At 32.9% G+C, this 72,089-nt stretch overlaps 4 protein-coding genes across 4 annotated transcripts; all 4 read left to right on the top strand.

Annotated features, from left to right (window-relative positions):
- The first annotated feature begins 270 nt into the window (after nt 1–270).
- LOC141701315 (uncharacterized) lies at nt 271–6,849 on the top strand. The gene is made up of 9 exons (XM_074504999.1): nt 271–783; nt 1,011–1,100; nt 2,172–2,432; nt 2,471–2,523; nt 2,602–2,728; nt 2,825–3,166; nt 3,268–3,369; nt 5,338–5,802; nt 6,674–6,849. Exons 1-9 carry the CDS (start codon nt 277–279, stop codon nt 6,755–6,757), a joined length of 2,031 nt encoding a protein of 676 aa, XP_074361100.1. The 5' UTR covers nt 271–276; the 3' UTR covers nt 6,758–6,849.
- A 28,716-nt stretch (nt 6,850–35,565) lies between these two features.
- On the top strand, nt 35,566–39,173 carry LOC141701314 (uncharacterized). Its single transcript, XM_074504998.1, has 4 exons — nt 35,566–38,111; nt 38,187–38,286; nt 38,377–38,536; nt 38,638–39,173. The coding sequence occupies exons 1-4, from the start codon at nt 35,566–35,568 to the stop codon at nt 39,171–39,173; spliced, it is 3,342 nt and encodes a 1,113-aa protein (XP_074361099.1).
- Nucleotides 39,174–39,514: 341 nt separating this feature from the next.
- LOC141701313 (uncharacterized) lies at nt 39,515–46,056 on the top strand. Its single transcript, XM_074504997.1, has 10 exons — nt 39,515–40,068; nt 40,297–40,386; nt 41,459–41,811; nt 41,890–42,016; nt 42,113–42,454; nt 42,557–42,658; nt 44,643–45,107; nt 45,439–45,549; nt 45,688–45,738; nt 45,973–46,056. Exons 1-10 carry the CDS (start codon nt 39,562–39,564, stop codon nt 46,054–46,056), a joined length of 2,232 nt encoding a protein of 743 aa, XP_074361098.1. The 5' UTR covers nt 39,515–39,561.
- Nucleotides 46,057–52,047: 5,991 nt separating this feature from the next.
- LOC141701312 (uncharacterized) lies at nt 52,048–55,442 on the top strand. The gene is made up of 5 exons (XM_074504996.1): nt 52,048–53,042; nt 53,262–54,380; nt 54,456–54,555; nt 54,646–54,805; nt 54,907–55,442. Exons 1-5 carry the CDS (start codon nt 52,048–52,050, stop codon nt 55,440–55,442), a joined length of 2,910 nt encoding a protein of 969 aa, XP_074361097.1.
- Nucleotides 55,443–72,089: the final 16,647 nt, after the last annotated feature.

Genomic DNA, 72,089 nt, shown 5'->3' with positions numbered 1-72,089 from the left:
ATTTAAGATAAATATTAGCCTTCAGCTTATTATTGTTGCAAAAGCAGGGCTCGAGTTCTAGTAGCTACTGGAGGAGGTAAGAAGTGGCTTATTAAAACAACCGGTTTTAATTGAATTTAACTCCTAAAATCAACCATTTTTGATTGCATTTACCCGTGTCATTTACTTGGGTCATATCTTCACAGTTGAAACAAATTATTTTCTTTCTCACAAACCATTTCTCATCTAACTCTCTCGGAAGCCGCCTCCAAAAAACTCACTAATCTCAAATCAAGAATGACACACCGTCAAACCTACCACCCACAACACACCAACCACTCCGCGATAGTAAAATATCTCCTCCCCAAAAACACCCCCTCCACCTCCCAAGTCCTCGCCGTCGTCACTCTCCTCCTTGTCAGCGGAACCCACATTTTGCTCGCCGGAATAACCCTAATCGGAACCCTAAAAGGCCTTGCTTTAGCCACACCACTTTTCATCATCTTTATCCCAGTTCTTGTCCCAGCTGCTCTCACTATTGGGCTTGTTGTCACTGGATTTCTCGGATCCGGGGCTTTTGGGCTGATAGGGCTTTCATCGCTCTCATGGGTTTTAAGTTACTTTAAACAAGCTAGCCAAGTGATGCCAGATCAGATAGAGTTGTCTAAGAAAAGGGCTCAAGAGATGGATGTGTATGCAGGACACACTACTCAGACCAAGGTTGGTCAGGCTCAGGACACAACTACTACAACTGGAAGGGACACTTCTTTGGAGTACAGAAAATCGGGATGGCTTTCTCCACAGGTATACATTTAAGGTTTATTGTAAAATCGATTTAGGGTTTATGGTTTCAGATTTAGGTTTATTGCAACTAGGATGTTATTTGAGTTCAAATTTTATGGTTTCATTTACTTTTCAGATTTTAGGGTTAATGATATCAATTTAGTGATTTCAATTTAAGCTTTTTCTCACAAGGGTTTCATTTAATTTAGAGGTTTGAACTTATTTTTCATTTAATTGTTTGTCACCAGCTTGGGAAGGGAAATCAACTTTTGGCTGGGATAATATTGGTTTCTTATTTCGTCACATTTGTTGAGGCACATGTAATTGCTACAAACAAAGTAAGTTCATCTCCTTTTAAGATGATTGAATTCTTTCCCCTTTAGTGACCAAATTCTTTCCCCTGTGGTGACCAAATTCTTTCCTCTGTAGTCCCTGTAGGAAAAAATATCAAATGCACCTCACTAGATTATATAAAGTAATTTCTTACAATAATAATAAGTTAAGTATATGTAACAGGAATGACAAATAAGACTTTCACTTGACAAGAATCAAGCAGATTGTGGCATGCCACAAACTCCATACTTTGATTTTAAAACACAAAAATAATAAAATTTTATTTAAAGTATCAGTTAGCTCTGCAACAAAAATATTAGACCAAACCATAGCAGTGAACCAAAGTATCAGACTATATTTGAAAGGAGCCAAGTTTTTACGTAGTCATAGTTAAAACAAAATCAAAATCACATCAAGAAAACCTAAACTTTGGTTGGCGTGACTTGTCGTAACCTTCTTCTTCATTTCTATCTATTCTATTTTCCTTTTACCTCCCCTTCCTCTATAAAATTGGTTCACTCTCTTAAGCGATATTTTCTTAAGACTTTCCTTTTATTATTAGTGCAAATAATAATAAAATGCACTTTCACTTGCTAGTAAGACTTTCTTCTTGGTAGAATCTTCACTTGCTAGTGAAGAAACTTACACAAGCCAACAAACTCGAAATACTATTTGAACTAATTGACCTGCCTACGCTTGGATGTAATGTACTACTTAAAATGATTCGACTAGCTTAGGAGGCAGGGACTATTTATAGTGTAAAACTTTTTTTTACCAGGACTTTTGTAGTGGTAGTGTACCTGTTTCTTTCACCTCTGAAGGACTTCCTTAGATTTCCTTTATATCAATTGTTTTACCTGGATTCGAGCTGCTTAAGTGAGACAATTGCTCCACTTTGCACTCTGTGATCTTCAGCCTTTCTAATCTTTTATATCATTATCTCTTCTTTTTTCAAAAGAAATAGTCTTCCATATATTAGTAACTCCAATTATTTAATTGTAGGTGTTTATTTATTTGGCTTTATAAAATCATACTTGCTTAGGTTTTACTTTTATATAATTGTACAAATTTTGCAGGAGACATTTAAGAGTTGTTGGTTGCTTGTTCTATTTATTATTGTCATGGCAGTGGGGGGCAGTGGTAGTGGGAGCGCACTGAGTAGGGTCACCGGAAACAGGGGGAGAGGTGGAAGAGGTAGAGATGACACTAGGGGCCTGGGCCAGGGTAGAGGTAATGGAGAAGCTGATCCTCAGGAAGAAAATGATGCAGAAGGCAGTGATGAAGAACAGGAAGATGATGATGCTGGACAGAGTGACGGTGTTCTCACATTTGGGAGAGCTCAACGCAGCATTTGTGATGGTGATTACAAAAGAAGCCACAACTTGGACAACCGAAACTTGGAGTTGTAACCTTTATAAATGGAAAAAAGTAAACAATTTTTTTACAGTTTTGTTATTTTCCAAAAAATTATAATTTGTTACTTACACAGTTTTTTTCATTTAACAGTATTAAAGAGGCTCGTTACAAGAAAACAATTAGAGCGATAGTCAGAAATAACTGGGAGTTTGATACAGTAAAAGAAAAAGGACGCGCACGAGAGGCTTTTTTAAATAAGTGTATCGAGGAGTTCAAGGTATGCTAGCTTATAAATTTTCAGAACTTTTCAATTACTATGACCTTTTTATATTAATACTCGCTTGTAAAGAATTCTATAACTTTTTTCCCGAAGGAATACTACGAATATCAGCCAGAATATAAAGTTGATAAAATCAAAGAACTCGCAGGGGACGCTGTCGTGAGAAATCATTTGAAGGCGAATTTGAAATGTTATATAAATGCTTGGAAGACTGATGCATATAATAGGGTTAAAGAGGCCCATGCCAGGGGAGACACAAGCGCAACCCGACGTACTTGCCCCCCCTACTACTTATCAGAACCTGCATGGGAGGGTTTATGTGACTACTGGGAGACTGAGACATTTTCCAAATTGTCGGAAAATGTAGGGGAAAATGACAAGAAGTCAGATATTAAGCACTCCAGTGGAGCGAAGCCTTTTGACCAACGTTATGAGGCAAAATTTTCTCTTTATATGATGGTGTTGAACTTGCTATTTGATTTTGCAAAAATATCTTTTATCTATACATGTTCATTTTTTTTATATCTCTTTTGTAGGAACTGGAGAAAAAATTGGAAAAGCCTCTCACCCTTTTGGAAAAGTTTGATGTTTCATACAAAAAGAAAGGAAAAGTGGAAGAAATAGGGCGAAAGCTTAAAGTAAGTTGTTCTCCTTGTTTTAGTAACAATTACGAAAGGCCTGATAAGTAGTAGTAGTCATTACCTTTGGGCGGTGTCGTTGTAGTAAATATTTTGTGAGACAGTAGTCAAGTAGCAGTATTCACTACAGCTCCTACGGTTTCATTATTATAAATAGTTTTTGGTGATGAGATAACAAATTTCAGCTTCGAATCAACCTAATATTTCCCCTAGTCAATCACTAATATGTCTCTTAAAGTTGAGAGCTCAACTCTGATATGTTGTTACTCTCTGAGCAGCGAATGACTATTAAGTATAATTTATTAATAGCCCCAATTTTTGATATTAAGTACAATATATTAATAGCCCCATAATATATTAAAAAGAACTACTAAAATAAACTAAATTATTGATATTAAGTATAATATATTAATAGCCCTGTTTTGTATCAGGGAATTGTGGGCATAATTACAAAACGCAAAAGTGAGTTACTTCTTATTAATGGATGTCTTCTTATGCTTGACAGCTAAATTCAATACACGCTCGTGTATTATTTTTTATGTTCAAGATGGGTTTTACTTCACAGTAAGGAGACTAATGTGGATATTTTCTACTTTAAATATGATATTTGGGATAAGAAAGAACTAGAATTTAGAAGGCTTTCTCATTATGTGGGGTGGAAGATGATTAATTTTCTACGGCCTATGTAACAAGTGATACTAAATACTAGGCCTTCTGATCTGCTACACCATTTTTGTTTGATTGCTATTGTATACATGGCTGGAGAAACAGGTCTGTGATCTATTTAAACTCCCAATAATAAAGGGATATTGAGATTGCAATATCCAATTACATAAAGTTCTATTTGCATATCTAATTGAGGATGTCATTTTGTTTTATAAAAAGGAATCAACTTATCGATAATTACAAAATTCAAAAGAGAGCAATAATTTTTTTATTAGTGTATAATTTTTTTCATTATTCTCTATTTTGTATGATTAATTTTTTGAAGTTATATTTGACTAAATTTTAGTTTAATTGATCACATTTTAACTTCAATTTTTTATATTTTGTGATTTTTAAATAAAAAATCAGTGTAAATATGAAATTATTTAACGTATTATTATTTACAAGTTTTAGAGTATCCAAATATTATAAGGGGTAGCGCATTGGTAACTGGTAATGCTGATAGGCCTAAATTGACTAGGGTCTCAACTAGCATATATTTGTAATGACTTAATTGCTACTGAATATAGTAAACACACAACAAGAACTACTATGCTTACCCCAGGCTTGTGCACATAAAAAATCAATGTTCATACATGCATCCGCCTCTATATCATGCTATGCTATAGTGAGCTATATTGTGTGTATGGTTAATACGTCTTTATGTGTTGCGTTTTCGTGAATTTGCAGTGTTGTTCCATACTAGATTTTACTTATGTTCATTTAAATTTAATTGGATAAAATTTGCTACTCTTTTGGATTACTTTTGTGCAAGTCCTGTTTTTTACCAAGATATCATATACAATAGACTTATTTCTTTTTACTACTGCACTCTGAATTTTAGAGTTGAGTTTTAAATACTACCTCTGTGCCGCTGCTATAAGCCCTGTTTTTGTTGACATTGTACTATCAGGGAATTGTGGGCATACATACTACCTCTATCTTTTTAAATACATCAGCTATATTTTTGCCTCTCTAATTTGTAACTTGTGGCATGTGAAATTATTAAATCCATTCACTTGTACATTCACTTCCATTGTTAAAATTATCAGGTTCAAGAACTGAGACTGTAGATTAATATATTTGAAATTTTACTTTTTTGTGTTTTTTTGCTTTCTTGATTTTTATCGATATATCATCATCCCGGTCTATTTACATGTTTAAGCATAATATAGCCTAAAATTTCAATTTTTCTGATTTGCATTAAGGGAAATATTGTGTTAAATAATTGAGTCGTATATCCTTGGTTCTTATGTAATTTAGGAGGTCGTGGAGCGTGCAACGGAAGAGGGGAATTCTCAGGATGCAACACTATCTCTAGCCAACCAAAGGAAACGTGACGTTGAACTATTGCTGGAGGTTTGTCCACCAAAGAAGGGAAAATTTAAAATGTTCCCGCGCCATACCCTCACGGAGCTTGTTGGAATTGATGAAGTTTCCAAATATACCACTTCTCAGTCTTCTCTGGTCTGCATCCCAGAGCGCATTCCAAAGTCTGCATATTCTATTATCGGGAAGGTCCTGACAGATGTGACTAATATGGTTAAAGCAATAGAGGAGATCGAGGTTACACGTGCTAAACTTGATGAAAAGGTGCAGATTTTGGCTGCTCGTGCTTATCCAAACAGAGATAATCTCGCTTCTAAAATTTTATGGGAAGAGTACATTCAAATAGCATCACACATGACTTCTCCTCTTTGTGAGCGTTATAAAAAGACTATTATAGAGGTAATAATATATTATTATTATTATTATTATTATTATTATTATTATTATATTATTATGCTATCTAGACCTGACTATATTTCCAATTAATCTCATTTATCTGATACTATCTAGACCTGACTGTTTTTCCATTAGTGTTGTGCCAAATTTTTTATTTCAGTCAGGGTAGTTTGTTTAGGTGGAGTATCAGCTGCTTTGGTTTGCTGGGCTCTGGTTGGATTTCTATAGTTTTTTATCTAGTTTTGTTAGGTCTGGATGGTTGGTTAGAAGGTGTTGTAGGCCTGTTTCTTTTGTTTGGTTTTTCAGATGTGCTGAAGTGTTGCAGCATGTTTTTTTGCAGAGTGGTATTGCAGGGGTCTGGGTTTTTGATAGTAAGGATTTAGAAGCTGATTTTGTCTGGGATTTTGCTGTAGTTTCTTCCTTAATTTGGAGTGGTGATTGCTTGTGTGGGGTCTGGTGTTTATTTTTTTATGGAGTGTTCAAACAACTGGATTTTCTGTTTTTTTGCTCATGCTGGTTTGCTTAGATCTGGGCTGGAATTTCAAGTGCATTTGATGTGCATTTTTGTTCTTATTTGGGGTGCTTGCAGATTTTCTCTGGTTTTTTGCTTCTCTGGTTGCTTGGCAGGCTGGAGATTTTGGTTGTGGGGCTCTTTGTGTTTGGTTTGGGCCAGTAGGGTCTTTTCCTTGGTTTTATTTAAAACCTTAGTATAAGTGACTGGTTTTAGCATACTCTTCAATTTGTTTGATCATTCTCTGAATTTATTTAAAAACTTAGTACAAGTAACTCTCAAGTAATTTTGTTAATTGATCAAAAGTTGTCTGTATATTGTTTTGGCAGTGTAGTCTAATCAGATTTTTATTCTTAACCACAGGATACACGCTCAGATCATATGGAGGTGGACGAAGATGACAATGATATTCATATAGACGACTTGGAATATCGCTTCCCACTTTAGCTGAAGATCCTAGCTTATGATTATTTTGTCTAAGAACTTGCATGTGTTACTTTGGTCTCAAACTTTAAAATTTGGCATATGTTTTACGATCTCAAGTTACATATTTTGTGTTAGGCATGAAGACATTGAACTAATGCTTGTTTATGTATATTTCAGTTTGGAGTCTCTCATTTGCTGTTTTATTTTTTATTAATAGTTATATATCTAAAGAATTGTACGGGAGGCAGCCTATGAGGAAGCTTATTGGAAAATTATTTTACAATATTGTATTTTAAAACTTCAACTGTTAGTGGTTGAAACTAAATACCAATTGCCCATTAAGTTCAACAAGAGATGATTGTATTTAACAGACATAATCAGAATTAATCAACTACTTCCGGTTATTAATGAAATCTATATTCAACAAAATTGGGTTGAAATTAATATACAAAAAATGGACTAGTTAACGAATCAACCAAAACCGGTTGGGTTTTAAAAAAATAAATTCAACTTTTTTCGGTTGTTTTTAGTAATTTTGGCGGGATTTTTTTTTTTTGTGAAATTCAAATTCAAAATTTTAATCTTTTTTGAAATATGTAAAGTTAATTTCAACGGAAAGTGGTTGAAAATAGTGTCAACAAACTCAACCGAAACTGGTTGAATATAATCATAAATTCAACCGGAATGCTAATTTCAACGGCCTTATTTACAACCGACTGGTTGCGGTTGAATTTAGTATAAATTCAACTAGATCCGGTTGGTCTTATGCTAAATTAAACCGAATATTGTCAGTTGAATTTAACCGCTTTTGTTGTAGTGTTACTTGTGTTTAATCTCATATTGATGTTTCAATTTTTTTAAAAATATTTATGAATGATCCAACCTTAAGGATGCCAGGATCTATATATTTTAATGATATGATAAAATTTTTAGAAAAAAATAAATGTGTTTGGTTTGCTATTTCACCAGTCAACTAATAGTTTGACTAGTACTTCTTATCAGTATTTAGTCCCATATTGATGTTTTAATTTTTTTAAAAATGTTTATGAATGATCCAACCTTAAAGATGTCAATAATATATATGTTAGTGATTATAAAATTTTAGAAAAAATAAATGTTTGGTTTGCTATTTTAATAGTCAACTAGTAGTTTGACAAGTAGTTCTTACTAGTGTGTTTAGTCCATAATGATGTTCCGATTTTTTAAAAAATGTAAGTGAATGATCCAACCTTATAGATGTCAAGATGTGTATATTTTAGTGATATGATAAAAAATTTATAGAAAAATAAATGTATTTGGTTTGCTATTTCACCAGTCAAATAATAGTTTGACTAGTACTTCTTATTAGTGTTTAGTCATATACTGATGTTTTGATTTTTTAAAAAATGTTTATGAATGATCCAACCTTACACATGTCAAGATATATATGTTAGTGATAAGATAATTTTTTTAGAAAATAATAAATGTATTTGATTTGCTATTTTAATAGTCAACTGGTAGTTTGACCAGTACTTCTTAATAGTTTTTAGTCTATACTGATGTTTCGATTTTTAAAAAAATGTATGTGAATGATCCAACCTTACAGATGTCAAGATCTATATTTTATTGATATGATAAATGTTTTATAAAAAAATAAATGTATCTAGTTTTCTATTTTAACAATCATCCAGTAGTTTGACTAGTACTTCTTACTAGTGTTTAGTCTCATACTGATGTTTTGATTATTTAAAAAATGTTTACCTTACAGATGTCAAGATTTATATATTTAATGATATGGTAATTTTTTTAGAAAAAATTAATGTATTTGGTTTGCTATTTTAATAGTAAACTAGTAGTTTGACCATAGTCATTACTACTGTTTAGTGTCATACTGATATTTTGATTTTTTAAATGATCCAACCTTACAGATTTCAAGATCTGTATATTTTAGAATACTTTTTAAAATTTAGAATATTATAATCTTTGTTAGTAAAATATTAAATAATATTTATGTCCTATAAAAGTTAATAAAATAATAATAATAATAATAATAATAATAATAATAATAAATAAATAAATAAATTGATACTCCTAAATTCGACCGGATACGGTTGTATTTAGAGACACGTCAACTATCCGCGTGAACTATATCTAGTGGACCAAATTCAGTTACTATCCCAACAATCTAACGGTTGGAGTTACACCAAAATAAAACAAAATTATATAAAAAAGAAAACATAACCCTTAACCCCACCCCATCCCGCCTACCCCTCACGCGCCACTACCTCCTTCCCCTCCCCTATTTCTTCCGGCAATCCTCCATCCCTCCCTCCAGTATTCTTCTTCTTCTTCCTCTCGTTCTTTCTCCGATCACATCCCTGCTGCATCTCCACAACTTCGCCGCAGCTCCGGCAACGAAGGTGAAAGAAGAGAAGGATATGTGGTGCTTATATGTATAATATTTGTAATGAAAAATTTCAGTTTCTATATAGGGAGTTTAAGAAGGATATCTCTCGTAAGCCGTAGTTGTAATATACAATTTTCTGATTTCTGTCTTTGGCCGGGTGGTGCTTATAGAACAGATGGAGGCTGCTTTACAGGAAATGAAGGGTGGTGGCCTTATATGTTACTTTTGTGTAAATAATGGTCCAAATTGTCATCTTTGAAAATTAATGCCCTATATGTCACTTCATAACTGAAGATCGTCTAGCGTTTTGATTTTTTTTCTTAAAAGTAAAACGGAACTTCGTGAACCGTTTTAGTACTTTAATTTTTTTTATATGGGAAAACGGAACTTCGTGTACCGTTTTAGCACTTTGAACTTTTTTTATATGGGCAAAACGTTAGATAAAGCAGCGTTTTGGTAGCAAAACATCATATAAACTAACGTTTTTACCTTTATTTTTTTTAAAAAAACAAACCACTATATCTTGTAAATTATTAAATCATAAATTAATAAAAAAATATTTTAAATTATTTTCTAAAACCCAAAAGAGGATTGTTAAAACCTAAAATGATAAAAATTATTAAATTAAGTTCCATTCTTAAATTTTATAATTATTTAATTTAGAATTAATATTTCTGGTTCCTAGGGTTTAGGCTCCCTAAACCCTAAACCATAAACCCTAAATCGGTGTAACATTTATTAATTTCTTTTTAATATTTCTAAAACCCAAAAGGGGATTGGTAAACCCTAAATGTTAAAAATTGTAAAATTATGGTATCATTTATAAATTCTAAAAATATTAAATAAAAAATAAATATTGAAATTATTAAATTAAGTTACATTCTTAAATTTTAAAATTATTTAATTTAAAAATAATATTTCTCGTTCCCAGGGCTAAAGGCCCTAAACCAGACCCTAAACCCTAGATTAAATTAGGGTTTAGGGGCCCTAAACCCTAAACCCTAAATCAACGTAATATTTATTAATTTCTTTTTAAATGTTTCTAAACCCAAAAGGGGATTGATGAACCCTAAATGTTAAAAATTGTTAAATTATGATATCATTTATAAATTCTAAAAATATTAAATAAAAATAAATATTGAAAAACGTAACATTAAACGATGTTTCCGGACCCCTAAATAATACACCAAAAAAAGCTTAAAATAAGAAAATAAAACAGAAAAAATAGAAAACACAAAACGTGAGTTAAAGTCACGTTGCTACATTATAAAAAAAAATAAGAGGCAAAACGTTACACGATGTAGCGTTTGTATATTTTTTTTTTAAAATTTAAAAACTATAAACGGAAGACAATGTTCCGTTTTGCATGTATTAAAAAAACGGAAGACCATGTTCCGTTATGAGGTGACATTTTGAGTCTTTTTCCCCGAAAGTGACAATTTAGGCATTATTAACTCAAATAGTGACAGTCTGAGCCTTTATTCGGAAATGAAGATATCAAACATAATGCCTAATCTAAACACATATAATATTCTTCTTGGTGGGTATGTAACAACATGGTGTGGTAAACATATAATATAATCTAAAGACTTTTAAAGTGAGGGAAACAAGTGGTATTCAGCCTGATATTCACACTCATTTCCTGTTGCTTTGAGGATATGCACATTCTGGTAATTAAGCTCACCGGAATTTGGATATTTTCCAGTTTCCGGCGAGTTTTTTTTGAAATTAGTATGTAAATTCAACTGTACTCTGCAACATTTAAAATACTATTTTTGACCAAATACGATTGAATTTAATAATTGGGCGGGCCTTTTAAATTTTTTCATTAAACTTAAATATTTGGGGGGGTATTCGAATTTTATCCGAAAAATTAAATTTGACCGGAAGCGGTTGTATTTAGCCGGTCGTATTTAAGCGGTTGTATTTAGCCGGTTGTATTATTCGGTCATATTTAGTACTAAATACAACTAGTTTACTAAATATGACTCGAGCGAATACAATCAGTCTAAAAACCGGTCGTATTTAGGTAAATACAACAGAAAACGGTCGAATTTAGCTAAATACAACCGATTTTCCTCCGGTTGTATTTACCCATTTTTTTGTAGTGTATTCAAACTCGACTAGTTTAATAAGTCAGAGCGGAACACGAGTTTGTTCACCAACAACCTACTTGAGCTGAACTCAAGCCCAGTAGAGTTGTGGAGTTATAGTTCACATATATTTTCCAGTCTATCAACCTTGAAGTATAATTTATAATTTTACAAGTTGTATCAACATCAAATCCTAGTCTTATATTACAATTATATATGCACTCTCACACTCTACTCTTTTTTCTTAATATATATTATTTTAATTTTTAAGACGAGTTTTTGGAATGAATCCAATTTTATTTTAAATAATTAAGACATTCTTATTTTAGAAATCATGCATTACTTTTAAACTGTCGATGACAAAATTTTATTATGTTTTGATATTTTACTTAAATTTTGTTTATGTAAACTACAACTTATTTAATGGTGTCTAAAGAATTGGAGATGAACATATCATTAATGTTTGATATTTTTCTTACGAAAAAAGAAAAAACTAAGTGTTAAATTTGAAAAATAAACAAACAAGTCATTACGAGTTAAATCAATACAAGTTATGTAGATATATACTTACACACTTATAAAAATGAAATTTCGTACCTCTTCCCATTCATGAACGCCCTTTACACCCACATTATGCAAAGTCTTAAATATCTATCGATTGCTAGAGCCAACTTTAGAGCGATGTCTGTGGCCTTCACTTTACCAATACTCGAAAAGGGCCTGCCAAAACTCTTCACTAAAGTACCCCGTGTTCAATTACTCAAGAGGTTTGCTTGCCTATTCCATCACCTTTGATTGTGTCTTGTTTAAAGTACGCTTCATTTTGTTTCGAATATGCTTATAAATACTATCGTGAGCTTCTTCTTTGGTCTGGTCAGGTTTATGTGTGTAGTATTTTTTACAAAAATCAACAAAAGACATTTTCAAAACATACAAAAATATAGTAATTTACAAAAAAATTAAACACATTCTATAAATAATTAAAATAATTCACTTATATTGAAATCAGAAATCACATCCGTAATCCACTTTGAAGTTGTAGCCATGACATCTCCATAGATAAACGTACCTACCGGCCATGTCAATCGCATAATTTGAAGGATAGTTTTATTAGCCACGACATTATTAATACTCAAAAAAATACAATGCAATATTTGTTTATATATATATATCGAACAGTGAAATAAACCAGAGAGAAGCATAAATGAATGACTGAAATGATAAAAATATTATCCACGTATTATGCTTATTGGAATTAATTTCTCGGATAGAGTTCCCCAAATTCCAGTAAAAAGTCCATATTTATATCGGCGGTGAACAACTGCTCGAGCTCGGCGTCCTGCATCAAAATATTCCACTTCATGTACACGCCGCTCCAGTTCTACATCCTCTCCTCCTCCTCCTCATCTGGTTCATCCCTCAACCTGCTTCCACCCCATCGCCCTCCAGTCTTCTTCTTATTTTTTTCCTTGCTACTTTCTGCCATCTTCTTGCTCTTCTCCCTATTGTCGGATTGGCCTTTTCTAGCCATTAGAGCCAATATGATCACCAAATTGGCGAACGCAAACACAAGCCACCAAAGAACACCCTATAAGGAGAAATAAATACAAAAACTCGTGATATATATAATCATAATATTTAAACTTAACAAACACAAACTCAACCAAAACTATAAGCCGTAAATGAAGATAAAAAAATATAAATGTCTATCTATCCATAAATATATGTACATAATAATCGAGAATCAAAATGAATTGATATCCGTCCATTTATAATCACAAATTTAACTAGTATATCATTAATTCTATATAATCACAAGTTTTAAAGTTTTGCAAGTGTGTGTATTCAGGTGTTCAAGTTTCACAAACTACAAACCTGATCAAATACACAATCTCATGTATGCACATATCTTTAACAAAATTTCAAAACTTACATATGCTAAAGCAATCTCTAAATTTTAACAAATCAACTCCAAATTTTCATATTTAATTCAATCTAATCTAAAATCTATACCATTTTACGCCAATCAATTTAATCTTGTTTAATTACAAATGGGTACAATTTGGTTTAAAAAACCACCATAATCAATCACAAAACTACTCAAAATGACAAAACTAACACCAAATACATAAAACACAACAGAAAAACTCATATAAATCATAAATTTTACATTTAATAAATACAAAACTCAACCCAAACTTCTTAAATAGTAGGTTCATCATATAATACAAACAGACCATTTAAAAGTCATATATCTCTACTTAAAAATTTGAAGAATAATAAACCTAAACTGCAAGACCTATTTGAGCATTAAAAAAATTTAAAGCGAGGAAAGTAGATTACTTCCGGGAGAGTGGCAAAGAACCTTTTAACAATTAGTCTAATTAGTAATAGTTGAGAGATCCATTGCAATAGTAGTAGTAGAGACATATATGGTCTATTAGAGAGAAAGAGAGAGAGAGAGACGGTTAATTAAACTATAAGTTGAACACGTATAAAAAGACACGAATAGTTATGCTTTTAGTTAAAAAATAGTATGCAGACGCGTCGAAACACGAATATAATTTGTGTTGAGTTGGTTTTCCGATTTGTATCCATGATTCTAAAAAATTTCGATCTTACCAATTAATCCATGGTTAATTCTCAACAACGTATATGACACAAATTATATTGGGTTCCGAGGCCTAAAACGCAGCGGATAAACGTAAATAAAACCAAAAATTTCGAAACCCAAAACAGGATCCATGTATAATCGTGGGCAGATTATGGAGATAACGAATCATACGTTTCAAGAGCTTAACTTTCACGAACTCAACGGAGATCCTAGCTATCACGCTTTGTGTCTACCTCTCGGAAAAACACCTCTATGTATCCACACGAGCACCTCCAAGAACGTCTCACGAACTTGGCTACGAAATGGATGTCTTAGCCTCCTTCTTGACGATCCGAATTGCCTCTGCCAGTCTCTTTGCTGCTAGGGTTTTCTCAAAAAAGTGCACTGCTCTTTAACCTATCATATCTATTATAATGGCTGATTAAAAGGCCCATTCCAGCAAAGCCCAACCCTAGTAGGTATTGGATTAATAATAAAACGAATTTCTATTATTTAATTAATAACTAAGTCATACTTAATTATTATGGCAAAAACATTCCTTTTAATTCGAATTTATTTATCGCAATTAAGTCTTACTTAATTATAATAAAATTCGAAGAATCAGAAATTAATTTAAATCCATAATTTAAATTAACTATTCCATTAGTGCTCTATTTGTGCGACCATATAGGCTATTATTTAATTGGAAATAATTTTATTCTCCAATAAAATTATAAACAATGAGTGGTATCTAGTAATACATCACTGTTACCCAATTAAACAATAATTAAATCGTGATTAGATAAAACCTTTCGTGATTAATGTTTTTCGTGTAATATAATCCCTTTAACCATACATATTATAGATTAAACTCGAGGCATGTATTTAGTCATCCTCTTCAACATTTAATCAGGTTTACTTGATCCATGCATAGACTATCAAGACAAATCATTATTTGAGCATGACCATGCTTTTATAGTCTCACTCAATCAAGAGGCCAATAATATCTCTCCTAATTATAGGAGGGTTAAATCATTTATCTATCATTCATATTTTCTCATACGACTCATGATATACCCGATGTCCACTTTTTATCATCACCCGATCAAAAGTAACTTTTAATGTAGTCAAAGTATATTAGTCCTCGTATAGAAATATAATGATTTCAAGTCAAAGGATCGTTACAACCATTATCACTGTGAGTCTTTCTTTATGACTTTATTAAAACATGAAGAATCTCACTGGGGGTCTGTCCATACCATGTACTCTCACATGTACCTATGTATTGACTTTAGTATCCCCATACTTATAACCAATGAGATGTGGTTATCTTGTTAAACAACATACTAGTCTATCTATGTATTATTATTGTCCTATATAATAATACTCGACTAGGGACCTTTAAGAATATGATATATTATATAATCTCAAGTTCAAGTCATGTACTTAAACTATACAATGTGTATCATGATTCTAAGGACATTTATTATGCTAACAAAATATCGCAGTAATTATGGTCATAATAAATATATTTATTGAATGATCAACTGACATAAATTATTAAAAGAATAATGTATTGCCTCCAGGGCACCTACACTAACAAATTATTCTTGATCCGTACATTTTTTATCACCAAACCAAATCTTTAATATATTTGATATATAGTCGCTTAATTTCCTAATATCTCTATATTATTTTATATTTAAAATGAGAAATAGGAAATATATGTATTTTTTTCAACAAAATGTGAAAATTGAATGAAATTATAGTTTTTATTTTGTAAATGGTGAAGGTAACACAAAGTGATGGTTTTTATGTTAAATTATCATAATAAAATGATGCTTTTCATATTTTTCAAAAAAAAATAAAAAAAATGGCGCCTTCCCGAGGGTCACCCTCCAAAGACTACTCTTGCAAAAGCACGCTTAACTTCGTAGTATTAACCATTATGCTTGACTTCATAGTTTTAATTAGCTCAATTCCATTTTCCTTTGATACATTCTTGTTTTGGAATTCAACTTGTACTTTCATACTTTGGTAACTCGTACTTTGGTAACTTGAATGTTATGATATTTTTATTAAATATTTAACCAAACCAAAACAAACAGACTCATTATATCTCACTTAGAGCGGGTTCCCAGGAGGGTAAAATGGACCCAAACCTCACCTTTATTTCGAGAAATAGGAACACCATTTCCGTGAAAACCCCCAAACTTAGTGGAAGACAATATACATGTGTATATGTGCGGTAACTGAGCCCATTGTATTCTTCACATGGGACTTACCAATGAATGATCATTGATGATCTGTCTCGCAAAAATAAACTGATCGTGGAGAAGAATATTGATGCACTTAAAAAGTAACCAAGTATAAATTAAAATACATACATATAACCAAAAGGGACGCAAACGAAGTATTGGTGAAGTGGTTGAACTCTGCACCCCCTTGTGGGAGGTACGGAGTTCGATCCCTGACGTGTTCGTGTATAATCAATTTTTAAAAAATAAAGGGAAATGATACAAAACCTAGGACGATTAGACGGGGTCACAAATTATATGCACGAAAAGCTTATTGAAACACACGGAGCTCAGGACAACTGATTTGGAAAAATTCGAATTTCCTGAATTCGGGTTTGATTTGATGATTTACGGGGGGCGAAAATATAAATACTTCACGAGACTAATGGTTTGATTTGATGATTACGGGCCAAAATATATATACTTAACGAGACTAACTACCGATTAACTCACAAAACTGTCGAGTGTAAGGCTTACAACCCTAGTTGTATATAACGAAATATAAAAAATTTCCTAAGATTAAGTTTCTATTATCATTAATTTTTTTTAATTGTAAGATTAGAAATTTCCAATTTTTTACATAGTATTTTAATAAAAACGATTATAAAAATTCCCCTTGAAAAACATTTGCTAAAAATACCATTTGGTTTGCTTCGAGAAACGGTCGGTTTATATTTAAACATCATTCGGTTTTATAAGAAAACGATCAGTTTTCTTTACCAAATACGGTCGGTTTTAGTCGTACAGTTCATTTAAAAATTGGCCGATAAATTAAATCATAGCTTGCTTAAATCAAAAAAACATTATTATCATAGCCTGATCATTAGAGGAAATTATTATTGGTTCATATAGTTGTTTAATTAGACAACGGAGAATCATAAAAGTCGAGACATCCACATAGATCGGCCCTAATATTATTTGATAGTTGGTGCACATAACCTGCTTAATATATATGCCAGAGGACTAGACGAAAAGGACCTGAGGCCCCATACATGCATGGGCTAGAGTCGCAACACAGACATTGAATGTCGTTAATGGTTGTCCTATGTTTTCTCAGTGTCTTCTTTCTCAACGCGCTTTAGGAATTTTTTGAGCATGACTAGCAACCTGAGATGGAGTCCTAGAACACAGGGTGTTGGTTACCTTCCTGTTCTTTCACCAATACAGCGCCTAATGTCTGAACCAACACGACCAAATACAGATTGAAGTGTTTCCTTTAGGGTCGGGCCTCATCAGGAAAGGTGCTCCAGTTAGGTACTCCTAGAGTTGCTCAAATTTTTTTGACATTTAATTCCCCAATTCAAAGTTCTTCGATCCCTTTAGTAAGGAGAAGAACAGGTAGTACCTTTCTCGGTCTGACCGTGATATGAAGCGGAGAAGCGCTGCTAATCACCCCGTCAATTTCTGAATGTCCACAATACACTTCGGGGCTCACATGTTAAAAATACTTGAATCTTTTCTGGGTTTTCTTTGATTACTCGCTCATTGACCAGATATCTCAATAAATTTCCTCTTGCTACTCCAAACGTGCACTTGCCCGGATTAATCTTCACGTTATTTTCTTTTTACAGTCTCAAACATCTCCGAGATCTTTGACATGATCTAGAAAATAGTCACTTAATGATCATGTCATCCACTTAATATCCATATTCGGGCCCGATTTTCTTTTAAAGACCTTGTTGACCATACACGAAAGGTTTCCCCTATATTCTTCAGGTCGAAGGGCATTTTGATTGTAAGCATATGTCTCTCTTCGACTTGATAAAAGGCTTTCTTCGTAATATCAGAAGTGTTCATAGAGATTTGATGGTAGCGTGAAAAGTGTAGGAAAGCGGAAGACTTGGTGACCTGGCAGTGGGTCTATCAATTGATTAATGCTTGACAGAAGAAGATAATTGTCCTTCAGGCAGTCTTTATTCATGCCTTGCTAGTCTACACACATTCTTCACTTGTTATTTTTTTCTTGACCACTACCACATTAGCAAGCCAATAAAGGTATTGTATTTGCTCAATGAACTTGGCTTTCCCACCAACTTCTCAACTTCGCTTCAATAACCTTTTGGCGCTCCAAGGCGAAGGTCCTCATCTCTTCTTCATATGCTTCACCTCGGGATTCACATTAAGATAATGGTAGACGTCTTCAATTTACCCCAGGCATGCCTTCGGCCCCCTATGTGAAGACATAATGGTATTGCCTTACTCCTGCTATGAACATTCTCTTTCAGGTCAGATTCCAGATTTTTCCCTATACGAGCCATATTTCCGAGCATCCCGTAATAAAGTTCAATTTCTTCTACCTTGGTGGCGGGTTCGATGGTCGTATACGATAAATAAGTCCCAAATTTCTCTTACTCAATGTTCATCAACTGTTTATTTTCACTCGGTTTGGCCTCTGAATGTTTTCTTTTCCGTTGAAGTCATTCTCCTCGTACTCCTAGTCTTTGTCAAGATTCTCCAGCTTAAGAATTCTTGATGTCTTCTGGTCCTTTTTTTTCCCCAACCCCCCTTTTCCGTGGGAAACTTCAGCTTGAGATGAGGAATCAACTCCATGGCTTAAAAGTGGATAAGAATGGTCATCTCAAAAGTGCGTTGTAAGGGCTTTCGACCCTCATAATGTAGAATTTTACCTATTTTCAGCAGTGTAGGGCATTTTACCAATGAGGACATGAAGGGTTATTGTACCTTCACAAGGAATATGTTATACGGCCGAAGGCCTCAAGGGGTGCCTCGTGGCATAATATCATTTGTTGTCCGACTAGGTTCATCTTGTAGTATATCAGATAGAACAGGATGTTAGCCGAGCTTCCTTCGTCCACTTGAATTTCCATATCTTGTTCTCTTCGATGATGGGATTAATTATCAGCAGATCCTCATGGGGGTATCTGACATCTTCATTATCTTCTTCGGTAAATAAGAGAGGCATGGTCTTCTTAGCCGGGTTAGATTCGTGCAAGTTATAGATTTGACGCGGGTACCTTTTCCTGGCATTATTGCTATCAAGACCGAGAGCATTGCCCCCAGAAATAGTCTTCACCTCCCCCCTTATACCTTTATTTGGGTCCTCTATTTCTTGCATCATTCTGCTCCAATATGTCTCTCAAATACCTTACCAACTCATTCACTTCTCCTGCATTGATAATCTTTTCATTCAACTTCTTCAGGTGGAAACATTCATCAGTGTTATATCTCTTATGCTAATGGTAGTCGTAGTAATTGTCGGTATTTTTATTTTGTTCGACCATTTTCATCTTGGAAGGACGGATGAAGCCTGGTTTACCTTTAATTTCATGGAGAATTTGGAGATTGGCACGTTAAGAGGTGCAAACACGGTCGAATCTCTATCTCTTTGCCTTTACAGGTCTCGGTCTATCTGTTTCTTCCCATCGATCCTACGATCTTTCCTTCGGTCCCAGCTGGACCCTCAGGAGTACTCGTTGCGGCTGAACTGTCTACTTCGCTCATCTCTTCGGAGATCTCTATAACCCCACAGAATTTCCATTTTCCTACGAGTGTTCTCACCCCTCATATATATGTCATTAAAGGATTTAGGGGGTAATGATAAAGGGATGATAGAAGCTTTTTACCTTTAACTGGGTATAGCCCGGTAGTCAGATATCCCATAGCTTTCATTTTATTCAGATTTGTAACCATTTTGGCTTCTTCCTTAAATCGGGCCAGGTAGTCGCCCAAAATTCATTGTCCCTCTTCCTGCAATGTATTAGGGTTTCAGTGTCCTTCTCCCTTAGGCATAAGTGGGAGTAATTCCTAATGAATTTTCCCTTTAGTTGCTCATAAGAGTTGATCGATTGTGGCCAAAAGGACTTGTACACATCGACGCTCCTCCCTTCAGATAAGTTTTGAACATCTTACACAACATTTTCTAGCTATGGCCGATGCCCATCATCAGCAACTCGTATTTGTCACAATGGTCTTCAGGATCCCCCCTCCCATTGAAGTCGATCATCTTCGAGAACTGTTTTTGTTCCCCAGAAAAAGTCCAGTAAGCTTCGATCTCTATGGTCACCATCGGTTCGCAGCTAAACTTCATGTCCCCAAACATGGCTTTCACAAGCCTGGTAGCCTAGTATGAGACATATCCTCTTCTGCTTCTTGGTCAAAGTTCGAAGTCAATGCGACTTTCATCCTCCTCATTCTATAGTGTGAGTCAAAGTCCGTGGACTCATATTCCTCAATGTGGACTCAATTCTCTTTTTGATAACTCTTAGCCCCTTCAGTCTCTTCTAGCGAGGCCCTCAGTGCCTTCTCCTCTAGTTCCAAATTCTCCCTTCGTAGCTTTATAGCCTTGAGCTTTAGCACATTGGCCTCTCGTTTTTTGGCCTTTTCCTGTTCGGCCTCATCCTTCTCTTTAATTTCCCTTTTCCTTTGGCTATCTTTTAGCCCTTAGCTTTCTCATCGAAATCAGTTCCCAAATTCTGAGGGGAAATAAATGTGAGTTGGAGGGAAGATTTGAAAAAAAAATTGATATGTCAAATTGTTATGATAAAAATTTTGAAAAAATGAGGTTAGTACATTCCATCTAAAATTGGGGGTGTTTGATTAAAGTTTCGGTGGTTATGAATGGAGTGGGTTAAATGGTGAAAATTTTGAATATTTTATCATTTTACACATAAAATCTCATTCCATTCCATTCCATTTTACTCCCCCAACCAAACATAACATGAGGAAAATAAAAATATCCGGTTACAATAAAAATATAACTTATGTTAATCTACCTTTGCGTGCCCTCACAGATCGCCAACTAAGCTTTCATTAACTATCTAGGTGATGTTAATGTAACTATTTGTATAAATATAATGCATCAAAGATGAGTTTTTCTAGCAATCATAACTATTTCTATTGTCTGATTTATATTTTCTTTCGCTATAAGAAACAGAGTTTAAACTGATCGCAACAACAGTCGGTTTCCCTTAAAAATCGATCAGGTTTAGGTAAACCTCAACATAATGCGTGGTCGGGTTTACCCTCGTCGGTTATGGAGAAATATGGTCATGTTTGACCAAAAATGATCGTTGACCTTGTTTGACGGTCAAAGTAACGTATCCTGACACGTTTCTGGGTCTAAGCCGACATGTCAGGCCCACGAACCATGATGTGGCACATCCACGTCAGCTAACAAGTGTACGGGCCTCGGCCACGTGTTAGCACTAGACGTTCCAACTTTTTCCTACTAACCGACCGTCTATAACTGAGTGTATTATACCCGACCACCTAAACTTACCAACATATAATTTAACCGACCAACATAACCGATCAACATGTGTCATATGTCACCACTAGGTGTTCAAACTTTTCCCTGCTAACCAACCGTCTTTAATCGACTGAATTTTAACCGACCAACAAAACCAACCATCTGTCAGTCGGTTTAAAAAGGTAGTTAGTTTATAATTGCTCTCTTTTGACAAATGCATAAAAAGAATAAAAAGATGCAGAAGCTGAAAAATTGACCAGAGAAACCCAATCGTGATTTAAATCCGACCACTTTGACCCAGCTGGTGGTTAGTCGGGTTCGGTTACATTTAGTCATTTTTATAGGGTTTAGTCAGTTTCTTTCTTTTCGTTGGTTTTACCGGTCACCTTTAAGCCTTTAATTTTAAAAAAACATAACAGAAATTCAGCACCCCCTTGTTTTTTCCAAACCAATTCAAAATAATGTATAAATATTAATCAAATAAAATATAAAACACCATTTATGTTCACCATACCATTCACAGAAGCAGTTATAATTACAAACCATGTTGAAACATCATTTACAAATTAAATTATTCAAAACTACAGTACTAAGGTTAAACACATATAAACAGATGACTCGATCTTAACTAAAAACCACAAGCCCGTTCCGTCATAGTTATCACACTCACCCCTCACGAAGATGACTTCGTCATTGATGGTTGTCATCATCATCTCTACCGTCATCTCCATGCTCGGCGCCACCATCACCCTATCCATTCTTTGCGCCACCCTCTCCAATCTTGCCTTCCTCTCTATTCCTCTGCATTACCTCCTCTGCATCACCTATGTACAAGAACATATACAATTAATTAATTTGTACTTTGACCAGGATGAAGCTTGGGTGAAACTAAGTAGAGGTCTGAACCGACGAATGTTGAATATGAACATTCCTAATACTCTTTAATATATTAGCTTGAGCCCTTTTTGTCTTTCTATCTTCAATCTACTCGTGTAGATTGACTATAGATAGTGGTCTCTAGGCTTGTCTTAGAGCAAGGGTCAACCCCTGTATTCATTTTGTTGTTAATATATATATTTAATTTAGCAAAAAAAATGTTTACCTTTTTTTTCATACTTGTTATAGATCGACTTGAGGATTTCCTCGACCACTCGGTTTATCTCATTAACAATAGAAGTGGAAAATGGTTGCGAACCACTTTCTGGGTTCTTTTGAAGTTCAAGAGCGGCGTTTACCATGTTCCGCACCATTTGAAAGTTTGGAGGAGACCAATAGGTGGTCACATTTTCCTGTGTATCATTTTAAACTGTTTGGACAAAGGAGGTGAAGATTGGATCCGGAATAACCGATCATGCCCCACCGGTATGTTAGGCCCGATAATTGGCAGCTAGATTTGGTGTGAGGTTGAATGCCGGAATTCGGGGATAACCAATAATTTGGATTTTCAGTGATCTTCAATACCTTGAGGCCACAGCTTCAAGCCACCAGTGTATTGGATGCAAAGCCTCTTCCTCGCCACCGGGTCGACTCACAAACCAATCCCAATTCTGCTCCACTATATCCGCATATGAGGCCTGTATACTGTGACACATAATTAGTTAAAATTAGTACATATATAAAATATATGGGTGTGTGTGTGTGTGAAGCATGAATATATCCTAGTTTGAATTAAAAAATAAAATCCAAAAAATTACCGCAATCATTCGACTCTCCTTAGTCAAGAAATCCCCATCTTCGAGAACTGTTTTTGTTCCCCAGAAAAAGGCCAGTAAGCTTCGATCTCTGTGGTCACCATCGGTTCGCGGCTAAACCTTATGTCCCCAAACATGGCTTTCACCAGCCTGGTAGCCTAGTATGAGACATATCCTCTTCTGCTTCTTGGTCAAAGTTTGAAGTCAATGCGACTTTCATCCTCCTCATTCTATAGTGTGAGTCAAAGTCCGTGGACTCATATTCCTCAATATGGACTCAATTCTCTTTTTGATAACTCTTAGCCCCTTCAGTCTCTTCCAGCGAGGCCCTCAGTGCCTTCTCCTCTAGTTCCAAATTCTCCCTTCATAGCTTTATAGCCTTGAGCTTTAGCACATTGGCCTCTCGTTTTTTGGCCTTTTCCTGTTCGGCCTCATCCTTCTCTTTTAATTTCCCTTTTCCTTTGGCTATCTTTTTAGCCCTTAGCTTTCTCATCGAAATCAGTTCCCAAATTCTGAGGGGAAATAAATGTGAGTTGGAGGGAAGATTTGAAAAAAAAATTGATATGTCAAATTGTTATGATAAAAATTTTGAAAAAATGAGGTTAGTACATTCCATCTAAAATTGGGGGTGTTTGATTAAAGTTTCGGTGGTTATGAATGGAGTGGGTTAAATGGTGAAAATTTTGAATATTTTATCATTTTACACATAAAATCTCATTCCATTCCATTCCATTTTACTCCCCCAACCAAACATAACATAAGGAAAATAAAAATATCCGAGTTACTATAAAAATATAACTTATGTTAATATACCATTGCGTGCCCTCACAGATCGCCAACTAAGCTTTCATTAACTATCTAGGTGATGTTAATGTAACTATTTGTATAAATATAATGCATCAATGATGAGTTTTTCTAGCAATCATAACTATTTCTATTGTATGATTTATATTTGCTTTCACTATAAGAAACAGAGTTTAAACTGCTCGCAACAACAGTCGGTTTCCCTTAAAAATCGATCAGGTTTAGGTAAAGCTCAACATAATGCGTGGTCGGGTTTACCCTCGTCGGTTTTGGAGAAATATGGTCATGTTTGACCAAAAATGACGTTGACCTTATTTGACGGTCAAAGTAACGTATCCTGACACGTTTCTGGGTCTAGGCCGACATTTTAGGCCCACGAACCATGATGTGGCACATCTACGTCAGCTAACAAGTATACGGGCCTCGGCCACTGTGTTAGCACTAGACGTTCCGACTTTTTCCTACTAGCCGACCGTCTATAACTGAGTGTATTATACCCGACCACCTAAACTTACCAACATATAAATTTAACCGACCAACATAACCGATCAACATGTGTCATGTGTCACCACTAGGTGTTCAAACTTTTTCCTGCTAACCAACCATCTTTAATCGACTGAATTTTAACCGACCAACAAAACATCTGTCAGTCGGTTTATAATTGCTCTCTTTTGACAAATGCACAAAAAGAACAAAAAGATGCAGAAGCTGAAAAATTGACCAGAGAAACCCGACCGTGATTTGAATCCGACCACTTTGACCCAGCTGGTGGTTAGTCGGGTTCGGTTACATTTAGTCATTTTTATAGGGTTTAGTCAGTTTCTTTCTTTTCGTTGGTTTTACCGGTCACCTTTAAGCCTTTAATTTTAAAAAAACATAACAGAAATTCAGCACCCCCTTGTTTTTTCCAAACCAATTCAAAATAATGTATAAATATTAATCAAATAAAATATAAAACACCATTTATGTTCACCATACCATTCACAGAAGCAGTTATAATTACAAACCATGTTGAAACATCATTTAAACCACAAGCCCGTTCCGTCATAGTTATCACGCCACCGGGTGAGGTTGAATGCCGAAATTCGGGGATAACCAATAATTTGGATTTTCGGTGATCTTCAATACCTTGAGGCCACAGCTTCAAGCCACCAGTGTATTGGATGCAAAGCCTCTTCCTCGCCACCGGGTCCACTCACAAACCAATCCCAATTCTGCTCCACTATATCCGCATATGAGGCCTGTATACTGTGACACATAATTAGTTAAAATTAGTACATATAGAAAATATATGGGTGTGTGTGTGTGTGTGAAGCATGAATATATCCTAGTTTGAATTAAGAAATAAAATCCAAAAAATTACCGCAATCATTCGACTCTCCTTAGTCAAGAAATCCCCATCTTCCGGGAGTTGGTCTATCTGAACCTTTTTCCCCTTCTTCTTCATATGCGTCTTGTTATACCACCAACCTGGTTTTGTAGATTTCAAATAATCCTATACAAAGGTCAATCAAAAAAATAAACAAGTTATTACGAGTTAAATCAATACAAGTTATGTAGATATATACTTACACACTTATAAAAAAGGAATTTTGTACCACTTCCCATTCATAAAAGCCCTTTGCACCCACATTATGCAAAGTTTTAAACATCTATCGAATGCTAGAGCCAACATTAGAGCGATGTATGTGGCCTTCACTTTAACAATACTCAAAAAGGGCCTGCCAAAACTCTTCACTAAAGTACCCCGTGTTTAATTACTCAAGAGGTTTTCCCGCCTCTTCCATCACCTTGATTGTGTGTTGTTTAAAGTACGCTTCATTTTGTTTCGAACATGCTTATAAATACTATCATGAGCTTCTTCTTTGGTCTGGTCGGGTCTATGTGTGTAGTATCTTTACAAAAATCAACAAAAGACATTTTCAAAACATACACAAATATAGTAATTTACAAAAAAAATTAAACACATTCTATAAATAATTAAAATAATCACTTATATTGAAATCAGAAATCACATCCGTAATCCACTTTGAAGTTGTAGCCATGACATCTCCATAGATAGACATACCTACTGGCCATGTCAATCGCATAACTTGAAGATAGTTTTTTTAGCCACGACATTATTAATACTCCAAAAAATACAATGTAATATTTGTTTATATATATATCGAACAGTGAAATAAACCGGAGAGAAGCATAAATGAATGACTGAAATGATAAAAATATATTATCCACGTGTTATGCTTATTGGAATTAATTTATCGGATAGAGTTCCCCGAATTCCAATAAAATGTCCATATTTATATCGGCGGTGAGCAACTGCTCGAGCTCGGCGTCCTGTATCAAAATATTCCTCTTCATGTACACGCCACTCCAGTTCTACATCCTCTCCTCCTCCTCCTCCTCATCCGGTTCATCCCTCAACCTGCTTCCACCCCGTCGCCCTCCAGTCTTCTTCTTATTTTTTTCCTTGATACTTTCTGCCATCTTCTTCTTGCTCTTCTCCCTATTGTCGGATTGGCCTTTTCTAGCCATTAGAGCCAATATGATCACCAAATTGGCGAACACAAACACAAGCCACCAAGAACACCCTACAAGGAAAAATAAATACAAAAACTCGTGATATATATAATTATAATATTTAAACTTAACAAACACAAACTCAACCAAAACTATAAGCTGTAAATGAAGATATAGAATATCAATGTCTATCTATCCATAAATATATATATACGTAATAATCGAGAATCAAAATGAATTGATATCGGTCCATTTATAATCACAAATTTAACTAATATATCATTAATTCTATATAATCACAAGTTTTAAGTTTTGCAAGTGTTCAAGTTTCACAAGCTACAAACCTGATCAAATACACAATCTCATGTATGCACATATCTTTAACAAAATTTTAAAAGTTACATATGCTAAAGCAATCTCTAAATTTTAACAAATCAACTCCAATTTTTCATATTTAATTCAATCTAATCTAAAATCTACACAATTTTCCGCCAATCAATTTAATCTTGTTTAATTACAAATGGGCTACAATTTGGTTTAAAAAACCACCATAATCAATCACAAAACTACTCATAAATGACAAAACTAACACCAAATATATAAAACTCATATAAATCATAAATTTTACATTTAATAAACACAAAACTCAACCCAAACTTCTAAAATATTAGGTTCATCATATAATACAAACAGACCATTTAAAAGTCGTATATCTCTACTTAAAAATTTGAAGAATAATAAACCTAAACATGCAAGACCTATTTGAGCAATTAAAAAAATTTAAAGCAAGGAAAGTAGATTACTTCCGCGAGAGTGGCAAAGAACATTTTAACAATTAGTCTAATTAGTAGTAGTAGAGAGATCCATTGCAATAGTAGTAGTAGAGAGAGATATGTGTCTACTAGAGAGAAAGAAAGAAAGAGACGGTTAATTAAACTATAAGTGAAAACGGTATAAAAAGAGACGATTAGTTATTGCTTTTAGTTCAAAAAATAGTACGCAGGCGCGTCGAAACATGAATATAATTAGTGTTGAGTTTGGTTTTCCGATTCTAAAAAATTTCGATCTTACCAATTAATCCATGGTTAATTCTATACAAAGTATGTGACACGAATTATTCTTGATCCGTACACATTTTTTATCACCAAACCAATTCTTAATATATTTGAGATATAGTCGCTTAATTTCCTAATATCTATATATATTATTTTATGTTTAATATGAGAAAATAGGAAATATATGTATTTCTTTCAACGAAATGTGAAAATTGAATGAAATTATAGTTTTTATTTTTGTAAATGGTGAAGGTAACACAAAGGGATGGTTTTTATGTAAATTATCATAATACAATAGATGCTTTTCATATTTTAAAAAAAAACAAAAAAAAATATGGCACCTTCCCGAGGGTCACCCCTCCAAAAACTACTCTTGCAAAAGCACGCTTAACTTCGTAGTATTAACCAATTATGCTTGACTTCATAGTTTTAATCAGCACAGTTCCATTTTCCTTTGATATATTCTTATTTTGGAATTAACTTGTACTTTCATACTTTGGTAACTCGTACTTTGGTAACTTGAATGTTATGATATTTTTATTAAATATTTAACCAAACCAAAACAAACAGACTCATTATATCCCGCTTAGAGCGGGGTCCCAGGAGGGTAAAATGGACCCAAACCTTACCTCTATTTCGAGAAACAGGAACACCATTTTCGTGAAAAACCCGAACTTAGTGGAAGACAAGATACATGTGTATATGTGCGATAACTGAGCCCATTGTATTCTTCACATGGGACTTACCAATGAATGATCGTTGAGGATCTGTCTCGCAAAAACAAACTTATCGAGGACAAGAATATTGATGCACTAAAAAAGTAACCAAGTATAAAATAAAATACATACATATAACAAAAGGGACGCAAATGAAGTATTGGTGCAGTGGTTGAACTCTGCACCCCCTTGTGGGAGGTACGGAGTTCGATCCCTGACGTTTGCGTGTGTAATCAATTTTTAAAAAAATAAAAGGGAAATGACACAATAACTAGGACGATTAGACCGGGTCACAAATTATAAGCACGAAAAGCTAGTGTCAATTTCATTGATTATTAAAAAAGTAAAAAATATGATCCATATTGAAACACTGGAGCTCAGGACAACTGATTTGGAAAAAATTCGAATTTCCTGAATTCTGGTTTGATTTGATGATTATGGGCCAAAATATATATACTTAACGAGACTAACTATCGATTAACTCACAAACTTCGAGTGTAAGGCTTACAACCCTAGTTGTATATAACGACATTTAAAAGTTACCTAAGTTAAGTTTCTTATTATCATTAATTTTTTTAATTGTAAGATTAGAAATTTCCAATTTTTTACATAGTATTTTAATTAAAACGATTATAAAAATTCCTCTTGAAAACCATTTGCTAAAAATACAATTTGGTTTGCTTCGAAAACGGTCGGTTTATATTTAAACATCATTCAGTTTAATAAGAAAATGATCGGTTTTCTTTACGAATACGGTCGGTTTCAGTCTACAGGTCATTTAAAAAATTGGCCGATAGTTTAAATCATAACTTGATTAAATCAAAGAAACATTAATATCATAGCCTGATCATTATGATGAAATTATTATTGGTTCATATAGTTGTTAATTAGACAATAGAGAATCATTAAAAGTCAAGACATCCGCATAGATCGGCCCCAATATTATTTGATAGTTGGTGCACATAACCTGCTTAATATATATGCTAGACACTACAACAAAATGGGCCATTTACGACGGCCAACTTACGACGGAAAAAAATGAGCGCCCAACTTACGACGGAAAAAAGTAAAATGTCGTAAATATTTACTACGAAACCCAAAACCGTCGTAAGTTTAGTATTTTATTAATAAAATTATGCACGACACGATTAAACAAAAATAAAAATAATTTGAAGTTGCGACGATTTAAACAATTCGTCGTAAGTTAATTATTCTTATTAAAATTTTAAGTTGAAATTGAATAAACAAATATTTTATCTAAATTTACAACTAAATATTTGCGACGAAAAAAATCGGATCGTCAAATTTACGATGAAAATTTAAATTTGTCGAAAGTTATCAAAGAGGGAAATTTAACTTTATCCCAAAAAAAATTGGCGGGAAAATAAAAATCATTTGAAGTTGCGACGATTTGAACATTTCGTCATAAGTTAAATATTTTTATTAAAATTTTAATTTGAAATTAAATAAAAAAAAAGATTTCATCTAAATTTACGACAAAATATTTGTGACGTAAAATATTGGAACATCCAATTTACGATGAAAATTAAAATTCATCGTAAGTTATCAAAGAGGGAAATTTAACCTTTTCCCCAAAATTTGGGCGGTAAATTCGACTTTTCTCAAATTCTGCAGAAAATAATTTATGACCGATTTCGTCATAAATTAGCACATGAATTTTGATAATTTTAATTTTTAAAAAATATTATTTCATGATCCAACCATATTAATGTGAGCATTTATTTGTTTGGGTGACATTTCAAGAATTTTAGAAAAAAATTAAATATTTTGATAAAATAATTTAATATGAAATATTGATTATATCACTAATATATATATATATATATATATATGCATGTATATTGTCATCCATACGGTTGGATCGATGAAAAATATTTTAAAAAAAATCAAAACACAAATTCAGAACTAAACACTAGTTAGCTATACTAGTCGAACTGATACTTGACTGTTAAATGACAAACCAAATAAATTTATTTTGATATGAAATTTTGGTTATATTACTAATATATATATCTATTAATATCCATACGGTTGGATTGTTGAAAAATATTTTAAAATAATCGAAACACCAATTCAGAACTAAACATTAGTTAGCTGTAATGGTCGAACTGATACTTGACTATTAAATGACAAACCAAATAAATTTATTTTGATATCAAATTTTGGTTATAGTACTAATATATATATATATCGATTGACATCCATACGGTTGGATTGTTGAAAAATATTTTTAAAATAATCGAAAAACTAATTCAGCTGTACTAGTCAAACTATTACTTGACTGTTAAAATGTCAAACCAAATAAAATTATTGTGATATGAAATTTTATTTATGTAAATAATATATCTATTGATATCCATACGGTTGGATCGTTGAAAAATATTTTTAAAATAATCGAAACACTAATTCAAGATTCAACACTATTTAGCTGTAATAGTCAAACTGTTGCTTGACTGTTAATATGTTAAACCAAATAAAATTATTTTGATATTAAATTTTGGTTATATCACTAATATATATATTTATTGACATCCATGCAGTTGGATCATTGAAAAATATTTTTAAAATAATCGAAAAACTAATTCAAGATTCAACACCAGTTAACTGTACTAGTCAAACTATTACTTGACTGTTAAAATGTCAAACCAAATAAATATATTTTGATATGAAATTTTGGTTATATAACTAATATATATATCTATTGACATACATATGGTTAGATCATTGAAAAATATTTTTAAAATAATCGAAACACTAATTCAGGATTCGACACTAGTTAGCTCTACTCGTCAAATTGTTGGTTGACTGTTAAAATGTCAAATCAAATAAAATTATTTTGATATGAAATTTTGGTTATATCACTAATATATATGTCTATTGACATCCATATGGTTGGATTGTTGAAAAATATTTTTAAAATAATCGAAAAACTAATTCAAGATTCAACACCAGTAACTGTACTAGTCAAACTATTACTTGACTGTTAAAATGTCTAACCAAATAAATATATTTTGATACTAAATTTTGGGTATATAACTAATATATATATCTATTGACATCCATACGGTTGGATCATTGAAAAATATTTTTAAAATAATCGAAAAACCAATTCTAAGATTCAACACCAGTTAACTATACTAGTCAAACTAAAACTTGACTTTTACAATATAACTGGACGATCAAATTGCACGGATTTCAATATATATTTTTGTTATAGTTCCACACAGAGACTTTTACAAATAAATAAATTTATGCTTTCTAATTCAAATTAATGGTTTGACCAAATAAAATCTTTAATATTAGTGTTTGATAATTAGTTTTTTCTAAATAGCAATTTGATCACAAAATATTAATTTTGAAAAAGATAATTGGATGAGTTTTTTAAACTGATATAGACGAAATCTATATTATATGATAATAACCGGAATGAGTCATAATTTGGGTTAACAGTTATTCTATAATTTTGGTTATTAAAGAAAATAAAAAAATAGTGTTATATATCCGCTATACTACTAAATTATTAAACAACTAGATATAGTCTACTTATTTTACTAAACTACGATCACAATGTATTTTATTATTAATAAATAAATAAATATTGTTACATATCCGCTAAACTACTAAATTGTTAAACCACTAGACGGAACTTACTTATTTTACAAAAGTTATCATATTATTTTTATTATAAATTTATAATAATTATATATTAACAAAAAAATTTAAAATTAAAATATAACAGAATAAATAAAATTTTTAAATATCAACGACAACTCGTGGGATTTAAGCTAATGTTAATTAAAACAACGATTTTTCACAATTTATTCAACGAGGAGGACCGATCTGTGTTCAACAGGTTGCTAGCAGTTATTGGATGAAACAGAAGCACACGGATTGTAAGTGCAACCATTTACAGCCCTTAGATTAACAACAAATGAGAGATATCAATGGTTGTTAGAATGAGCGAGTGATTTTCTCTCTCTTTGTCAGTCCACTTCCTCCATATTATTTGTCTTCATCTCTAACATATTCTCCTCACATTATCCTCTACTTTTGCTCTTTAATTTCTGCACCTCTCTATTCTTTAATTTCACCTATTCTCCACATAAGAGATGAACAAGGAAGAAGTAATGCACCGATAAGTAATACTTGTCTCCATAATGATTTATGAACAAGTCATGTGAAAGTACAACTGGTGAGACCTTGAAGCTGATTTCTGGAGAACTTAAATGGTCAACTGCTTTTTTAATAGAGAATACAGTAACCTTCAACGAGAAAAAGTTTTGCCTGACTCTGAAAATATGATCCTTGCTTTCGTTTCCTTACAGAAGGAGGAAGCTTTAACATTTCATGATGCGTTATCTCCAAAATCAGTAAGCGGAGTCCATGATATCACTTTCCCAGAAAGTCAGTCTAAGGACTGCAAGCAAAGCGGTGATTAATCTGATAGCCTTATAAACCACGCGCTTATGGACAAGTATGAGAACTCGACTCCAATGGGCAATTACAGTTTTCATCGAATTAAATACTTGTCTGTATTTATGAAATTAACTTGAATCATATGCAAGAATGACCGGTTTATTAGAAATAAACTTATGACGGAAGTTGTAGGTTACTTCCGACAAATGCTCATCACTTTATAATAATAATTTTTAATTGAATTGTTGCTAAGTTGTGGTCCCAGCTCAAAACTTACGACAGAAAAATCATCTTGTGACGATATTTTCTTTATGACGAAATTCATTGTTTCGACGGAATTAGGTACTTGCGACGAAATTTGTCATTAAACTTAAATATTTGGGCGGGGTATTCGAATTTTATCCGAAAAATTAAATTTGACCGGAAGCGGTTGTATTTAGCCGGTCGTATTTAAGCGGTTGTATTATTCGGTCGTATTTAGTACTAAATACAACTAGTTTACTAAATATGACTCGAGCGAATACAATTTATTTATAATTTTTATACCACATTCATTTTAAAAATAAAAAATTTAAAAATACCACATTCATATCTTGTATTACACATAAAATTTATGTGTAATACCACATTCATTTTTATAATAAAATTTATTGCGGATTACACATAAAATTTATAATTTTTTATACCACATTCATTTTAAAAATAAAAAATTTACTGTCTTGTAACTAAAAAAAAAGTTGTAAAATTTAATTATCTTAACTATTCATGTTATTTACTTGTCTTCTTTTAAATACTGACAATTCAATTCTATTATTAAATAAATCAAATTATCATGACTTTCATCTTGTTTTATCCATTAGAACTTTATTTTATTTTCTTCCTAGGTAAGGCCTGCACAACAAAAAAAAGAAATTTATATCTCCTATATGAAGTATGTAATGGTTCTTATGTGTGGTATATAGTTGCACGATTTTGCATAGTTTCATGATTTTCCAGTTTTTTTGCATAGCTTTGCATTGTGAAGTGTTGCACATAGTGCATCAAACAAAAAATAATTTTTTCAAACGAGTCGAGCCTGTTAAATAATCTAGTCGAAAATGATATCACTATAAGAAAACAAGGCTAAATACCACCGCACAAATACAACTTACATCAAATTCAACCGTTTACGGTTGAATTTAATGGCGCGACTAAATTCAACCGCATGCGGTCGTATTTATATACGGTCGTATTCACACAGTCCAATTTAGTACTAATTACAACCGAATAAATACAACCGTATTTATATGCAACCGTATACAGTTGAGTTTAGCCGTGCTCCTAAATTCAACCGTATTCGGTCGAATTTAGCCATACTAATTACAACCGAATAAATACAACCGTATTTATATGCAACCGTATATGGTTGAGTTAAGCCGTGCTCCTAAATTCAACCGTATTCGGTCGAATTTAGCCTTGCCAAAAAATGGAGGGAATCTTCCCGCCAATGAATTTTGTACTAAATTCAACGGATTTCGGTCGAATTCGATTTTTAAAAATGGCGGGAAATTTCTGAAAAAAATATATAATAAAATTTACACAAAATTTATATTTTAGTTCTTGCAAAAAAGATCATTATGGTAGTTAGATTTTTATGGTTCAATTAATAATTGTAGTTTGAGTTTTAATTTATTTTGTATTTGATTTAAATTATAATCCAACCATACGGATATGAAAATTGTCAAAAAAAAAGTGTACGGAAAAAAAATAAGTAATTTGAATATTTAAATTTTAACTATTTTTACAAATTGAATTTAGGGGTTGAGATCCTACCACTAAAATAGTTCGACAAGTACTTCTTTCTAGTGTTTAGTCCCATACCGATATTTCGATTTTTTTAAAAAATTTTGTGAATGATCCAACCTTACAGATGTCAAGATCTATATATTTTAGTGATATGATAAAAAATTTAGAAAAAAATAAATGTATTTGCTTTGCTATTTTAACAGTCAACCAGTAGTTTGACCGGTACTTCTTACACTACTAGAAAATGGGGTTAAATTCAACCGGTTAAATTCAACCGGACCTAAACTCAACCGTATATGGTTGAATTTGAAATCAACGTTGTTAGAACTTTGACCAGCGCTCAAATTCAACCGAACAAATTCAACCGACACTAAATTCAACCGATTAAATTCAACCGGTTTTAAATTTAACAAGAACCAGTTGAATTTAGTGTTCCCAATTTTTCCCTGCGCGGGAAATCTCCCCCCAAAAGTTAAATTCAACCGAATAAATTCAACTGCTTTATATTCAACCAAAACCGGTTGAATTTAGAACAACCAATTTTTGGATCAGCGGGAAAGTTCCCACCAAAAATTAAATTCAACCGGATAAAATCAACGGAAATCTTATTCAACGATTTCCAGTTGAATTTAGTATAAACTATTTTTTGTTCGCGGGAAAGTTCCCACCGAAATGAATAAATTCAGCAGATTTTAAATTCAACCGTTTCTTGTTGAAAATATCAATTATAAAGGCAACCGTAGCTGGTTGGATATACCCGCTATTTGTTTTCAACCGTATCTGGTTGGATATACCCGCTGTTCGTTTTCAACCGTTTCCTGTTGTATTTGGGTAACACATTTAGAAACCCTAATGTCAGTATCCTTTCCTTCTCGTGGCCTCCCTTTTCTTCTTTCACCATTTTTTCCTATCTCCTTTAATTCCTTAAGCTTCAATTTTAAAAGCATTCATGTCCAAGTAAGTATTCTTCCAAATTTTTCATACATATACTTGTAATTCTTGTATTCATATATGTCAATTGTGTTAATATTGTTAATTTTTTTATACTAAATAAACTATCTTAATTATTGTGGCTAAATTAGAGTGATTATTACTTATTTTTAGTATGTTAAGATAATCGTAAGACATTGAGTTATATAATGATTGTATCAATCATACTAATGATATATTAATTAAATTAAGTTGTTTATTGATGTTAGTTCTTATCTATAATAACTAATTAATCAAAATATGATAATTGTAGATGGCATCCGATCGAAGTTGGATGCATCGTAGGTTTGATGCAAGGAATAATATAACCGAGGAGTACAAACATGGTGTACAAAATTTCATCAATTTTGCTATGAAAGGGGAAGTTGATTCAATGGGGAGGATAAAATGCCCATGTAATGAGTGTGGAAATACATGGCGTAAATTACCCGACCATGTAACTTATGATTTGTATCGACATGGCATTATGGAGTCATATACTAAATGGGTTTTTCATGGAGAAAAGCGTAGGTCCGGGGTTGAAGCCGAGACTAGTTTGGGTAATAATGATCCTAGAGATGATGATATGTATGATGCACGTGAAATGCTTCGAGACTTTGCGGATGCACATGGAAATTTTGGGAATGGTGAGGAGGAACCGACTACAACAGCAAAATTTTTTTATGAGATGTTAGACGGTGCTTCTGAACCTCTTTATCCAAATTGTCCAAGTTCTACCACTTTGTCATTCGTAAATAGGTTGTTATATTTCAAGAACAAGCATGGTTGTAGTAATAAGGGCTTTGATGAGTTACTTGAACTTATTGGGTCAGTATTGCCGGAGAAACACAATCTACCTGAGACATATTATGATGTGAAAAAGATGATAAGTGGTTTGAATATGGGATATGAAAAGATTGATGCTTGCGAGAATGATTGCATGTTATTTTACAAGGAAAATAAAAAAAAAACATGTTGTGACATATGTCACAAAGGTCGATATAAGGACCGAAAGGATAACCAAAAGAAGCTGATTCCAAGAAAGATCTTGCGATACTTTCCACTTATACCGAGACTACAACGTTTGTACATGTCTGAGCAAACTGCTAAGTGTATGACGTGGCACCATGATAGAGTCATAGTTGATGGTCAGTTATCTCACCCGGCAGATGGAGATGAATGGAAAGCATTTGATGCTAGATTTCCGAGATTTGCAAAAGAGGCACGAAATATCAGACTTGGCCTTTCTAGTGATGGGTTTGACCCATTTCGTGATCCACTTGCAAGGGATTATACTGTATGGCCTGTTGTGGTGGTTGTTTACAACCTTCCACCATCTATGTGCATAAAAGCTCCATATATGTTCATGCCTCTCATTGTTCCCGGTCCTACTGATCCTACAAAAGACCTACATATTTACCTCCGACCGTTAATTGATGAATTGAAGCTATTATGGCATACAGGAGTGGAAACATATGATAGGTCATCACGCACAAATTTTCAGATGAGGGCTGCACTAATGTGGACAATTAGCGACTTTCCAGCACTTGCGATGTTAAGTGGGTGGTCGACTAAGGGTAAGTTGTCTTGTCATATATGTAGTGGTGATATTAAAGGCTTTCAACTGAGGAATGGTGGTAAGCCTTCTTTCTTTGGCACTGCTCGATATTTTTTGGAACCGGGTGATCCATTGAGGAGTAGCACAAAGTTTGGAAAGAGAGAGGTTCGTTCTGTCACAGCTCGGCATTCAGGTGGAAGGGCAAAGGCTGTATGTGATCTTATAAAATTTCCTCCTCCAGGAAAGTTAACAAAAAGAAGACCTCGGGATTATGGTGTTACTCATAATTGGACTCATTATTCTCCATTTTTTGAGCTCCCGTATTGGGAGACACTTGATCTTCGTCACAATATTGATGTCATGCATACTGAAAAGAATGTTTTTGAAAACATATTATACACGATATTAGCTGACAAGAACAAGACGAAAGATAACTTAAAATCAAGGTATGATTGTGAGGATCTTGGTATACGACGTGAGTTGTGGGTTCAAGATGGAGACATAATGCAACATGCTCCATATGCGCTCTTGAGGGAACAAGTTCATAATTTGTTTAAGTGGATTTCAACACTTAAACTTCCGGATGGTTACGTTTCAAATATATCTAGGTGTGTGAATTTTGAAAAACATACTATTCATGGTATGAAATTGCATGATTGTCATATTTTTATGCAAAAATTACTGCCTATTGTTTGTCGTGACTTATTGCCGAGGCAAGTGGGTGATGCCATTATTGAATTGTCTAACTTCTTCCAAGATTTGTGCTCATCTACCTTGAAATACTCCGATTTACTAAAAATGGAGAAAGATATTGTGAGGATAATGTCTAAGTTTGAAACCATCTTTACTCCCGGTTTCTTTGACCCGATGGAGCACTTGCCACTGTATTTGGCCACCGAGTGTAAGTTGGGTGGCCCTGTTACATATCGATGGATGTACCCTTTTGAAAGATTTTTACATGGATTGAAGATGAAAGTTAGAAACAAAGCCCATCTGGAGGGTTCAATGGCTGAACGCTATATCAAGGAGGAATGTGTGCACTTTTGTTCTCTATATTTTGAATCCAAAGTTGAAACAATGCACAATCGATTGCGTCGTTACGGGGCACCCAAAATGTGTAATGATCCTAACTTGTTAGAAGTTTACACGTATCCGGCGAAACCCATTGTAAGAAAAGGGCATAGAATATTGACCGTCGATGAAGATAGACTCATCAAATATTATGTTCTTATCAACACACCGGAGGTTGCAAAGTACTTGGGGTAAGGTCTTTAACAAATCTATGATATTTTTTTACTTTGATTTATATTATTGTAATGATTGTTATTTGTTTTTAGTGAATTTAACAAGTTGGTACATAGAAAACACCCAGAGTTTGATGATGCAGCAAAAGAAAAATTTCAAAAAGATCGATTCACAAATTGGTTTGAAAGAAGGGTATGTGTCTAAACACGTACATATAAATGTTTCTTATTGTCCTCAAATATTATAATTGTAATACACTTATAAATATATATGAATTTTTAGGTAGCGGATGATCCACAACTCAAAAATGTTTTTAAGGATTTAATAAAAGGTCCGATGCGCGATGTGGATATTTACAGTGCTTGCCACTGTAATGGTTACAAATTTGGTTGTGCAAATTCTAATGAACGCACTTCACCAAATTCGGGTGTGCTTGTCATTGGTAAGAAATATATGGTACTTAATTATTTCGTATCTATTGTTCTATCTTTCGTTATATTAATGCATTGCTTGTACCTAAGAAGTTTACTCATTTATATGTAGGATCTTCATATAAGGGGAGTTTTGAAAATAATTATGGTCGACTCGAAGAAATACTTGAGCTTCATTACCGTAATGGGCATAAAGTTATATTATTTAAATGTCATTGGTTTGATCATACAAAGCATGTCAAGGTGGATAGAAATAGGATGACAACGGTGGATGTTCGATCAACATTAAATACGGAAGATGTGTTCGTGTTAGCTAGTCAAGCTCATCAAGTGTATTATGCGAGGCATATTTCAAATCCAAGATCACCATGGTACACCATTTTAACAACAAAGAGTCGTTTTGTTAATGAAGAAGTGAAATCTAAAAGGAACTTTACGTCAAGTGAAGATGCCTTGCAAAATGAGGTTTCAAATGCTTCATCATCTCGTGTCGAGCCCGTGATGATTCATGATCCTTCAAATTTTTTTATTGATTTGAGATTTGTTGAAAATGACAATTCTACGGATGAGTACAACGAAGAACAAAATCAAGATGAAGACATGATTATCGATGAAGAAAGTGAAAGTGAGGAAGATGACATGGCTTAATTTAATATTTTAGTGATTTTACAAAAAATATGATTAAGTTAAAAATTATTGTAATGGTCGTGTTTAATTTTTCAATTGTAATATTGATTTTTATTAGACATTAAATTTTTAATTTAAGATAAATATTAGCCTTCAGCTTATTATTGTTGCAAAAGCAGGGCTCGAGTTCTAGTAGCTACTGGAGGAGGTAAGAAGTGGCTTATTAAAACAACCGGTTTTAATTGAATTTAACTCCTAAAATCAACCATTTTTGATTGCATTTACCCGTGTCATTTACTTGGGTCATATCTTCACAGTTGAAACAAATTATTTTCTTTCTCACAAACCATTTCTCATCTAACTCTCTCCGGAAGCCGCCTCCAAAAAACTCACTAATCTCAAATCAAGAATGACACACCGTCAAACCTACCACCCACAACACACCAACCACTCCGCGATAGTAAAATATCTCCTCCCCAAAAACACCCCCTCCACCTCCCAAGTCCTCGCCGTCGTCACTCTCCTCCTTGTCAGCGGAACCCACATTTTGCTCGCCGGAATAACCCTAATCGGAACCCTAAAAGGCCTTGCTTTAGCCACACCACTTTTCATCATCTTTATCCCAGTTCTTGTCCCAGCTGCTCTCACTATTGGGCTTGTTGTCACTGGATTTCTCGGATCTGGGGCTTTTGGGCTGATAGGGCTTTCATCGCTCTCATGGGTTTTAAGTTACTTTAAACAAGCTAGCCAAGTGATGCCAGATCAGATAGAGTTGTCTAAGAAAAGGGCTCAAGAGATGGATGTGTATGCAGGACACACTACTCAGACCAAGGTTGGTCAGGCTCAGGACACAACTACTACAACTGGAAGGGACACTTCTTTGGAGTACAGAAAATCGGGATGGCTTTCTCCACAGGTATACATTTAAGGTTTATTGTAAAATCGATTTAGGGTTTATGGTTTCAGATTTAGGTTTATTGCAACTAGGATGTTATTTGAGTTCAAATTTTATGGTTTCATTTACTTTTCAGATTTTAGGGTTAATGATATCAATTTAGTGATTTCAATTTAAGCTTTTTTCTCACAAGGGTTTCATTTAATTTAGAGGTTTGAACTTATTTTTCATTTAATTGTTTGTCACCAGCTTGGGAAGGGAAATCAACTTTTGGCTGGGATAATATTGGTTTCTTATTTCGTCACATTTGTTGAGGCACATGTAATTGCTACAAACAAAGTAAGTTCATCTCCTTTTAAGATGATTGAATTCTTTCCCCTTTAGTGACCAAATTCTTTCCCCTGTGGTGACCAAATTCTTTCCTCTGTAGTCCCTGTAGGAAAAAATATCAAATGCACCTCACTAGATTATATAAAGTAATTTCTTACAATAATAATAAGTTAAGTATATGTAACAGGAATGACAAATAAGACTTTCACTTGACAAGAATCAAGCAGATTGTGGCATGCCACAAACTCCATACTTTGATTTTAAAACACAAAAATAATAAAAATTTTATTTAAAGTATCAGTTAGCTCTGCAACAAAAATATTAGACCAAACCATAGCAGTGAACCAAAGTATCAGACTATATTTGAAAGGAGCCAAGTTTTTACGTAGTCATAGTTAAAACAAAATCAAAATCACATCAAGAAAACCTAAACTTTGGTTGGCGTGACTTGTCGTAACCTTCTTCTTCATTTCTATCTATTCTATTTTCCTTTTACCTCCCCTTCCTCTATAAAATTGGTTCACTCTCTTAAGCGATATTTTCTTAAGACTTTCCTTTTATTATTAGTGCAAATAATAATAAAATGCACTTTCACTTGCTAGTAAGACTTTCTTCTTGGTAGAATCTTCACTTGCTAGTGAAGAAACTTACACAAGCCAACAAACTCGAAATACTATTTGAACTAATTGACCTGCCTACGCTTGGATGTAATGTACTACTTAAAATGATTCGACTAGCTTAGGAGGCAGGGACTATTTATAGTGTAAAACTTTTTTTTACCAGGACTTTTGTAGTGGTAGTGTACCTGTTTCTTTCACCTCTGAAGGACTTCCTTAGATTTCCTTTATATCAATTGTTTTACCTGGATTCGAGCTGCTTAAGTGAGACAATTGCTCCACTTTGCACTCTGTGATCTTCAGCCTTTCTAATCTTTTATATCATTATCTCTTCTTTTTTCAAAAGAAATAGTCTTCCATATATTAGTAACTCCAATTATTTAATTGTAGGTGTTTATTTATTTGGCTTTATAAAATCATACTTGCTTAGGTTTTACTTTTATATAATTGTACAAATTTTGCAGGAGACATTTAAGAGTTGTTGGTTGCTTGTTCTATTTATTATTGTCATGGCAGTGGGGGGCAGTGGTAGTGGGAGCGCACTGAGTAGGGTCACCGGAAACAGGGGGAGAGGTGGAAGAGGTAGAGATGACACTAGGGGCCTGGGCCAGGGTAGAGGTAATGGAGAAGCTGATCCTCAGGAAGAAAATGATGCAGAAGGCAGTGATGAAGAACAGGAAGATGATGATGCTGGACAGAGTGACGGTGTTCTCACATTTGGGAGAGCTCAACGCAGCATTTGTGATGGTGATTACAAAAAGAAGCCACAACTTGGACAACCGAAACTTGGAGTTGTAACCTTTATAAATGGAAAAAAGTAAACAATTTTTTTACAGTTTTGTTATTTTCCAAAAAATTATAATTTGTTACTTACACAGTTTTTTTCATTTAACAGTATTAAAGAGGCTCGTTACAAGAAAACAATTAGAGCGATAGTCAGAAATAACTGGGAGTTTGATACAGTAAAAGAAAAAGGACGCGCACGAGAGGCTTTTTTAAATAAGTGTATCGAGGAGTTCAAGGTATGCTAGCTTATAAATTTTCAGAACTTTTCAATTACTATGACCTTTTTATATTAATACTCGCTTGTAAAGAATTCTATAACTTTTTTCCCGAAGGAATACTACGAATATCAGCCAGAATATAAAGTTGATAAAATCAAAGAACTCGCAGGGGACGCTGTCGTGAGAAATCATTTGAAGGCGAATTTGAAATGTTATATAAATGCTTGGAAGACTGATGCATATAATAGGGTTAAAGAGGCCCATGCCAGGGGAGACACAAGCGCAACCCGACGTACTTGCCCCCCCTACTACTTATCAGAACCTGCATGGGAGGGTTTATGTGACTACTGGGAGACTGAGACATTTTCCAAATTGTCGGAAAATGTAGGGGAAAATGACAAGAAGTCAGATATTAAGCACTCCAGTGGAGCGAAGCCTTTTGACCAACGTTATGAGGCAAAATTTTCTCTTTATATGATGGTGTTGAACTTGCTATTTGATTTTGCAAAAATATCTTTTATCTATACATGTTCATATTTTTTTATATCTCTTTTGTAGGAACTGGAGAAAAAATTGGAAAAGCCTCTCACCCTTTTGGAAAAGTTTGATGTTTCATACAAAAAGAAAGGAAAAGTGGAAGAAATAGGGCGAAAGCTTAAAGTAAGTTGTTCTCCTTGTTTTAGTAACAATTACGAAAGGCCTGATAAGTAGTAGTAGTCATTACCTTTGGGCGGTGTCGTTGTAGTAAATATTTTGTGAGACAGTAGTCAAGTAGCAGTATTCACTACAGCTCCTACGGTTTCATTATTATAAATAGTTTTTGGTGATGAGATAACAAATTTCAGCTTCGAATCAACCTAATATTTCCCCTAGTCAATCACTAATATGTCTCTTAAAGTTGAGAGCTCAACTCTGATATGTTGTTACTCTCTGAGCAGCGAATGACTATTAAGTATAATTTATTAATAGCCCCAATTTTTGATATTAAGTACAATATATTAATAGCCCCATAATATATTAAAAAGAACTACTAAAATAAACTAAATTATTGATATTAAGTATAATATATTAATAGCCCTGTTTTTGTATCAGGGAATTGTGGGCATAATTACAAAACGCAAAAGTGAGTTACTTCTTATTAATGGATGTCTTCTTATGCTTGACAGCTAAATTCAATACACGCTCGTGTATTATTTTTTATGTTCAAGATGAGGGTTTTACTTCACAGTAAGGAGACTAATGTGGATATTTTCTACTTTAAATATGATATTTGGGATAAGAAAGAACTAGAATTTAGAAGGCTTTCTCATTATGTGGGGTGGAAGATGATTAATTTTCTACGGCCTATGTAACAAGTGATACTAAATACTAGGCCTTCTGATCTGCTACACCATTTTTGTTTGATTGCTATTGTATACATGGCTGGAGAAACAGGTCTGTGATCTATTTAAACTCCCAATAATAAAGGGATATTGAGATTGCAATATCCAATTACATAAAGTTCTATTTGCATATCTAATTGAGGATGTCATTTTGTTTTATAAAAAGGAATCAACTTATCGATAATTACAAAATTCAAAAGAGAGCAATAATTTTTTTATTAGTGTATAATTTTTTTCATTATTCTCTAATATTTTGTATGATTAATTTTTTGAAGTTATATTTGACTAAATTTTAGTTTAATTGATCACATTTTAACTTCAATTTTTTATATTTTGTGATTTTTAAATAAAAAATCAGTGTAAATATGAAATTATATTTAACGTATTATTATTTTCAAGTTTTAAGTATCCAAATATTAATAAAGGGGTAGCAGCATTGGTAATGGTAATGCTGATAGGCCTAAATTGACTAGGGTCTCAACTAGCATATATTTGTAATGACTTAATTGCTACTGAATATATGTAAACACACAAACAAGAACTACTATGCTTACCCCAGGCTTGTGCACATAAAAAATCAATGTTCATACATGCATCCGCCTCTATATCATGCTATGCTATAGTGAGCTATATATGTGTGTATGGTTAATACGTCTTTATGTGTTGCGTTTTCGTGAATTTGCAGTGTTGTTCCATACTAGATTTTACTTATGTTCATTTAAATTTAATTGGATAAAATTTGCTACTCTTTTGGATTACTTTTGTGCAAGTCCTGTTTTTTACCAAGATATCATATACAATAGACTTATTTCTTTTTACTACTGCACTCTGAATTTTAGAGTTGAGTTTTAATACTACCTCTGTGCCGCTGCTATAAGCCCTGTTTTTGTTGACATTGTACTATCAGGGAATTGTGCGCATACATACTACCTCTATCTTTTTAAATACATCAGCTATATTTTTGCCTCTCTATTGATAATTTGTAACTTGTGGCATGTGAAATTATTAAATCCATTCACTTGTACATTCACTTCCATTGTTAAAATTATCAGGTTCAAGAACTCAGACTGTAGATTAATATATTTTGAAATTTTACTTTTTTGTGTTTTTTTGCTTTCTTCATTTTTATCGATATCATCATCCCGGTCTATTTACATGTTTAAGCATAATATAGCCTAAAATTTCAATTTTTCTGATTTGCATTAAGGGAAATATTGTGTTAAATAATTGAGTCGTATATCCTTGGTTCTTATGTAATTTAGGAGGTCGTGGAGCGTGCAACGGAAGAGGGGAATTCTCAGGATGCAACACTATCTCTAGCCAACCAAAGGAAACGTGACGTTGAACTATTGCTGGAGGTTTGTCCACCAAAGAAGGGAAAATTTAAAATGTTCCCGCGCCATACCCTCACGGAGCTTGTTGGAATTGATGAAGTTTCCAAATATACCACTTCTCAGTCTTCTCTGGTCTGCATCCCAGAGCGCATTCCAAAGTCTGCATATTCTATTATCGGGAAGGTCCTGACAGATGTGACTAATATGGTTAAAGCAATAGAGGAGATCGAGGTTACACGTGCTAAACTTGATGAAAAGGTGCAGATTTTGGCTGCTCGTGCTTATCCAAACAGAGATAATCTCGCTTCTAAAATTTTATGGGAAAAGTACATTCAAATAGCATCACACATGACTTCTCCTCTTTGTGAGCGTTATAAAAAGACTATTATAGAGGTAATAATATATTTTATTATTATTATTATTATTATTATTATTATTATTATGCTATCTAGACCTGACTATATTTCCAATTAATCTCATTTATCTGATACTATCTAGACCTGACTGTTTTTCCATTAGTGTTGTGCCAAATTTTTTATTTCAGTCAGGGTAGTTTTTTTAGGTGGAGTATCAGCTGCTTTGGTTTGCTGGGCTCTGGTTGGATTTCTATAGTTTTTTATCTAGTTTTGTTAGGTCTGGATGGTTGGTTAGAAGGTGTTGTAGGCCTGTTTCTTTTGTTTGGTTTTTCAGATGTGCTGAAGTGTTGCAGCATGTTTTTTTGCAGAGTGGTATTGCAGGGGTCTGGGTTTTTGATAGTAAGGATTTAGAAGCTGATTTTGTCTGGGATTTTGCTGTAGTTTCTTCCTTAATTTGGAGTGGTGATTGCTTGTGTGGGGTCTGGTGTTTATTTTTTTATGGAGTGTTCAAACAACTGGATTTTCTGTTTTTTTGCTCATGCTGGTTTGCTTAGATCTGGGCTGGAATTTCAAGTGCATTTGATGTGCATTTTTGTTCTTATTTGGGGTGCTTGCAGATTTTCTCTGGTTTTTTGCTTCTCTGGTTGTTTGGTAGGCTGGAGATTTTGGTTGTGGGGCTCTTTGTGTTTGGTTTGGGCCAGTAGGGTCTTTTCCTTGGTTTTATTTAAAACCTTAGTATAAGTGACTGGTTTTAGCATACTCTTCAATTTGTTTGATCATTCTCTGAATTTATTTAAAAACTTAGTACAAGTAACTCTCAAGTAATTTTGTTAATTGATCAAAAGTTGTCTGTATATTGTTTTGGCAGTGTAGTCTAATCAGATTTTTATTCTTAACCACAGGATACACGCTCAGATCATATGGAGGTGGACGAAGATGACAATGATGTTCATATAGACGACTTGGAATATCGCTTCCCACTTTAGCTGAAGATCCTAGCTTATGATTATTTTGTCTAAGAACTTGCATGTGTTACTTTGGTCTCAAACTTTAAAATTTGGCCTATGTTTTACGATCTCAAGTTACATATTTTGTGTTAGGCATGAAGACATTGAACTAATGCTTGTTTATGTATACATTCAGTTTGGAGTCTCTCATTTGCTGTTTTATTTTTTATTAATAGTTATATATCTAAAGAATTGTACGGGAGGCAGCCTATGAGGAAGCTTATTGGAAAATTATTTTACAATATTGTATTTTAAAACTTCAACTGTTAGTGGTTGAAACTAAATACCAATTGCCCATTAAGTTCAACAAGAGATGATTGTATTTAACAGACATAATCAGAATTAATCAACTACTTCCGGTTATTAATGAAATCTATATTCAACAAAATTGGGTTGAAATTAATATACAAAAAATGGACTAGTTAACGAATCAACCAAAACCGGTTGGGTTTTAAAAAAATAAATTCAACTTTTTTCGGTTGTTTTTAGTAATTTTGGCGGGATTTTTTTTTTTGGTGAAATTCAAATTCAAAATTTTAATCTTTTTTGAAATATGTAAAGTTAATTTCAACGGAAAGTGGTTGAAAATAGTGTCAACAAACTCAACCGAAACTGGTTGAATATAATCATAAATTCAACCGGAATGCTAATTTCAACGGCCTTATTTACAACCGACTGGTTGTAGTTGAATTTAGTATAAATTCAACCGGATCCGGTTGGTCTTATGCTAAATTAAACCGAATATTGTCGGTTGAATTTAACCGCTTTTGTTATAGTGTTACTTGTGTTTAGTCTCATATTGATGTTTCAATTTTTTTAAAAATATTTATGAATGATCCAACCTTAAGGATGCCAGGATCTATATATTTTAATGATATGATAAAATTTTTAGAAAAAAATAAATGTGTTTGGTTTGCTATTTCACCAGTCAACTAATAGTTTGACTAGTACTTCTTATCAGTATTTAGTCCCATATTGATGTTTTAATTTTTTTAAAAATGTTTATGAATGATCCAACCTTAAAGATGTCAATATATATATATATATATGTTAGTGATATTATAAAATTTTAGAAAAAATAAATGTATCTGGTTTGCTATTTTAATAGTCAACTAGTAGTTTGACAAGTAGTTCTTACTAGTGTGTTTAGTCCATAATGATGTTCCGATTTTTTAAAAAATGTAAGTGAATGATCCAACCTTATAGATGTCAAGATGTGTATATTTTAGTGATATGATAAAAAATTTATAGAAAAATAAATGTATTTAGTTTGCTATTTCACCAGTCAAATAATAGTTTGACTAGTACTTCTTATTAGTGTTTAGTCATATACTGATGTTTTGATTTTTTAAAAAATGTTTATGAATGATCCAACCTTACACATGTCAAGATATATATATGTTAGTGATAAGATAATTTTTTTAGAAAATAATAAATGTATTTGATTTGCTATTTTAATAGTCAACTGGTAGTTTGACCAGTACTTCTTAATAGTTTTTAGTCTATACTGATGTTTCGATTTTTAAAAAAATGTATGTGAATGATCCAACCTTACAGATGTCAAGATCTATATATTTTATTGATATGATAAATGTTTTATAAAAAAATAAATGTATCTAGTTTTCTATTTTAACAATCATTCAGTAGTTTGACTAGTACTTCTTACTAGTGTTTAGTCTCATACTGATGTTTTGATTATTTAAAAAATGTTTACCTTACAGATGTCAAGATTTATATATTTTAATGATATGGTAATTTTTTTAGAAAAAATTAATGTATTTGGTTTGCTATTTTAATAGTAAACTAGTAGTTTGACCATAGTCATTACTACTGTTTAGTGTCATACTGATATTTTGATTTTTTAAATGATCCAACCTTACAGATTTCAAGATCTGTATATTTTAGAATACTTTTTAAAATTTAGAATATTATAATCTTTGTTAGTAAAATATTAATAATATTTATGTCCTATAAAAGTTAATAAAATAATAATAATAATAATAATAATAATAATAATAATAATAAATAAATAAATAAATAAATTGATACTCCTAAATTCGACCGGATACGGTTGTATTTAGAGACACGTCAACTATCCGCGTGAACTATATCTAGTGGACCAAATTCAGTTACTATCCCAACAATCTAACGGTTGGAGTTACACCAAAATAAAACAAAATTATATAAAAAAGAAAACATAACCCTTAACCCCACCCCATCCCGCCTACCCCTCACGCGCCACTACCTCCTTCCCCTCCCCTATTTCTTCCGGCAATCCTCCATCCCTCCCTCCAGTATTCTTCTTCTTCTTCCTCTCGTTCTTTCTCCGATCACATCCCTGCTGCATCTCCACAACTTCGCCGCAGCTCCGGCAACGAAGGTGAAAGAAGAGAAGGATATGTGGTGCTTATATGTATAATATTTGTAATGAAAAATTTCAGTTTCTATATAGGGAGTTTAAGAAGGATATCTCTCGTAAGCCGTAGTTGTAATATACAATTTTCTGATTTCTGCCTTTGGTCGGGTGGTGCTTATAGAACAGATGGAGGCTGCTTTACAGGAAATGAAGGGTGGTGGCCTTATATGTTACTTTTGTGTAAATAATGGTCCAAATTGTCATCTTTGAAAATTAATGCCCTATATGTCACTTCATAACTGAAGATCGTCTAGCGTTTTGATTTTTTTTTCTTAAAAGTAAAACGGAACTTCGTGAACCGTTTTAGTACTTTAATTTTTTTTATATGGGAAAACGGAACTTCGTGTACCGTTTTAGCACTTTGAACTTTTTTTATGGGCAAAACGTTAGATAAAGCAGCGTTTTGGTAGCAAAACATCATATAAACTAACGTTTTTACCTTTATTTTTTTTAAAAAAACAAACCACTATATCTTGTAAATTATTAAATCATAAATTAATAAAAAAATATTTTAAATTATTTTCTAAAACCCAAAAGAGGATTGTTAAAACCTAAAATGATAAAAATTATTAAATTAAGTTCCATTCTTAAATTTTATAATTATTTAATTTAGAATTAATATTTCTGGTTCCTAGGGTTTAGGCTCCCTAAACCCTAAACCATAAACCCTAAATCGGTGTAACATTTATTAATTTCTTTTTAAATATTTGGGCGGGGTATTCGAATTTTATCCGAAAAATTAAATTTGACCGGAAGCGGTTGTATTTAGCCGGTCGTATTTAAGCGGTTGTATTATTCGGTCGTATTTAGTACTAAATACAACTAGTTTACTAAATATGACTCGAGCGAATACAATTCATTTATAATTTTTATACCACATTCATTTTAAAAATAAAAAATTTAAAAATACCACATTCATATCTTGTATTACACATAAAATTTATGTGTAATACCACATTCATTTTTATAATAAAATTTATTGTGTATTACACATAAAATTTATAATTTTTTATACCACATTCATTTTAAAAATAAAAAATTTACTGCCTTGTAACTAAAAAAAAAGTTGTAAAATTTAATTATCTTAACTATTCATGTTATTTACTTGTCTTCTTTTAAATACTGACAATTCAATTCTATTATTAAATAAATCAAATTATCATGACTTTCATCTTGTTTTATCCATTAGAACTTTATTTTATTTTCTTCCTAGGTAAGGCCTGCACAACAAAAAAAAAGAAATTTATATCTCCTATATGAAGTATGTAATGGTTCTTATGTGTGGTATATAGTTGCACGATTTTGCATAGTTTCATGATTTTCCAGTTTTTTTGCATAGCTTTGCATTGTGAAGTGTTGCACATAGTGCATCAAACAAAAAATAATTGTTTCAAACGAGTCGAGCCTGTTAAATAATCTAGTCGAAAATGATATCACTACAAGAAAACAAGGCTAAATACCACCGCACAAATACAACTGACATCAAATTCAACCATTTACGGTTAAATTTAATGGCGCGACTAAATTCAACCGCATGCGGTCGTATTTATATACGGTCGTATTCACACGGTCCAATTTAGTACTAATTACAACCGAACAAATACAACCGTATTTATATGCAACCATATACAGTTGAGTTTATCCGTGCTCCTAAATTCAACCGTATTCGGTCGAATTTAGCCATACTAATTACAACCGAATAAATACAACCGTATTTATAGGCAACCGTATATGGTTGAGTTAAGCCGTGCTCCTAAATTCAACCGTATTCGGTCGAATTTAGCCTTGCCAAAAAATGGAGGGAATCTTCCCGCCAATGAATTTTGTACTAAATTCAACGGATTTCGGTCGAATTCGATTTTTAAAAATGGCGGGAAATTTCTGAAAAAATATATAATAAAATTTACACAAAATTTATATTTTAGTTCTTGCAAAAAAGATCATTATGGTAGTTAGATTTTTATGGTTCAATTAATAATTATAGTTTGAGTTTTAATTTATTTTGTATTTGATTTAAATTATAATCCAACCATACGGATATGAAAATTGTCAAAAAAAAAGTGTACGGAAAAAAATAAGTAATTTGAATATTTAAATTTTAACTATTTTTACAAATTGAATTTAGGGGTTGAGATCCTAACACTAAAATAGTTCGACAAGTACTTCTTTCTAGTGTTTAGTCCCATACCGATGTTTCGATTTTTTTAAAAAATTTTGTGAATGATCCAACCTTACAGATGTCAAGATCTATATATTTTAGTGATATGATAAAAAATTTAGAAAAAAATAAATGTATTTGCTTTGCTATTTTAACAGTCAACCAGTAGTTTGACCGGTACTTCTTACACTACTAGAAAATGGGGTTAAATTCAACCGGACCTAAACTCAACCGTATATGGTTGAATTTGAAATCAACGTTGTTAGAACTTTGATCAGCGCTCAAATTCAACCGAACAAATTTAACCGACACTAAATTCAACCGATTAAATTCAACCGGTTTTAAATTTAACAAGAACCAGTTGAATTTAGTGTTCCCAATTTTTCACTGCGCGGGAAATCTCCCCCCAAAAGTTAAATTCAACCGAATAAATTCAACTGCTTTATATTCAACCAAAACCGGTTGAATTTAGAACAACCAATTTTTGGATCAGCGGGAAAGTTCCCACCAAAAATTAAATTCAACCGGATAAAATCAACGGAAATCTTATTCAACGATTTCCGGTTGAATTTAGTATAAACTATTTTTTGTTCGCGGGAAAGTTCCCACCGAAATGAATAAATTCAGCAGATTTTAAATTCAACTGTTTCTTGTTGAAAATATCAATTATAAAGGCAACCGTAGCTGGTTGGTTATACCCGCTATTTGTTTTCAACCGTATCTGGTTGGATATACCCGCTGTTCGTTTTCAACCGTTTCCTGTTGTATTTGGGTAACACATTTAGAAACCCTAATGTCAGTATCCTTTCCTTCTCATGGCCTCCCTTTTCTTCTTTCACCATTTTTTCCGATCTCCTTTAATTCCTTAAGCTTCAATTTAAAAGCATTCATGTCCAAGTAAGTATTCTTCCAAATTTTTCATAAATATACTTGTAATTCTTGTATTCATATATGTCAATTGTGTTAATATTGTTAATTTTTTTATACTAAATAAACTATCTTAATTATTGTGGCTAAATTAGAGTGATTATTACTTGTTTTTAGTATGTTAAGATAATCGTAAGACATTGAGTTATATAATGATTGTATCAATCATACTAATGATATATTAATTAAATTAAGTTGTTTATTGATGTTAGTTCTTATCTATAATAACTAATTAATCAAAATATGATAATTGTAGATGGCATCCGATCGAAGTTGGATGCATCGTAGGTTTGATGCAAGGAATAATATAACCGAGGAGTACAAACATGGTGTACAAAATTTCATCAATTTTGCTATGAAAGGGGAAGTTGATTCAATGGGGAGGATAAAATGCCCATGTAATGAGTGTGGAAATACATGACGTAAATTACCCGACCATGTAACTTATGATTTGTATCGACATGGCATTATGGAGTCATATACTAAATGGGTTTTTCATGGAGAAAAGCGTAGGTCCGGGGTTGAAGCTGAGACTAGTTTGGGTAATAATGATCCTAGAGATGATGATATGTATGATGCACGTGAAATGCTTCGAGACTTTGCGGATGCACATGGAAATTTCGGGAATGGTGAGGAGGAACCGACTGCAAAAGCAAAATTTTTTTATGAGATGTTAGACGGTGCTTCTGAACCTCTTTATCCAAATTGTCCAAGTTCTACCACTTTGTCATTCGTAAATAGGTTGTTATATTTCAAGAACAAGCATGGTTGTAGTAATAAGGGCTTTGATGAGTTACTTGAACTTATTGGGTCAGTATTGCCGGAGAAACACAATCTACCTGAGACATATTATGATGTGAAAAAGATGATAAGTGGTTTGAATATGGGATATGAAAAGATTGATGCTTGCGAGAATGATTGCATGTTATTTTACAAGGAAAATAGTAAAAAGACATGTTGTGACATATGTCACAAAGGTCGATATAAGGACCGAAAGGATAACCAAAAGAAGCTGATTCCAAGAAAGATCTTGCGATACTTTCCACTTATACCGAGACTACAACGTTTGTACATGTCTGAGCAAACTGCTAAGTGTATGACGTGGCACCATGATAGAGTCATAGTTGATGGTCAGTTATCTCACCCGGCAGATGGAGATGAATGGAAAGCATTTGATGCTAGATTTCCGAGATTTGCAAAAGAGGCACGAAATATCAGACTTGGCCTTTCTAGTGATGGGTTTGACCTATTTCGTGATCCACTTGCAAGGGATTATACTGTATGGCCTGTTGTGGTGGTTGTTTACAACCTTCCACCATCTATGTGCATGAAAGCTCCATATATGTTCATGCCTCTCATTGTTCCCGGTCCTACTGATCCTACAAAAGACCTACATATTTACCTCCGACCGTTAATTGATGAATTAAAGCTATTATGGCATACAGGAGTGGAAACATATGATAGGTCATCACGCACAAATTTTCAGATGAGGGCCTGCACTAATGTGGACAATTAGCGACTTTCTAGCACTTGCGATGTTAAGTGGGTGGTCGACAAGGGTAAGTTGTCTTGTCATATATGTAGTGGTGATATTAAAGGCTTTCAACTGAGGAATGGTGGTAAGCCTTCTTTCTTTGGCACTGCTTGATATTTTTTGGAACCGGGTGATCCATTGAGGAGTAGCACAAAGTTTGGAAAGAGAGAGGTTCGTTCTGTCACAGCTCGGCATTCAGGTGGAAGGGCAAAGGCTGTATGTGATCTTATAAAATTTCCTCCTCCAGGAAAGTTAACAAAAAGAAGACCTCGGGATTATGGTGTTACTCATAATTGGACTCATTATTCTCCATTTTTTGAGCTCCCGTATTGGGAGACACTTGATCTTCGTCACAATATTGATGTTATGCATACTGAAAAGAATGTTTTTGAAAACATATTATACACGATATTAGCTGACAAGAACAAGACCAAAGATAACTTAAAATCAAAGTATGATTGTGAGGATCTTGGTATACGACGTGAGTTGTGGGTTCAAGATGGAGACATAATGCAATATGCTCCATATGCGCTCTTGAGGGAACAAGTTCATAATTTGTTTAAGTGGATTTCAACACTTAAACTTCCGGATGGTTACGTTTCAAATATATCTAGGCGTGTGAATTTTGAAAAACATACTATTCATGGTATGAAATTGCATGATTGTCATATTTTTATGCAAAAATTACTGCCTATTGTTTGTCGTGACTTATTGCCGAGGCAAGTGGGTGATGCCATTATTGAATTGTCTAACTTCTTCCAAGATTTGTGCTCATCTACCTTGAAATACTCCGATTTACTAAAAATGGAGAAAGATATTGTGAGGATAATGTCTAAGTTTGAAACCATCTTTACTCCCGGTTTCTTTGACCCGATGGAGCACTTGCCACTGCATTTGGCCACCGAGTGTAAGTTGGGTGGCCCTGTTACATATCGATGGATGTACCCTTTTGAAAGATTTTTACATGGATTGAAGATGAAAGTTAGAAACAAAGCCCATCTGGAGGGTTCAATGGCTGAACGCTATATCAAGGAGGAATGTGTGCACTTTTGTTCTCTATATTTTGAATCCAAAGTTGAAACAATGCACAATCGATTGCATCGTTACGGGGCACCCAAAATGTGTAATGATCCTAACTTGTTAGAAGTTTACACGTATCCGGCGAAACCCATTGTAAGAAAAGGGCATAGAATATTGACCGTCGATGAAGATAGACTCATCAAATATTATGTTCTTATCAACACACCGGAGGTTGCAAAGTACTTGGGGTAAGGTCTTTAACAAATCTATGATATTTTTTTACTTTGATTTATATTATTGTAATGATTGTTATTTGTTTTTAGTGAATTTAACAAGTTGGTACATAGAAAATACCCAGAGTTTGATGATGCAGCAAAAGAAAAATTTCAAAAAGATCGATTCACAAATTGGTTTGAAAGAAGGGTATGTGTCTAAACACGTACATATAAATGTTTCTTATTGTCCTCAAATATTATAATTGTAATGCACTTATAAATATATATGAATTTTTAGGTAGCGGATGATCCACAACTCAAAAATGTTTTTAAGGATTTAATAAAAGGTCCGATGCGCGATGTGGATATTTACAATGCTTGCCACTGTAATGGTTACAAATTTGGTTGTGCAAATTCTAATGAACACACTTCACCAAATTCGGGTGTGCTTGTCATTGGTAAGAAATATATGGTACTTAATTATTTCGTATCTATTGTTCTATCTTTCGTTATATTAATGCATTGCTTGTACCTAAGAAGTTTACTCATTTATATGTAGGATCTTCATATAAGGGGAGTTTTGAAAATAATTATGGTCGACTCGAAGAAATACTTGAGCTTCATTACCGTAATGGGCATAAAGTTATATTATTTAAATGTCATTGGTTTGATCATACAAAGCATGTCAAGGTGGATATAAATAGGATGACAACGGTGGATGTTCGATCAACATTAAATGCGGAAGATGTGTTTGTGTTAGCTAGTCAAGCTCATCAAGTGTATTATGCGAGGCATATTTCAAATCCAAGATCACCATGGTACACCATTTTAACAACAAAGAGTCGTTTTGTTAATGAAGAAGTGAAATCTAAAAGGAACTTTACGTCAAGTGAAGATGCCTTGCAAAATGAGGTTTCAAATGCTTCATCATCTCGTGTCGAGCCCGTGATGATTCATGATCCTTCAAATTTTTTTATTGATTTGAGATTTGTTGAAAATGACAATTCTACGGATGAGTACAACGAAGAACATAATCAAGATGAAGACATGATTATCGATGAAGAAAGTGAAAGTGAGGAAGATGACATGGCTTAATTTAATATTTTAGTGATTTTACAAAAAATATGATTAAGTTAAAAATTATTGTAATGGTCGTGTTTAATTTTTCAATTGTAATATTGATTTTTATTAGACATTAAATTTTTAATTTAAGATAAATATTAGCCTTCAGCTTATTATTGTTGCAAAAGCAGGGCTCGAGTTCTAGTAGCTACTGGAGGAGGTAAGAAGTGGCTTATTAAAACAACCGGTTTTAATTGAATTTAACTCCTAAAATCAACCATTTTTGATTGCATTTACCCGTGTCATTTACTTGGGTCATATCTTCACAGTTGAAACAAATTATTTTCTTTCTCACAAACCATTTCTCATCTAACTCTCTTCGGAAGCCGCCTCCAAAAAACTCACTAATCTCAAATCAAGAATGACACACCGTCAAACCTACCACCCACAACACACCAACCACTCCGCGATAGTAAAATCTCTCCTCCCCAAAAACACCCCCTCCACCTCCCAAGTCCTCGCCGTCGTCACTCTCCTCCTTGTCAGCGGAACCCTCATTTTGCTCGCCGGAATAACCCTAATCGGAACCCTAACAGGCCTTGCTTTAGCCACACCACTTTTCATCATCTTTATCCCAGTTCTTGTCCCAGCTGCTCTCACTATTGGGCTTGTTTTCACTGGATTTCTCGGATCCGGGGCTTTTGGGCTGATAGGGCTTTCATCGCTCTCATGGGTTTTAAGTTACTTTAAACAAGCTAGCCAAGTGATGCCAGATCAGATAGAGTTGTCTAAGAAAAGGGCTCAAGAGATGGATGTGTATGCAGGACACACTACTCAGACCAAGGTTGGTCAGGCTCAGGACACAACTACTACAACTGGAAGGGACACTTCTTTGGAGTACAGAAAATCGGGATGGCTTTCTCCACAGGTATACATTTAAGGTTTATTGTAAAATCGATTTAGGGTTTATGGTTTCAGATTTAGGTTTATTGCAACTAGGATGTTATTTGAGTTCAGATTTTATGGTTTCATTTACTTTTCAGATTTTAGGGTTAATGATATCAATTTAGTGATTTCAATTTAAGCTTTTTCTCACAAGGGTTTCATTTAATTTAGAGGTTTGAACTTATTTTTCATTTAATTGTTTGTCACCAGCTTGGGAAGGGAAATCAACTTTTGGCTGGGATAATATTGGTTTCTTATTTCGTCACATTTGCTGAGGCACATGTAATTGCTACAAACAAAGTAAGTTCATCTCCTTTTAAGATGATTGAATTCTTTCCCCTTTAGTGACCAAATTCTTTCCCCTGTGGTGACCAAATTCTTTCCTCTGTAGTCCCTGTAGGCAAAAATATCAAATGCACCTCACTAGATTATATAAAGTAATTTCTTACAATAATAATAAGTTAAGTATATGTAACAGGAATGACAAATAAGACTTTCACTTGACAAGAATCAAGCAGATTGTGGCATGCCACAAACTCCATACTTTGATTTTAAAACACAAAAATAATAAAATTTTTATTTAAAGTTTCAGTTAGCTCTGCAACAAAAATATTAGACCAAACCATAGCAATGAACCAAAGTATCAGACTATATTTGAAAGGAGCCAAGTTTTTACGTAGTCATAGTTAAAACAAAATCAAAATCACATCAAGAAAACCTAAACTCTGGTTGGCGTGACTTGTCGTAACCTTCTTCTTCATTTCTATCTATTCTATTTTCCTTTTACCTCCCCTTCCTCTATAAAATTGGTTCACTCTCTTAAGCGATATTTTCTTAAGACTTTCCTTTTATTATTAGTGCAAATAATAATAAAATGCACTTTCACTTGCTAGTAAGACTTTCTTCTTGGTAGAATCTTCACTTGCTAGTGAAGAAACTTACACAAGCCAACAAACTCGAAATACTATTTGAACTAATTGACCTGCCTACGCTTGGATGTAATGTACTACTTAAAACGATTCGACTAGCTTAGGAGGCAATGACTATTTATAGTGTAAAACTTTTTTTTACCAGGACTTTTGTAGTGGTAGTGTACCTGTTTCTTTCACCTCTGAAGGACTTCCTTAGATTTCCTTTATATCAATTGTTTTACCTGGATTCGAGCTGCTTAAGTGAGACAATTGCTCCACTTTGCACTCTGTGATCTTCAGCCTTTCTAATCTTTTATATCATTATCTCTTCTTTTTTCAAAAGAAATAGTCTTCCATATATTAGTAACTCCAATTATTTAATTGTAGGTGTTTATTTATTTGGCTTTATAAAATCATACTTGCTTAGGTTTTACTTTTATATAATTGTACAAATTTTGTAGGAGACATTTAAGAGTTGTTGGTTGCTTGTTCTATTTATTATTGTCATGGCAGTGGGGGGCAGTGGTAGTGGGAGCGCACTGAGTAGGGTCACCGGAAACAGGGGGAGAGGTGGAAGAGGTAGAGATGACACTAGGGGCCTGGGCCAGGGTAGAGGTAATGGAGAAGCTGATCCTCAGGAAGAAAATGATGCAGAAGGCAGTGATGAAGAACAGGAAGATGATGATGCTGGACAGAGTGACGGTGTTCTCACATTTGGGAGAGCTCAACGCAGCATTTGTGATGGTGATTACAAAAAGAAGCCACAACTTGGACAACCGAAACTTGGAGTTGTAACCTTTATAAATGGAAAAAAGTAAACAATTTTTTTACAGTTTTGTTATTTTCCAAAAAATTATAATTTGTTACTTACACAGTTTTTTTCATTTAACAGTATTAAAGAGGCTCGTTACAAGAAAACAATTAGAGCGATAGTCAGAAATAACTGGGAGTTTGATACAGTATAAGAAAAAGGACGCGCATGAGAGGCTTTTTTAAATAAGTGTATCGAGGAGTTCAAGGTATGCTAGCTTATAAATTTTCAGAACTTTTCAATTACTATGACCTTTTTATATTAATACTCGCTTGTAAAGAATTCTATAACTTTTTTCCCGAAGGAATACTACGAATATCAGCCAGAATATAAAGTTGATAAAATCAAAGAACTCGCAGGGGACGCTGTCGTGAGAAATCATTTGAAGGCGAATTTGAAATGTTATATAAATGCTTGAAAGACTGATGCATATAATATGGTTAAAGAGGCCCATGCCAGGGGAGACACAAGCGCAACCCGACGTACTTGCCCCCCCTACTACTTATCAGAACCTGCATGGGAGGGTTTATGTGACTACTGGGAGACTGAGATATTTTCCAAATTATCGGAAAATGTAAGGGAAAATGTGAAGAAGTCAGATATTAAGCACTCCAGTGGAGCGAAGCCTTTTGACCAACGTTATGAGGCAAAATTTTCTCTTTATATGATGGTGTTGAACTTGCTATTTGATTTTGCAAAAATATCTTTTATCTATACATGTTCATATTTTTTTATATCTCTTTTGTAGGAACTGGAGAAAAAATTGGAAAAGCCTCTCACCCTTTTGGAAAAGTTTGATGTTTCATACAGAAAGAAAGGAAAAGTGGAAGAAATAGGGCGAAAGCTTAAAGTAAGTTGTTCTCCTTGTTTTAGTAACAATTACGAAAGGCCTGATAAGTAGTAGTAGTCATTACCTTTGGGCGGTGTCGCTGTAGTAAATATTTTGTGAGACAGTAGTCAAGTAGCAGTATTCACTACAGCTCCTACGGTTTCATTATTATAAATAGTTTTTGGTGATGAGATAACAAATTTCAGCTTCGAATCAACCTAATATTTCCCGTAGTCAATCACTAATATGTCTCTTAAAGTTGAGAGCTCAACTCTGATATGTTGTTACTCTCTGAGCAGCGAATGACTATTAAGTATAATTTATTAATAGCCCCAATTTTTGATATTAAGTACAATATATTAATAGCCCCATAATATATTAAAAAGAACTACTAAAATAAACTAAATTATTGATATTAAGTATAATATATTAATAGCCCTGTTTTTGTTGACATTGTACTATCAGGGAATTGTGGGCATAATTACAAAACGCAAAAGTGAGTTACTTCTTATTAATGGATGTCTTCTTATGCTTGACAGCTAAATTCAATACACGCTCGTGTATTATTTTTTATGTTCAAGATGAGGCTTTTACTTCACAGTAAGGAGACTAATGTGGATATTTTCTACTTTAAATATGATATTTGGGATAAGAAAGAACTAGAATTTAGAAGGCTTTCTCATTATGTGGGGTGGAAGATGATTAATTTTCTACGGCCTATGTAACAAATGATACTAAATACTAGGCCTTCTGATCTGCTACACCATTTTTGTTTGATTGCTATTGTATACATGGCTGGAGAAACAGGTCTGTGATCTATTTAAACTCCCAATAATAAAGGGATATTGAGATTGCAATATCCAATTACATAAAGTTCTATTTGCATATCTAATTGAGGATGTCATTTTGTTTTATAAAAAGGAATCAACTTATCTATAATTACAAAATTCAAAAGAGAGCAATAATTTTTTTATTAGTGTATAATTTTTTTCATTATTCTCTAATATTTTGTATGATTAATTTTTTGAAGTTATATTTGACTAAATTTTAGTTTAATTGATCACATTTTAACTTCAATTTTTTATATTTTGTGATTTTTAAATAAAAAATCAGTGTAAATATGAAATTATATTTAACCTATTATTATTTTCAAGTTTTAAGTATCCAAATATTAATAAAGGGGTAGCAGCATTGGTAATGGTAATGCTGATAGGCCTAAATTGACTAGGGTCTCAACTAGCATATATTTGTAATGACTTAATTGCTACTGAATATATGTAAACACACAAACAAGAACTACTATGCTTACCCCAGGCTTGTGCACATAAAAAATCAATGTTCATACATGCATCCGCCTCTATATCATGCTATGCTATAGTGAGCTATATATGTGTGTATGGTTAATATGTCTTTATGTGTTGCGTTTTCGTGAATTTGCAGTGTTGTTCCATACTAGATTTTACTTATGTTCATTTAAATTTAATTGGATAAAATTTGCTACTCTTTTGGATTACTTTTGTGCAAGTCCTGTTTTTTACCAAGATATCATATACAATAGACTTATTTCTTTTTACTACTGCACTCTGAATTTTAGAGTTGAGTTTTAAATACTACCTCTGTGCCGCTGCTATAAGCCCTGTTTTTGTTGACATTGTACTATCAGGGAATTGTGCGCATACATACTACCTCTATCTTTTTAAATACATCAGCTATATTTTTGCCTCTCTATTGATAATTTGTAACTTGTGGCATGTGAAATTATTAAATCCATTCACTTGTACATTCACTTCCATTGTTAAAATTATCAGGTTCAAGAACTCAGACTGTAGATTAATATATTTTGAAATTTTACTTTTTTGTGTTTTTTTGCTTTCTTCATTTTTATCGATATATCATCATCCCGGTCTATTTACATGTTTAAGCATAATATAGCCTAAAATTTCAATTTTTCTGATTTGCATTAAGGGAAATATTGTGTTAAATAATTGAGTCGTATATCCTTGGTTCTTATGTAATTTAGGAGGTCGTGGAGCGTGCAACGGAAGAGGGGAATTCTCAGGATGCAACACTATCTCTAGCCAACCAAAGGAAACGTGACGTTGAACTATTGCTGGAGGTTTGTCCACCAAAGAAGGGAAAATTTAAAATGTTCCCGCGCCATACCCTCACGGAGCTTGTTGGAATTGATGAAGTTTCCAAATATACCACTTCTCAGTCTTCTCTGGTCTACATCCCAGAGCGCATTCCAAAGTCTGCATATTCTATTATCGGGAAGGTCCTGACAGATGTGACTAATATGGTTAAAGCAATAGAGGAGATCGAGGTTACACGTGCTAAAGTTGATGAAAAGGTGCAGATTTTGGCTGCTCGTGCTTATCCAAACAGAGATAATCTCGCTTCTAAAATTTTATGGGAAAAGTACATTCAAATAGCATCACACATGACTTCTCCTCTTTGTGAGCGTTATAAAAAGACTATTATAGAGGTAATAATATATTTTATTATTATTATTATTATTATTATTATTATTATGCTATCTAGACCTGACTATATTTCCAATTAATCTCATTTATCTGATACTATCTAGACCTGACTGTTTTTCCATTAGTGTTGTGCCAAATTTTTTATTTCAGTCAGGGTAGTTTTTTTAGGTGGAGTATCAGCTGCTTTGGTTTGCTGGGCTCTGGTTGGATTTCTATAGTTTTTTATCTAGTTTTGTTAGGTCTGGATGGTTGGTTAGAAGGTGTTGTAGGCCTGTTTCTTTTGTTTGGTTTTTCAGATGTGCTGAAGTGTTGCAGCATGTTTTTTTGCAGAGTGGTATTGCAGGGGTCTGGGTTTTTGATAGTAAGGATTTAGAAGCTGATTTTGTCTGGGATTTTGCTGTAGTTTCTTCCTTAATTTGGAGTGGTGATTGCTTGTGTGGGGTCTGGTGTTTATTTTTTTATGGAGTGTTCAAACAACTGGATTTTCTGTTTTTTTGCTCATGCTGGTTTGCTTAGATCTGGGCTGGAATTTCAAGTGCATTTGATGTGCATTTTTGTTCTTATTTGGGGTGCTTGCAGATTTTCTCTGGTTTTTTGCTTCTCTGGTTGTTTGGTAGGCTGGAGATTTTGGTTGTGGGGCTCTTTGTGTTTGGTTTGGGCCAGTAGGGTCTTTTCCTTGGTTTTATTTAAAACCTTAGTATAAGTGACTGGTTTTAGCATACTCTTCAATTTGTTTGATCATTCTCTGAATTTATTTAAAAACTTAGTACAAGTAACTCTCAAGTAATTTTGTTAATTGATCAAAAGTTGTCTGTATATTGTTTTGGCAGTGTAGTCTAATCAGATTTTTATTCTTAACCACAGGATACACGCTCAGATCATATGGAGGTGGACGAAGATGACAATGATGTTCATATAGACGACTTGGAATATCGCTTCCCACTTTAGCTGAAGATCCTAGCTTATGATTATTTTGTCTAAGAACTTGCATGTGTTACTTTGGTCTCAAACTTTAAAATTTGGCCTATGTTTTACGATCTCAAGTTACATATTTTGTGTTAGGCATGAAGACATTGAACTAATGCTTGTTTATGTATACATTTCAGTTTGGAGTCTCTCATTTGCTGTTTTATTTTTTATTAATAGTTATATATCTAAAGAATTGTACGGGAGGCAGCCTATGAGGAAGCTTATTGGAAAATTATTTTACAATATTGTATTTTAAAACTTCAACTGTTAGTGGTTGAAACTAAATACCAATTGCCCATTAAGTTCAACAAGAGATGATTGTATTTAACAGACATAATCAGAATTAATCAACTACTTCCGGTTATTAATGAAATCTATATTCAACAAAATTGGGTTGAAATTAATATACAAAAAATGGACTAGTTAACGAATCAACCAAAACCGGTTGGGTTTTAAAAAAATAAATTCAACTTTTTTCGGTTGTTTTTAGTAATTTTGGCGGGATTTTTTTTTTTGGTGAAATTCAAATTCAAAATTTTAATCTTTTTTGAAATATGTAAAGTTAATTTCAACGGAAAGTGGTTGAAAATAGTGTCAACAAACTCAACCGAAACTGGTTGAATATAATCATAAATTCAACCGGAATGCTAATTTCAACGGCCTTATTTACAACCGACTGGTTGTAGTTGAATTTAGTATAAATTCAACCGGATCCGGTTGGTCTTATGCTAAATTAAACCGAATATTGTCGGTTGAATTTAACCGCTTTTGTTATAGTGTTACTTGTGTTTAGTCTCATATTGATGTTTCAATTTTTTTAAAAATATTTATGAATGATCCAACCTTAAGGATGCCAGGATCTATATATTTTAATGATATGATAAAATTTTTAGAAAAAAATAAATGTGTTTGGTTTGCTATTTCACCAGTCAACTAATAGTTTGACTAGTACTTCTTATCAGTATTTAGTCCCATATTGATGTTTTAATTTTTTTAAAAATGTTTATGAATGATCCAACCTTAAAGATGTCAATATATATATATATATATGTTAGTGATATTATAAAATTTTAGAAAAAATAAATGTATCTGGTTTGCTATTTTAATAGTCAACTAGTAGTTTGACAAGTAGTTCTTACTAGTGTGTTTAGTCCATAATGATGTTCCGATTTTTTAAAAAATGTAAGTGAATGATCCAACCTTATAGATGTCAAGATGTGTATATTTTAGTGATATGATAAAAAATTTATAGAAAAATAAATGTATTTAGTTTGCTATTTCACCAGTCAAATAATAGTTTGACTAGTACTTCTTATTAGTGTTTAGTCATATACTGATGTTTTGATTTTTTAAAAAATGTTTATGAATGATCCAACCTTACACATGTCAAGATATATATATGTTAGTGATAAGATAATTTTTTTAGAAAATAATAAATGTATTTGATTTGCTATTTTAATAGTCAACTGGTAGTTTGACCAGTACTTCTTAATAGTTTTTAGTCTATACTGATGTTTCGATTTTTAAAAAAATGTATGTGAATGATCCAACCTTACAGATGTCAAGATCTATATATTTTATTGATATGATAAATGTTTTATAAAAAAATAAATGTATCTAGTTTTCTATTTTAACAATCATTCAGTAGTTTGACTAGTACTTCTTACTAGTGTTTAGTCTCATACTGATGTTTTGATTATTTAAAAAATGTTTACCTTACAGATGTCAAGATTTATATATTTAATGATATGGTAATTTTTTTAGAAAAAATTAATGTATTTGGTTTGCTATTTTAATAGTAAACTAGTAGTTTGACCATAGTCATTACTACTGTTTAGTGTCATACTGATATTTTGATTTTTTAAATGATCCAACCTTACAGATTTCAAGATCTGTATATTTTAGAATACTTTTTAAAATTTAGAATATTATAATCTTTGTTAGTAAAATATTAAATAATATTTATGTCCTATAAAAGTTAATAAAATAATAATAATAATAATAATAATAATAATAATAATAATAATAAATAAATAAATAAATAAATTGATACTCCTAAATTCGACCGGATACGGTTGTATTTAGAGACACGTCAACTATCCGCGTGAACTATATCTAGTGGACCAAATTCAGTTACTATCCCAACAATCTAACGGTTGGAGTTACACCAAAATAAAACAAAATTATATAAAAAAGAAAACATAACCCTTAACCCCACCCCATCCCGCCTACCCCTCACGCGCCACTACCTCCTTCCCTTCCCCTATTTCTTCCGGCAATCCTCCATCCCTCCCTCCAGTATTCTTCTTCTTCTTCCTCTCGTTCTTTCTCCGATCACATCCCTGCTGCATCTCCACAACTTCGCCGCAGCTCCGGCAACGAAGGTGAAAGAAGAGAAGGATATGTGGTGCTTATATGTATAATATTTGTAATGAAAAATTTCAGTTTCTATATAGGGAGTTTAAGAAGGATATCTCTCGTAAGCCGTAGTTGTAATATACAATTTTCTGATTTCTGCCTTTGGTCGGGTGGTGCTTATAGAACAGATGGAGGCTGCTTTACAGGAAATGAAGGGTGGTGGCCTTATATGTTACTTTTGTGTAAATAATGGTCCAAATTGTCATCTTTGAAAATTAATGCCCTATATGTCACTTCATAACTGAAGATCGTCTAGCGTTTTGATTTTTTTTTCTTAAAAGTAAAACGGAACTTCGTGAACCGTTTTAGTACTTTAATTTTTTTTATATGGGAAAACGGAACTTCGTGTACCGTTTTAGCACTTTGAACTTTTTTTTATGGGCAAAACGTTAGATAAAGCAGCGTTTTGGTAGCAAAACATCATATAAACTAACGTTTTTACCTTTATTTTTTTTAAAAAAACAAACCACTATATCTTGTAAATTATTAAATCATAAATTAATAAAAAAATATTTTAAATTATTTTCTAAAACCCAAAAGAGGATTGTTAAAACCTAAAATGATAAAAATTATTAAATTAAGTTCCATTCTTAAATTTTATAATTATTTAATTTAGAATTAATATTTCTGGTTCCTAGGGTTTAGGCTCCCTAAACCCTAAACCATAAACCCTAAATCGGTGTAACATTTATTAATTTCTTTTTAAATATTTCTAAAACCCAAAAGGGGATTGGTGAACCGTAAATGTTAAAAATTGTAAAATTATGGTATCATTTATAAATTCTAAAAATATTAAATAAAAAATAAATATTGAAATTATTAAATTAAGTTACATTCTTAAATTTTAAAATTATTTAATTTAAAAATAATATTTCTCGTTCCCAGGGCTAAAGGCCCTAAACCAGACCCTAAACCCTAGATTAAATTAGGGTTTAGGGGCCCTAAACCCTAAACCCTAAACCCTAAATCAACGTAATATTTATTAATTTCTTTTTAAATGTTTCTAAACCCAAAAGGGGATTGATGAACCCTAAATGTTAAAAATTGTTAAATTATGATATCATTTATAAATTCTAAAAATATTAAATAAAAATAAATATTGAAAAACGTAACATTAAACGATATTTCTGGACCCCTAAATAATACACCAAAAAAAGCTTAAAATAAGAAAATAAAACAGAAAAAATAGAAAACACAAAACGTGAGTTAAAGTCACGTTGCTACATTATAAAAAAAAATAAGAGGCAAAACGTTACACGATTTAGCGTTTGTATATTTTTTTTTTAAAATTTAAAAACTATAAACGGAAGACAATGTTCCGTTTTGCATGTATTAAAAAAACGGAAGACCATGTTCCGTTATGAGGTGACATTTTGAGCCTTTTTCCCCGAAAGTGACAATTTAGGCATTATTAACTCAAATAGTGACAGTCTGAGCCTTTATTCGGAAATGAAGATATCAAACATAATGCCTAATCTAAACACATATAATATTCTTCTTGGTGGGTATGTAACAACATGGTGTGGTAAACATATAATATAATCTAAAGACTTTTAAAGTGAGGGAAACAAGTGGTATTCAGCCTGATATTCACACTCATTTCCTGTTGCTTTGAGGATATGCACATTCTGGTAATTAAGCTCACCGGAATTTGGATATTTTCCAGTTTCCGGCGAGTTTTTTTTGAAATTAGTATGTAAATTCAACTGTACTCTGCAGCATTTAAAATACTATTTTTGACCAAATACGATTGAATTTAATAATTGGGCGGGCCTTTTAAATTTTGTCATTAAACTTAAATATTTGGGCGGGGTATTCGAATTTTATCCGAAAAATTAAATTTGACCGGAAGCGGTTGTATTTAGCCGGTCGTATTTAAGCGGTTGTATTTAGCCGGTTGTATTATTCGGTCGTATTTAGTACTAAATACAACTAGTTTACTAAATATGACTCGAGCGAATACAATCAGTCCAAAAACCGGTCGTATTTAGGTAAATACAACAGAAAACGGTCGAATTTAGCTAAATACAACCGATTTTCCTCCGGTTGTATTTACCCATTTTTTTGTAGTGTATTCAAACTCGACTAGTTTAATAAGTCATAGCGGAACACGAGTTTGTTCACTAACAACCTACTTGAGCCGAACTCAAGCCCAGTAGAGTTGTGGAGTTATAGTTCACATATATTTTCCAGTCTATCAAGCTTGAAGTATAATTTATAATTTTACAAGTTGTATAAACATCAAATCCTAGTCTTATATTACAATTATATATGCACTCTCACACTCTACTCTTTTTTCTTAATATATATTATTTTAATTTTTAAGATGAGTTTTTGGAATGAATCCAATTTTATTTTAAATAATTAAGACATTCTTATTTTAGAAATCATGCATTACTTTTAAACTGTTGATGACAAAATTTTATTATGTTTTGATGTTTTACTTAAATTTTGTTTATGTAAACTACAACTTATTTAATGGTGTCTAAAGAATTGGAGATGAACATATCATTAATGTTTGATATTTTTCTTACGAAAAAAGAAAAAACTAAGTGTTAAATTTGAAAAATAAACAAACAAGTCATTACGAGTTAAATCAATACAAGTTATGTAGATATATACTTACACACTTATAAAAATGAAATTTCGTACCTCTTCCCATTCATGAACGCCCTTTACACCCACATTATGCAAAGTCTTAAATATCTATCGATTGCTAGAGCCAACTTTAGAGCGATGTCTGTGGCATTCACTTTACCAATACTCGAAAAGGGCCTGCCAAAACTCTTCACTAAAGTACCCCGTGTTCAATTACTCAAGAGGTTTGCTTGCCTATTCCATCACCTTTATTTGTGTCTTGTTTAAAGTACGCTTCATTTTGTTTCGAATATGCTTATAAATACTATCGTGAGCTTCTTCTTTGGTCTGGTCAGGTTTATGTGTGTAATATTTTTTATAAAAATCAACAAAAGACATTTTCAAAACATACACAAATATAGTAATTTACAAAAAAATTAAACACATTCTATAAATAATTAAAATAATTCACTTATATTGAAATCAGAAATCACATCCGTAATCCACTTTGAAGTTGTAGCCATGACATCTCCATAGATAAACATACCTACCCGCCATGTCAATCGCATAATTTGAAGGATAGTTTTATTAGCCACGACATTATTAATACTCAAAAAAATACAATGCAATATTTGTTTATATATATATATCGAACAGTGAAATAAACCAGAGAGAAGCATAAATGAATGACTGAAATGATAAAAATATATTATCCACGTATTATGCTTATTGGAATTAATTTCTCGGATAGAGTTCCCCAAATTCCAGTAAAAAGTCCATATTTATATCGGCGGTGAACAACTGCTCGAGCTCGGCGTCCTGCATCAAAATATTCCACTTCATGTACACGCCGCTCCAGTTCTACATCCTCTCCTCCTCCTCCTCATCTGGTTCATCCCTCAACCTGCTTCCACCCCGTCGCCCTCCGGTCTTCTTCTTATTTTTTTCCTTGCTACTTTCTGCCATCTTCTTGCTCTTCTCCCTAGTGTCGGATTGGCCTTTTCTAGCCATTAGAGCCAATATGATCACCAAATTGGCGAACGCAAACACAAGCCACCAAAGAACACCCTATAAGGAGAAATAAATACAAAAACTCGTGATATATATAATCATAATATTTAAACTTAACAAACACAAACTCAACCAAAACTATAAGCCGTAAATGAAGATATAAAAATATAAATGTCTATCTATCCATAAATATATGTACATAATAATCGAGAATCAAAATGAATTGATATCCGTCCATTTATAATCACAAATTTAACTAGTATATCATTAATTCTATATAATCACAAGTTTTAAAGTTTTGCAAGTGTGTGTATTCAGGTGTTCAAGTTTCACAAACTACAAACCTGATCAAATACACAATCTCATGTATGCACATATCTTTAACAAAATTTCAAACTTACATATGCTAAAGCAATCTCTAAATTTTAACAAATCAACTCCAAATTTTCATATTTAATTCAATCTAATCTAAAATCTACACCATTTTCCGCCAATCAATTTAATCTTGTTTAATTACAAATGGGTTACAATTTGGTTTAAAAAACCACCATAATCAATCACAAAACTACTCATAAATGACAAAACTAACACCAAATACATAAAACACAACAGAAAAACTCATATAAATCATAAATTTTACATTTAATAAATACAAAACTCAACCCAAACTTCTAAAATAGTAGGTTCATCATATAATACAAACATACCATTTAAAAGTCATATATCTCTACTTAAAAATTTGAAGAATAATAAACCTAAACATGCAAGACCTATTTGAGCAATTAAAAAAATTTAAAGCGAGGAAAGTAGATTACTTCCGGGAGAGTGGCAAAGAACCTTTTAACAATTAGTCTAATTAGTAATAGTTGAGAGATCCATTGCAATAGTAGTAGTAGAGACATATATGTGTCTATTAGAGAGAAAGAGAGAGAGAGAGAGAGACGGTTAATTAAACTATAAGTGAACACGGTATAAAAAGACACGAATAGTTATTGCTTTTAGTTAAAAAAATAGTACGCAGACGCGTCGAAACACGAATATAATTTGTGTTGAGTTTGGTTTTCCGATTTCTATCCATGATTCTAAAAAATTTCGATCTTACCAATTAATCCATGGTTAATTCTCAACAAAGTATATGACACAAATTATATTGGGTTCCAAGGCATAAAACGCAGCGGATAAACGTAAATAAAACCAAAAATTTCGAAACCCAAAACAGGATCCATGTATAATCGTGGGCAGATTATGGAGATAACGAATCATACGTTTCAAGAGCTTAACTTTCACGAACTCAACGGAGATCCTAGCTATCACGCTTTGTGTCTACATCTCGGAAAAACACCTCTATGGTATCCACACGGGCACCTCCAAGAACGTCTCACGAACTTGGCTACGAAATGGATGTACTAGCCTCCTTCTTGACGATCCGAATTGCCTCTGCCTCTCTTTGCTGCTAGGGTTTTCTCAAAAAACGTGCACACTCTTTAACCTATCATTATCTATTTATAATGGCTGATTAAAAAGGCCTATTCCAGCAAAGCCCAACCCTAGTAGGTATTGGATTAAATAATAAAACGAATTTCTATTATTTAATTAATAACTAAGTCATACTTAATTATTATGGGCAAAAACATTCCTTTTAATTCGAATTTATATTATCTCAATTAAGTCTTACTTAATTATAATAAAATTCGAATAATCATAAATTAATTTAAATCCATAATTTAAATTAACTATTCCATTAAGTGCTCTATTTGTGCGACCCTATAGGCTATTATTTAATTGGAAATAATTTTATTCTCCAATAAAATTATAAACAATGAGTGGTATCTATTAATACATCACTGTTACCCAATTAAACAATAATTAAATCATGATTAGATAAAACCTTTTGTGATTAATGTTTTTCGTGTAATATAATCCCTTTAACCATACATATTATAGATTAAACTCGAGGCATGTATTTAGTCATCCTCTTCAACATTTAATCAGGGTTTACTTGATCCATGCGTAGACTATCAAGACAAATCATTATTTGAGCATGGCCATGCTTTTATAGTCTCACTCAATCAAGAGGCCAATAATATTTCTCCTAATTATAGGAGGGTTAAATCATTTATCTATCATTCATATTTCTCATACGACTCATGATATACCCGATGTCCACTTTTATCATCACCCGATCAAAAGTAACTTTTAATGTAGTCAAAGTATATTAGTCCTCGTATAGAAATATAATGATTTCAAGTCAAAGGATCGTTGCACCATTATCACTGTGAGTCTTTCTTATGACTTTATTAAACATGAAGAATCTCACTGGGGGTCTGTCCAATACCATGTACTCTCACATGTACCTATATATTGACTTTAGTATCCCCATACTTATAACCAATGAGATGTGGTTATCTTGTTAAACAACATACTAGTCTATCTATGTATTATTATTGTCCTATATAATAATACTCGACCAGGGACCTTTAAGAATATGATATATTATATAATCTCAAGTTCAAGTCATGTACTTAAACTATACAATGTGTATCATGATTCTAAGGACATTTATTATGCTAACAAAATATCGCAGTAATTATGGTCATAATAAATACATTTATTGAATGATCAACTGACATAAATTATTTAAAAGAATAATGTATTGCCTCCAGGGCACCTACACTAACAATTATTCTTGATCCGTACATTTTTTATCACCAAACCAATCTTTAATATATTTGATATATAGTCGCTTAATTCCTAATATCTCTATATTATTTTATATTTAAAATGAGAAAATAGGAAATATATGTATTTTTTTCAACGAAATGTGAAAATTGAATGAAATTATAGTTTTTATTTTTGTAAATGGTGAAGGTAACACAAAGTGATGGTTTTTATGTAAATTATCATAATAAATGATGCTTTTCATATTTTTCAAAAAAAATAAAAAAAATGGCGCCTTCCCGAGGGTCACCCCTCCAAAGACTACTCTTGCAAAAGCACGCTTAACTTCGTAGTATTAACCAATTATGCTTGACTTCATAGTTTTAATTAGCTCAATTCCATTTTCCTTGGATACATTCTTGTTTGGAATTCAACTTGTACTTTCATACTTTGGTAACTCGTACTTTGGTAACTTGAATGTTATGATATTTTTATTAAATATTTAACCAAACCAAAACAAACAGACTCATTATATCTCACTTAGAGCGGGTTCCCAGGAGGGTAAAATGGACCCAAACCTCACCTTTATTTCGAGAAATAGGAACACCATTTCCGTGGAAAACCCCAACTTAGTGGAAGACAATATACATGTGTATATGTGCGGTAACTGAGCCCATTGTATTCTTCACATGGGACTTACCAATGAATGATCATTGATGATCTGTCTCGCAAAAATAAACTGATCGAGGAGAAGAATATTGATGCACTTAAAAAGTAACCAAGTATAAATTAAAATACATACATATAACAAAAGGGACGCAAACGAAGTATTGGTGAAGTGGTTGAACTCTGCACCCCCTTGTGGGAGGTACGGAGTTCGATCCCTGACGTGTTCGTGTATAATCAATTTTTAAAAAAATAAAAGGGAAATGATACAAAACCTAGGACGATTAGACGGGGTCAAAAATTATAAGCATGAAAAGCTTATTGAAACACCAGAGCTCAGGACAACTGATTTGGAAAAATTCGAATTTCCTGAATTCTGGTTTGATTTGATGATTACGGGGC

The sequence above is a fragment of the Apium graveolens genome, unplaced genomic scaffold (assembly GCF_009905375.1).
Source record: "Apium graveolens cultivar Ventura unplaced genomic scaffold, ASM990537v1 ctg3725, whole genome shotgun sequence".
Classification (NCBI taxonomy): domain Eukaryota; kingdom Viridiplantae; phylum Streptophyta; class Magnoliopsida; order Apiales; family Apiaceae; genus Apium; species Apium graveolens.
This window is presented reverse-complemented; position numbering and strand designations above follow the sequence as displayed.

What these genes read in the sequence shown, in the direction of transcription:
- LOC141701314 (XM_074504998.1), top strand. Translation starts at nt 35,566, where the DNA reads ATGGCATCCGATCGAAGTTGGATGCATCGTAGGTTTGATGCAAGGAAT. An exon ending in GAGGTTGCAAAGTACTTGGG is followed by an intron (nt 38,112 to 38,186) that starts GTAAGGTCTTTA and finishes ATTTGTTTTTAG; the next exon opens with TGAATTTAACAAGTTGGTAC. An exon ending in CAAATTGGTTTGAAAGAAGG is followed by an intron (nt 38,287 to 38,376) that starts GTATGTGTCTAA and finishes ATGAATTTTTAG; the next exon opens with GTAGCGGATGATCCACAACT.
- LOC141701312 (XM_074504996.1), top strand. Translation starts at nt 52,048, where the DNA reads ATGGAGTCATATACTAAATGGGTTTTTCATGGAGAAAAGCGTAGGTCC. An exon ending in GGAGTGGAAACATATGATAG is followed by an intron (nt 53,043 to 53,261) that starts GTCATCACGCAC and finishes ATTGAGGAGTAG; the next exon opens with CACAAAGTTTGGAAAGAGAG. An exon ending in CAAATTGGTTTGAAAGAAGG is followed by an intron (nt 54,556 to 54,645) that starts GTATGTGTCTAA and finishes ATGAATTTTTAG; the next exon opens with GTAGCGGATGATCCACAACT.
- LOC141701313 (XM_074504997.1), top strand. Translation starts at nt 39,562, where the DNA reads ATGACACACCGTCAAACCTACCACCCACAACACACCAACCACTCCGCG. An exon ending in AGTGTATCGAGGAGTTCAAG is followed by an intron (nt 42,017 to 42,112) that starts GTATGCTAGCTT and finishes TTTTTCCCGAAG; the next exon opens with GAATACTACGAATATCAGCC. An exon ending in GTGGTGATTGCTTGTGTGGG is followed by an intron (nt 45,550 to 45,687) that starts GTCTGGTGTTTA and finishes GGGTGCTTGCAG; the next exon opens with ATTTTCTCTGGTTTTTTGCT.
- LOC141701315 (XM_074504999.1), top strand. Translation starts at nt 277, where the DNA reads ATGACACACCGTCAAACCTACCACCCACAACACACCAACCACTCCGCG. An exon ending in GTGTTCTCACATTTGGGAGA is followed by an intron (nt 2,433 to 2,470) that starts GCTCAACGCAGC and finishes TTACAAAAGAAG; the next exon opens with CCACAACTTGGACAACCGAA. An exon ending in AGTGTATCGAGGAGTTCAAG is followed by an intron (nt 2,729 to 2,824) that starts GTATGCTAGCTT and finishes TTTTTCCCGAAG; the next exon opens with GAATACTACGAATATCAGCC.